This window comes from Dendrobates tinctorius, unplaced genomic scaffold, assembly GCF_039654945.1.
Source record: "Dendrobates tinctorius isolate UK_male_01 unplaced genomic scaffold, ASM3965494v1 ptg000043l, whole genome shotgun sequence".
Classification (NCBI taxonomy): domain Eukaryota; kingdom Metazoa; phylum Chordata; class Amphibia; order Anura; family Dendrobatidae; genus Dendrobates; species Dendrobates tinctorius.
Genome location: NW_027361711.1, coordinates 35,597,256 through 35,669,344, shown reverse-complemented (window position 1 = coordinate 35,669,344; position 72,089 = coordinate 35,597,256). Strand labels below are relative to the sequence as shown.

The following is a 72,089-nucleotide window of genomic DNA, read 5'->3' as shown; positions in this document are numbered from 1 at the left end:
AGAATGTGACAACAACATTGCAGAAATAGCCCTGACCAAATTTTCGAACCATTTGTGGTATTTGAATGCAGAGTTGGTGGGATTATTGTTTTTTGATCCCACCATTATAGACAATGAAAAGTTGTTAATGGCTAATAAATTGCTCAGTAGCACAGATGAACCATCAGAGCACGCTAACCTACATGAGTTGATAATTTTACATAGTTATCTTATCTATTCTAGAGCTTTTGTTAAAGTAGTTTTTGAAACGTCAGAATATAATGCTCGGCATTTGCTTACAACTTGCAGGACATATTGCTTTGTTCATCTTTTGTCAGAAGGTCGTTAAAGTCGGTTACTTCCTACCTCTTTTAATTTTTCTTTCCTAACTTTTGGATTTACAACCCTAGCGTGCTCTGATGGTTCATCTGTGCTACTGAGCAATTTATTAGCCATTAACAACTTTTCATTGTCTGTAATGGTGGGATCAAAAAACGATAATCCCACCAACTCTGCATTCAAATACCACAAATGGTTCGAAAATTTGGTCAGGGCTATTTCTGCAATGTTGTTGTCACATTCTTTATAGTCTAACAGACTATGCAAAATACCTAAATCTTAAAATACCTCAATTTGGATTTTTTCAAACTTTGAGCGACGAGCGCCACGGGTTAACATCGTTTGATCGAGCTCAAATTTTGGCTATCTCAATATCTGGAAAGGGGAATCGTTTTGTGGGGTCCAGACGGACAAAATTCAGACATCGATTTTTTGCGGTCACCCTAGTAACCACACAAACCAAAGTTGAAGGCACAATGGGTAGGACAATGGGTTGGGTCAAACTGAATATCAGGCAAGCAAGTGGGCCAAGACACACCTGGAGAACAATAACTGAAAAAGTACATCCAGTACAGGAGTGGCTGAAGAGCAGAAATGTAAAAAGAGGCTATGAAAATCATTAGGAATTTTTTATGCAAATTTTTTATGCAAATTTTTGATGCGGGTGTTAGCTTCAAGCCGAAAATGATGAGATTAATTTTCTGCTTTATTTAGAATCGTCCAAAGAGTTTAGGAGCCAACTTCTTGCAACAAGTATTTAAGGACATATAAAAAAAGTCAGCTCACCACTCATAGTTTCCGGGTGCACGGATCTCCGTCTTGATCCCACGTATATGCACTCAGAAAAACAAAAAAAAAAAATGTAGTTCAAGCTCCTAGATAAAAATATCTGTGCTTTATTAATATAAGCTTTAATTGCAAGGCACTGGGCTGGCAGAAATTGTGGAGCAAAAGATAAAAAGTGACATATTTTGACCGTGACTGCAGTCTTATTCTGAGCTAATTTCACCCCAAACATGATGCATGGCAAACCATAAGTCATTAAAAACAGCACTTGATAAAAAAAAGTCCTACCAAAATCAAGTAACTTTAGCAAAAAAAACACACAGCTCAATAAAAAACAAAAAATTAATTAATAATGAAACATAGCATCATTTACGGTACTTTATTTAAACCCCCTGGACTTCTTGTCCCCAATATATAGATCCAAAATGTTTCCCAAATGAGGAGACGTTACCTCATATCCCCTCCTTGAAAAGGTTGATTAATTCTTTCAATCCCAAATTCTTGGTAAAATGGAGATATCACGTTAGTGGCACGCGATAAAGTCGTGCTGAGGAAATATTGTGCTTGTCATTTCTGGTTTTAGAAATGTCATATAAACAATCAGATATGTGTGTTTTTACCTTTCATGAAGTACATCCTATATATGTTATATAAAACATTGTATAGCATATTGCATGAATTGCAATCTAAGAATTTAAATAAAAAAATGCTTGATGTTAAAAATGTTGGAATTATCATAACTGGAAAATGTTTTAGTGTTAATCATATGTGTGCACATTTTGCACTGCTTACTGCCACACCTAAAAAACCTTTGCAGCTTAACCACAAGGTTTGCAGGATAAGAGCAGACTCAGAGACATTTCCCAATGTGTGCGCACTAGGGTAACCGGATCTCATATGGGGGGAAAAAACGTCAGAATCTTGTTCGTCTGGACCCCACAAAACGATTCCCCTTTCCAGATATTGAGAGAGCCAAAATTTCAGCTCGATCAAACGACGTTAACCCGTGCCGCTCGTCGCTCAAAGTTTGAAAAAAATCCAAATTGAGGTATTTTAAGATTTAGGTATTTTGCATAGTCTGTTAGACTATAAAGAATGTGACAACAACATTGCAGAAATAGCCCTGACCAAATTTTCGAACCATTTGTGGTATTTGAATGCAGAGTTGGTGAGATTATCGTTTTTTGATCCCACCATTACAGACAATGAAAAGTTGTTAATGGCTAATACATTGCTCAGTAGCACAGATGAACCATCAGAGCACGCTAACCTACATGAGTTGATAATTTTACATAGTTATCTAATCTATTCTAGAGCTTTTGTTAAAGTAGTTTTTGAAACGTCAGAATATAATGCTCGGCATTTGCTTACAACTTGCAGGACATATTGCTTTTGTTCTTCATCTTTTGTCAGAAGGTCGTTAAAGTCGGTTACTTCCTACCTCTTTTAATTTTTCTTTCCTAACTTTTGGATTTACAACCCTAGCGTGCTCTGATGGTTCATCTGTGCTACTGAGCAATTTATTAGCCATTAACAACTTTTCATTGTCTGTAATGGTGGGATCAAAAAACGATAATCCCACCAACTCTGCATTCAAATACCACAAATGGTTCGAAAATTTGGTCAGGGCTATTTCTGCAATGTTGTTGTCACATTCTTTATAGTCTAACAGACTATGCAAAATACCTAAATCTTAAAATACCTCAATTTGGATTTTTTCAAACTTTGAGCGATGAGCGGCACGGGTTAACGTCGTTTGATCGAGCTCAAATTTTGGCTATCTCAATATCTGGAAAGGGGAATCATTTTGTGGGGTCCAGACGGACAAAATTCCGACATCGATTTTTTGCGGTCACCCTATTGCGCACTACTGGCTATCATTTTAGAGCCAGATTTTGCATCTAAGGCATGGGTCAGACTTGTGAGAAACTCGCACGAGTCTCGCGTCTCAATACCCGGCACTGCTGCCAGCACTTGGACCGGAGCGTTCAGCTGCATTGAAATACATGCAGTCGCACACTCCGGTCCCCAGTGTTGGCGGCAGTGTCAAGTATTGAGACGTGAGACTCGTGCGAGTTTCTCGCAAGTGTGACCCCGGCCTAACCCAAAATCTGGTCCTCGCTTAAATGGGAAGAAATTTTTTTATTATTTCTCTTCTTTTATTAAACTGGGGGCTATATTGCAAAGAAATAAAAGGTTTGCCAGAAAAAAACTTACTTCTTGTTTTTAATTTTAGCGCCCCCTAAATTAAGATTCTTCCAATTTTCAAGGTGAACTAACACAGAAACTCTATTTTGAATCCAACCCAAACAACCTCTCTTGCGTAGTTTGTTGAGAGAATGAGTAAAGTTCAACATGAATATGCAGGATTGAGAGTCCTCAGTAGTTGATACCTTTTAATGGCTAACTGAAAAGATGGTAATACATTGCAAGCTTTCGAGATTGCAATGTATTACCATCTTTTCAGTTAGCCATTAAAAGGTATCAACTACTGAGGACTCTCAATCCTGAATATTTTTCTATCCACTGGCTAACACGGTACAAAGATATACATCTTTCCTGTATTAAAGTTCAACATGTAACTCTTCACTATTTCTGCAATACCTTTTAATTCAAGCGAAGTCACCATCATCATGTTTCTGATGACTAAGCAAATGGTGTTTCCTTTCAAGGGTTTCATGTATGTCAATGTAGAGATAATATTGCCATGCTCATTTGTTAATTTCAAATCCAAAAACAAAAGTTGGGATGAGTGACACGTGTGAGTAAATTTCAAATTGTATCCATTATTAGTAACATATTTCAAAAATTCAGGTATGGCATTACCTGTTCATATTAAAAACAGGTCATAGATGTATCTGCCCTACCAAAGAATGAACTGAGCAAAAGATTTAGATATAGTAAAAATAATATTTTTTTTTATAGAAGTCCATGACCAAAATAGCCAATGAAGATGATTATTTTTCACCTTTAGGAACACTCCTTCACTTTAAAAAAAATTCCAATTGAACGAAAAAAATTATGAGTTATCCAAAATGAGTAACTTGTAAAATATATAATTACTAGAGTTGAGCGAAACAGGTCGGTCAGATTAAAAAATCGCCGACTTTCGCCAAAGTCGGGTTTCGCCGAACGAAACCCTATCATAGCGTGATGTCGGCCATGTGGTCGTCGACCCGAGCACCAATATCGCCTTTCCGTTAATGCTTGCAGGTGCCTTTTCTCAGCCAATGAGCAAGGACACACACTGTGGGCAACGAGATGACATGGGCAGTGGCCACCACCACCTTAGAGAAGGGCATTGCAGTGATTGGCTTGCTTTGTGTGGCGTCACAGTAAAAGCCCTGACCGCTGACCACCATTTTACTTCTGCCAATCTTAGCGTAGGGAGAGGTTGCTGCTGCTGTATTTCAGTAGGGAGAGAGTGAGGCAGGAAAGAAAAGTGATTCTGTGCTTCTGCTGATAGCAATTGTGCGTACAGTTAGTGTGCAGTGAAAGGGGAGGATTTTCTTGTATGCAGCAGCGCTGGTTATTAAGCTGCCTGATAGCTACATTGCTATGTGTACACTGCTGTGCAGACTGCTTTTAACACAGCACTAATACTTTTATCCTCACACACTATCGTATACTGGCTGGTATCATGGACAAATACATGCTGACTATCTGCTGTTAGTATTACGGTCCGTTCGATACTGGGAGAGTGTCTGTGTGTGACTCCGGAAATAAATACGGAGATTTAAATTTTCCCCTACACCGTATACAGCTGTACGTTTCTGATACAGTACCGCATATCTGCTGTTTGTATTACGGTGAAATCCATACTGGGAGAAGGTCTGCGTGTGACTAAGGAAATATATACGGAGATTTAAATTTTTCCCTACACCGTATACAGCTATACATTTATGATACAGTACCGTATATCTGCTGTTTGTATTACGGTGAAATCCATACTGGGAGGGCGTCTGTGACTTTGGAAATAAATGCGGAGATTTAAGTTTTCTACTGCACCATATAGAGCTGTACGTTTCTGACACAGTACTGTACATATGCTATTTGTATTACGATCAAATCCATACTGGGAGAGCGCCTGTGTGTGACTAACGAAATATATACGGAGATTTAAATTTTTCCCTACACCGTACACAGCTGTATGCTTCTGATACAGTACCGTATATCTGCTGTTTGTATAACGGTCAAATCCATACTGGGGGAGCGTCTGTGTATGACCCCGGAAAAAAATATGGAGATTTAAATTTTCCCCTACACCCTATACAGCTATACGTTTCCGATAGAGTACTATATATCCGCAGTTTGTATTACGGTGAAATCCATACTGGGAGAGCATCTGTGTATGACTCCGGAAATATATTTGGAGATTAAAATTTTCCACTACACCTTATATAGCTGTATGTTTCTGATACAGTACCATATATCTGCTTTTTGTATTACGGTCAAATCCACACTGGGAAAGTGTTTGTGTGTGACTAAGGAAATATATACGGAGATTTAGATTTTCTCTACACCGTATACAGCTGTACGTTTTGGATACAGTACCGGATATCTGCTGTTTGTACCTTTCTGATACCATATATCCATATATACCATATATGTACCATATATCTGCTATTTGTATCAAATCCATACTGGGATAGTGTCTGTGTGTGACCCCGGAAAAAAATACGGATATTTAAATTTTCCCCTACACCGTATACAGCTATATGTTTCTGATAGAATACCGTATATCCGCAGTTTGTATTACGGTGAAATCCATACTGGGAGAGCGTCTGTGTATGACTCCGGAAACAAATACGGAGATTTAAATTTTCCACTGCACCATATACAGCTGTATGTTTCTAATACAGTACCGTATATCTGCTGTTTGTATAATGGTCAAATCCATACTGGGAGAGCATCTGTCTGTGACTCAGGAAATATATACGGGGATTTAAATTTTTCTCTACTCCGTACACAGCTGTACGTTTCTGATACAGTACCGTATATCTGTTGTTTGTATTTCGGTCAAATCCATTCTAGGAGAGCGTCTATGTGTGACTAAGGAAATATATACAGAGATTTAAATTTTTCCCTACACTGTACACAGCTGTACGTTTCTGATACAGTACCGTATATCTGCTGTTTGTATGACGGTCAAATCCATACTGGGAGAGCGTCTGTGTGTGACTCCGGAAATAAATACGGAGCTTTAAATTGTCCCCTACACCTATACTGCTGTACGTTTTTGATACAGTACCGTATATCTGCTGTTTGTATGACGGTCAAATCCAGACTGGGAGAGCATCTGTGCATGACTAAGGAAATATATACAGAGATTTAAATTTTTCCCTACACTGTACACAGCTGTACGTTTCTGATACAGTACCGTATATCTGCTGTTTGTATGACGGTCAAATCCATACTGGGAGAGCGTCTGTGTGTGACTCCGGAAATAAATACGGAGCTTTAAATTGTCCCCTACACCTATACTGCTGTACGTTTTTGATACAGTACCGTATATCTGCTGTTTGTATGACGGTCAAATCCAGACTGGGAGAGCATCTGTGCATGACTAAGGAAATATATACAGAGATTTAAATTTTTCCCTACACCTTATACAGCTGTACGCTCCTCATACAGTACCATATATCTGCTGGTATTTTTGGTACATTTTCCCAATCATGAGGAAGTATGGTGGAAGAGGCCGTGGATGTGGGCGGGGGGGCCGCTGTTACTGATGGTGGTGGTGGTGCATCTGCTGGTTATGCAAAAAGCACAATAGCAGTTAAGGCAGGAGGTGTTGAGCCTGCGTCATCGTCTGGCTCAAGAAGGCTTGGAAGGTTCCCTTTCCTGGGAGTAGGTAAACCGCTTTTAAAGCCGGAGCATCAGGAACAGGTTTTGGCTTACATTGCGGAACAGCCTCCAGCTCTATCGCCTCCTCTTCTGAAGTTTCAAAAACTGCCAGCTCTGAGTCGTCAGTGCAGGCTTCTGTCAGGAACAACACCTTTTATTGTGTCCTTCACCACCACCAATAGTGAAGGATGCAGCAGGCCACACATCAGATTACTCCATGGAGCTCTTTTCACATACCATGCCTGGGTTATAAAGTCAAATCCTGAATTCCCAAGTCCAAGATGAATCTGACATGGAGTGCACTGATGCACAGCCACTGCTAGATGATTCTGCTGGTACATTGACCCAGAGCACTACATTGCCCTTGCAGTCTACTGAGCCAAAATCTGACCCTGATGAAACTCAGGTGCCCATTTCTGCATACTATACCACCTTGCACGGTGACACAGAGGAAGGTGCAGATGAAATTGAGTAGGAGGTGATGGATGACCCAGTTGTTGACCCAGATTGGCATCCATTCGGGGAAGAGGGGGCCGCTGGCGATAGCTCAGAAGAGGAGAAGGATCCACAGAAGGCATTGACATCGCAGCAGTGGTTATCTGGCAGGCCCGTAGCTGTCCAAAAATGTGGTAAAAAAACAAAGAGATGCAGGACAACTTGGCCAGACAGTCAAATTAGCACAGCGTGCAAGCCCTTAAAATTTATACCATAGTAGGAGAAGTGCAGTGTGGCACTTTTTTGACCAAAATCCTATTGATGAGGCAAAGGTAATCTGTAAGAAGTGCGGAAGGACCTTTAGCTGAGGGAAAAATCTCCGAAATTTGAATACCACTTGCATGCTTAGACATTTAATCGCTATGCACTTGCAAGCGTGGATGGACTACAAAACCTCAGGCAGCACATGTGCACCTGCTCCAACTGAAGGTAGCCAGTAACGCTCTATCGCTTCCCCCACTGTAAGCCCACCGGTAAGCACACCACCAGCAAGAAATGTTGAGGTGTCATCGCAAGGCCAAAGCAGTCAGGGAATCACAATGTTTTGCAACGAAAGACTGAATCTAGGCCATCACCACCACTACCACCATCACCATCACCAACCCCTCTCAGTCCATCAGGTCCACCTCAGTCCATCAGGTCCACCTCAGTCCATCAGGTCCACCTCTCAGTCCATCAGGTTCCCCCATATGCAGCTCTCAAGTCCAACTCACCCTACCAGACACTTTGAATAGGACAAGAAAGTACTCATCCTCTTATCCGCGTACACTGGCTTTGAATGCCTACATTGCCAAACTGATCTCATTAGAGATGATGCCCTTCCGTTTGGTTGAAAGCAAAGCATTCCGAGAGCTCATGGCCAACATTGTCCCATGCTATGACCTACCCAGTCAGCACTTCTTTTCTAGAAAAGCCATCCCTGTCCTCCACTTGCATGTGAAAAAACGTATTGTCCATGCACTCAAACAATAGAGAGTGGAAAGGTGCACCTCACAACAGATGCATGGGCCAGCAGGCATGGCCAGTGCCGTTAAGTGTCCATCACTGCGCACTGGGTTAATGTGGTGGATGCAGGCTCCACAAGGGACAGTGCTGCCTAGCCCACGGTATAGGAAACAGTTGACTGTAGGTGTTCGACCCTCCTCCTCCCCCAGAAGCGAAAGCTCATCGACAGAGCACAGTCACACGAGCACTCTATCTGCAGCTGCCAGTGTTGCACAAGAGGTGTCCCACTATCGAACAGCTAGTGGTAAGCTTCAGCAGGCTGCTTTAAGGATGATGTCTTTGGGCGACAACAGACACACCGCGGAGGTACTGGCCGAGTACTTGCAGCGAGAAATTGAGTCATGGCTGGGCAGTCTACATCTTGAGGCAGGCAAGGTAGTCAGTGATAACGGCCATAATTTTGTGGCGGCCATAGCCCTTGCAAAACTCAGACACTTACCTTGCCTGGCTCACACCTTAAACCTGGTGGGGCAGTGCTTCCTATATAATTATTCAGAGTTAACAGCCCTTCTCCATAAGGTGCGAAGACTGTGCTCGCACAACCGTCGCTCGCCCGTAGACTTCAGTCTTATGCAGAGGCTGCAGCGATCGCTCCACCTCCCCAAGCACCACCTAATCATAGACGTTGCAACAAGGTGGAAATCCACCATGCACATGGTTGAGAGGCTGTGCGAACAGAGGCAGGCTGTAATGCATTTGTGGGAGGATACACAGGCAGGCAGTTTGAGGGCAGACATGAAGTTGTCGGGTATGCAGTGGTCAAAGCTGAAAGACCTCTGTAAAGTCCTTCAGTGTTTTGAGGAATGCACACGTCTGGTAAGCGCAGATGATGCCATCATAAGCATGAGCATCCTGCTTATGCGTCTGCTCATGTAAACTTTGACGCACATTAAGGATCAGGCGTCTGCAGCGGAGGAGGAAGAGGAGGAGGAGGAGGAGGGAAGCCTTGATGATAGTCAGCCGTTGTCTGCTCAGGGAACTGTCCTGGATGAGGTGGAGGAAGAAGACGAAGAGGAGGAGGAGGATGAGGGGGATGATTATTTTTGTGGAGGAGGATGCTTTTCGGGGGGTAAGAGAAAATGTTGGCTTGCAAAGGTCAGGTACAGGGTTTGTGCGTGACTGGAGGGATGTGGATTTGGCAGAAAGTGCTCTTCCATCCACCACTGTCAGTGCATCATTGACACCTGGAACAATGGCCCACATGTGTGATTATCTCTTGCGAATCCTAAAAAGGGACCCCTGCATTGTCAAAATTATGAAGGATGACGACTACTGGGTGGCCAGCATCCTCGATCCACGCTATAAAGGCAAATTACAGAACATCATGCCACAGGAGAACCTTGAGCTAATATTGGTGAACAAACAAGCAACTCTGGTAAACCGTTTGTTAGAGGCATTGCCAGCACACAGCAGTGGTGCAGGTTCTACCACGAGCCATACTGGGCCAAATGGAAGAGGTATTTGTTGTGCACACAGCCGAACTCGCATTGGAGACAGGGGTTTCATGACCATGTTGTGGACTGATTTCTCGAGGACCACTCACACGACTGTTAATACTGAATGGATTACAACAGACAGGAGACAGCAGTTGTCAACTATGATTCAAAATTACCTCTCCTCCCCTGATGACACATAGGTTGCCAGCAAAATGTCTCGCTTTGTCCTCCTCTTCCTCCGACTTGTGCAATTCCTCCATTTGCAGCTGCTGAACGTCCAGCCTACACCTCAACATTTGCCAGTTTTTTCACCTCCCTAACTGGGCTGTGCCCACCCCGTCAGCACCTGGCGAATCCAGGCAAGTGCCGGGGCCCTGAGCAGGTGGGGGGCCCACTCGTGGGCAACGGCACTGGCACAGTGCACCTCACAGTACGCCAGTGGCTCTGATGGTGGGGGGGCCCACTCGCTGTCAGAGACACCGTCATACTATGAGGGGCCCTGTGCCAGTGCAGTTGCCCACAAGTGAGCCCCCCGCTTGCTCAGGGCACCATCACTTCATCACTTGCAATACTTACCTCTCCCTTCTCCACCGCTGTGACTTCTTCCGTGTTGCTTGACAGTGACATTCAGATCAGAGAACACGATGATGTCACGTCTGTACGCCTTCTGCCTGAACAGTCCAAGTGCAGAGAGCTGGAAGATGGTGACGCTGAGGAGTCTAGAGTAGAGCAGTGCCCAGCGAGGAGAGGTATTTCATTTTTTTAATGTTTGGAGCAATATATGGGGAGCATTATAAACTGGAAAATTATATATGGGGCCCATCATACACTTGAGCATCATAGATAGGGCCCATTATACACAGGAGCATCATATGGGGCCCATTATGTATGGAAGATTATATGGGCCCATCATACATTGGAGCATTATAAATGGAGCCCATCATACACTGGAGCATCATCCATGGGGCCCATCATACACCTGCGCATTATAAATGGGGCCCATCATAGACTGGAGCATTATAAATGGGGCCCATCATACACTGGAGCATCATATACGGTGCCCATTATACACTGGAGCATTATAAATAGGGCCCATTATATATGGAGCATTATACACTGTTTGCATAATTATTATTAGGCAAGTTGTATTTCAGAGGAGAATTATTTTTATTATTGAACAACAACTATGTTCTCAATCAACCGAAAAGACTCATAAATATCAAAGCTTAATATTTTTGGAAGTTGCAGTGGGTTTTTTTAGATTTGGCTATCTTAGGAGAATATCTGTTTGAACAGGTAACTATTACTGTGCAGAATTATTAGGCAGCTTAATAAAAACCACATATATACCCATCTTACTTGTTTATTTTCTCCAGGTAAACCAATATAACACAAAATTTAGAAATAAACATTTCTAACATTCAAACCTCCCAAAAAAGGGACCAACATAGCCACCTTTCTTTACGATAACACTCAAAAGCCTTCCATCCATTGATTCTGTCAGTTGCTTGATCTGTTTACGATCAACATTGCGTGCATCAGCCACCACAGCCTCCCAGACACTGTTCCGAGAGGTGTAATGTTTTCACTCCCTGTAGATCTCACATTTTATGAGGGACCACACGTTCTCTATGGGGTTCAGATCAGGTGAACAAGGGGGCCATGTCATTACTTTTTTCTTCTTTTAGTCCTTTACTGGGCAGCCACACTGTGGAGTATTTGGATGCATGTGATGGAGCATTGTCCTGCATGAAAATCATGTTTTTCTTGAAAGATACTGACTTCTTCCTGTACCACTGCTTGAAGGAGGTGTCTTCCAGAAACTGGCAGTAGGTCTGGGAGTTGAGCTTCACTCCATCTTCAACCTGAAAAGGTCCCACAAGTTCATCTTGGATGATACCAGCCCATACCAGTACCCCACCTCCACCTTGCTGGCATCTGAGTCAGAGTGGAGCTCTCTGGTCTTTAGTGATCCAGCCTCGGACCCATCCATCTGGCCCATCAAGAGTCACTCTCATTTCATCAGTCCATAAAACCTTACAAAAATCTGTCTTAACATATTTCTTGGCCCAGTCTTGATGTTTTATGTTATGTTTCTTGAGTAAATAGGGGAAGGTACCGCGCTCACAGGACGATTCAGTAATGATAAAAGTGAAAGTGAAGGTAAACGTCCTGACTTTCACTCATAAACCCGATACTCAGAGCGTACAGGAGATACAGATCTTCCACGCCAGCAAGATACACTAATGAGCGGTGACAGAACTTATGCAGACTTACCCTAACTCTGCTGAATGAAGGTGCTGTGCCGATCACAGTGAATGATCCACAGAATTGCTGGATAAGTAAGTGACAAGCTGGGAGGATGAAGTGAATGAGCTCAGCTGAATGGAGTGCAAGTAGTTTATAGAGCTGGGCAGAGCCAGGATAGCTCCGGCTGGTAGCATCTTGGATGCACTGCTGAAGGGGGCCGACACTGTCCTGCACTGACAGCGTGTAACGTCACAGGCTAAGGCTATGGAGCCTAGCTGGGGCCAAAAACCTACACATTTCAAAGCAAAACGTGCTTCTTCTTCTTCATCAGGGTTACCGCCCACCCAGTCTAGCTGTCATAAATAGTGTGTGTATGTTCAAACACCTGTTTGACTCTTGGATTGAACACTCACCCCCACCATCCCAGTAGATGGCTAACTAATGATTAAAATTATATCATACATTTAAAAAAGAAAAAGAGAGAAAAGAACAGCCATAGTGTATACCTCACATAAATGGGTTGTAATATTGAGAATGTTAAAAACTATAAATTTATTATGCTAATATTAATAATAAAATTTTTTTTTTAGCATTTTAATATCAATAAAATAAAATACAAATATGAATATAAAGAAAAACTGCACATAAAATTAAATATGTTCCACCTACTGCGAATACTCATACAAAAAGCAGATATTGAAAATATGAATGTGGAGGATATGGTAGGGGATGGCAAATGCATATTCTTTAGAAAATATTCATAAAACCACACAATGTATATATGGCTAATAAAAATAGTCATAAACAGCCTCTATGTATGCATTTCACAATATTAATGTTGGTTATAGACGTTGTCCTATTGCATACCGAATATTAATATAACTGGTGAGGATAATAATTTAAATTGCTTATATATAAATACCCCTTATAGATAAACTAAATATCCAGTTTAAATACGAATAAAAATAGAATAAATGTGAAAGAACTGGTTAAAAATAGTTAATAAGTACATGAAACCTCTAATGCAAGCATCCATATGTATTCATTTGTCTACAATCATATTAGAAGGCATATAATTCCAGTTCATAATTCAGGCCTTTTGGGGCCAAACTGTCCAAGGAGAATATCCAATAGGACTCTGCTCTAGACATTGCCTTAAGGAAATCGCCCCCTCTCTGGTTATGATGGACCACCTGAATGCCGCAAAAATGAACGCCTTTCAAAGATTGGCTACGCTTGTCTTTAAAATGGCGTGAGAGAGGGTGTCCTATAAAGCCTTTGCGAATGTTAGAAAAGTGTTCTTTGATGTGATCCATCAAGCGACGTTTGGTACGGCCCACATACAATTTGTTGCATGGGCACCTAATGCAATTTATGACCCCCCCTAGAAAAACAGGATATGTTCTCTGTGATATTGAACTCCATTGTACCACTGGAGTTAGAAAAGGTCAATTGGCGTATCTTTTTAAAAGAGGTGTTCATACATCCAAAACACCCTCCACATGGTAAAAAGCCTCTATTGCCTTGACTGATGGCCTTCCGGGGATCTTTAGGGCCCCCGAAAGCCATCTTTGTGGTTGGGGCCACAAGGTTCCCTAACGTTTGTGACTTCCTATATACAAATCTAGGGTTGCTAGGGAGGAATTCCCCAATCACTTTGTCTTTTTGAAGGATTGGCCAATGTTTGCATATAATGTTGGCAAACTTATTGTAACCCGTGTTGAACTGAGTAGTGATTGGGAGTTTCGAAATATGTTCCTGTATGCTGGAGCATGGAGGGTCATTTAATTGTGTGTTGCTAATCAGGTTTTCTCTAGAAATAGAGGCAGTGACTTGACGAGCTTGTTCAAGTAGGGCACTAGGGTACCCCTTATCCAAAAATTGTTGAGTTAAGTGATCAGCTTCACTATTAAAATCATCCATTTTAGAACAGTTACGTCTAATCCTCATGTATTGCCCTTTTGGTATATTTGTGAGCCAGACCGGAAGGTGGCAACTGGTGATGTGGATAAAACTATTTGAGTTTGCCTCCTCCCGGTGGCATATTGTATTCAGTCGGTTGTTTTCCACATAAATATTCAAGTCTTAAAAAATTCACATTACTTGTACTAATATTTGGGGTAAACTCAAGGCCATAAGAGTTGTCATTAAGGCTAACAATAAAAGTGATTAACTCAATTTCAGAGCCTTCCCATATAAACAAAATGTCGTCAATAAAGCGACGCCACATAATTAAGCCTGGACGTAATTGTCCAAAAGGCTGAATATGCAACTCCTCCCACTTGGCAACATATAAATTAGCATAGCTTGGGGCAAAACGCGTCCTCATAGATGTACCCCAAGTCTGAAGATAAAAATTTCCCTCATAAACAAAATAATTGTGCTGCAGAATGAATTTAATGCACTTCACAATGAACTGAATTTGTGGTTCGTCATGTATGCCCAATAATTGGAGAAAATGCTCAGCTGCTTGGCACCCCTTCTCATGGTTGATAACAGTATATAATGACTTGATGTCTAGAGTACCAAGTATATAATTTTTATCCCATTTCATTGATTCAAGGATTTGTATAGTATGGCCCATATCTTTAAGGTATGCTGGTACCAGGGACATGCACTTTTGCAAATGCACATCCACATAATGTGACAAATTGGCTGTTAAGCTATTAATCCCTGAAATGATAGGTCTCCCTGGTGGACATGTTGCACTTTTATGAATTTTAGGGATATGGTAGAACACCGCCAGGTTGGGGTTTTATTCATAATGTACTGAAACTCTTGGCCAGTGTATATCTGTATATTAGTTTTAATTATTCTGTGCTCAAACACATAGGCAGCTCCAGCATGGCCCTAGATGCATTGCAACATGATAGGGATCATCGTTTTGCTTTTATTAAAGAACAATTCACTTTTAATCACTCTAATTCTATTAATCTCAATAAAGCAAGAAATTTATTAAAAACCCAAGAAAAATTATTATTCATTGAAATGAGAGCCGTGTGGGAAGTAGCCTCATTAGAAAAATACGTACAGGCTCACTTAGTTCCCAAGGGTTTACAAATATACAAAAATTTAGCAGGTGATTTTGGTGATCCAAATATCCAAGCTGAATGGGATAGCATGTTTAAGAATTTCTCTTCTAAAGCCTTACAATTTATAATTGACAAACGGATCCTTAATTTGGACAAAACTGGATGCCAAATCAGGCATATTTTTTAACAACTCAATTCATGTCATCTTACAAGCGACAATTTGGACCTAGCAGATAGCATTTTATTAAGACTAAGGGAGAAGGAAAAGGACATTATTGCTAAAAAGATTGAAAAAATTTCAGAGGGATAAAATACCTCGTGAATTATATACAGGCCCTCCTAGTCCTAATTGTACACTGGATACACTAATTACTAGTGTACCTTCCCCTATTAAGGATTTTATTACCTTGGATGAATACAATTTAACGCCTAAAGATACTAACCAGTATCATTCGATGGAATTTTCCATATATGCAACCTCTAACTCCACTCAGTATACACCGGTTACCATTCGTACGAGGCATAATACCACCCGAATGGACCCCTCAATCCAAATATTTTTTGATGTTGGGGAAACATCCACTCATCCATACATCAATCAGGTTGGTAACTCCCATAGTCAGGTTGATGCTTCACCGGTTACCCCAATTTTTTCCAGCAAAAGATATTCGCCTCTGTTATCCCTCCCTGAGGAATCCATTATCACTAGTTCAGGGCTAACACCCAATAAGAGTGAACCACAGGTCTCTGTCCACAATCATGAACTGGTCAGAAACCAAATCCCTATTGTTAACCAAAAGGCATCTTCAAAACCATATCCTAAACCTTCTCAGTCCCTCTCCAGTAGGGCACCAAGCACTATTCCTGTTTCTATTAATAAGAATACCAGTCATAAAAATCTTAATACGTTATCTAAGTCTAGTAGAGGAACAGGAAACCGTTCATTAATCAATATGGATTTTTTTCGGGTAAGGACCCAAAAACAAAAAGAGGTAAATGGGGGGGGGGGAAACTCACCAAAAAGGTAGTAAGAGAAACACAAAAGGTTCCACAGAGAATATATAATCTCAGTTCTCACCAATTATCTGAGAATTAGTTTTCTCTCTTACAAAAAGGCTTAAAGTTTGCACCAACCAATGAGGCTAAACCATTTCATCTGTATATTTGTATGAAAAAAATATCTTTGGAATTTAGCATTAAAAAAGTACTTTCTTAAAAAAGAACGCACTGCTACTACGCACACAGCAGATTACATCAGGCTTTATACATACCAACTTAGCCAATCCTTCCACTTTTAATCCTATCCAGGCATATTCAAGTGCATTTCACACGTTTGACATGTTGGTAACAGGGGATATTAGACTCCTTACCAAGAGGAATTCTAGGTATGCACCGCATAATTTAAATCCTCAGTAAATTAAAACTATCAAAGACTTACAAAACAATCATGACATTGTAGTCCACCCTGCTGATAAGGGTGGGGGTATAGTTATCCTTAGTCATTATATGTACCAGGAGGAATCCCACCGACTTCTTGGGGACAGTATTACTTATAAAAAACTAGAGAGTAATCCCACGGAACAATATATTAGGAAATTAAACTGCCTTGCTTCTAAAGGCAAGTCTTTGGGTATTCTAAATAAAAAAGAGTTTCAATACATTATGAATACAAACCCAAACCTGGCGGTGTTCTACCATATCCCTAAAATTCATAAAAGTGTAACATGTCTGCCAGGGAGACCTATCATTTCAGGGATTAATAGCTTAACAGCCAATTTGTCACATTATGTGGATGTGCATTTGCAAAAGTGCATGTCCCTGGTACCAGCATACATTAAAGATGCGGGCCATACTATACAAATCCTTGAATCAATGAAATGGGATAAAAATTATATACTTGGTACTCTAGACATCAAGTCATTATATACTGTTATCAACCATGAGAAGGGGTGCCAAGCAGCTGAGCATGTTCTCCAATTATTGGGCATATATGACGAACCACAAATTCAGTTCATTGTGGAGTGCATTAAATTCATTCTGCAGCACAATTATTTTGTTTATGAGGGAAATTTTTATCTTCAGACTTGGGGTACAGCTATGGGGACGCGTTTTGCCCCAAGCTATGCTAATTTATATGTTGCCAAGTGGGAGGAGTCGCATTTTCAGCCTTTTGGACAATTACGTCCAGGCTTAATCATGTTGCGTCGCTTTATTGACCACATTTTGTTTATATGGGAAGGCTCTGAAATTGAGTTAAACACTTTTATTGTTAGCCTTAATGACAACTCTTATGGCCTTGAGTTTACCCCAAATATTTGTACAAGTAATGTGACTTTTTTAGACTTGAATATTTATGTGGCAAATAACCGACTGAATACAAGATGCCACCGGAAGGAGGTGGACTCAAATAGTTTTATCCACATCACCAGTTGCCACCTTCCGGTCTGGCTCACAAAAATACCAAAAGGGCAATACTTGAGGATTAGGCGTAACTGTTCTAAAATGGATGATTTTAATAGTGAAGCTTATCACTTATCTCAACAAGTTTTGGATAAGGGGTACCCTAGTGCCCTACTTGAACAGGCTCGTCAAGTCACTGCCTCTATTTCCAGAGAAAACCTGATTAGCAACACGCAATTAAATGACCCTCCATGCTCCAGCATACAGGAACATATTTCAAAACTCCCAATCATTACTCAGTTCAACACGGGTTACAATAAGTTTGCCAACATTATACGCAAACATTGGCCAATCTTTCAAAAAGACAAAGTGATTGGAGAATTCCTCCCTAGCAACCCTAGATTTGTATATAGGAAGTCACAAACATTAGGGAACCTTGTGGCCCCAACCACAAAGATGGCTTTCGGGGGCCCTAAAGGTCCCCGGAAGGCCCTCAGTCAAGGCAATGCAGGCTTTACACCATGTGGAGGGTGTTTTGGTTGTATGAACACCTCTTTTAAAAAGATACGCCAATTGACCTTTTCTAACTCCAGTGGCACGATGGAGTTCAATATCACAGAGAACATATCCTGTTTTTCTAGGGGGTCATATATTACATTAGGTGCCCATGCAACAAATTGTATGTGGGCCGTACCAAACGTCGCTTGATGGATCACATTAAAGAACACTTTTCTAACATTCGCAAAGGCTTTATAGGACACCCTCTCTCACGCCATTTTAAAGACAAGCATAGCCAGTCTTTGAAAGGCGTTCATTTTTGCGGCATTCAGGTGGTCCATCATAACCAGAGAGGGGGCGATTTCCTTAAGGCAATGTCTAGAGCAGAGTCCTATTGGATATTCTCCTTGGACAGTTTGGCCCCAAAAGGCCTGAATCATGAACTGGAATTATATGCTTTCTAATATGATTGTAGACAAATGAATACATATGGATGCTTGCATTAGAGGTTTCATGTACTTATTAACTATTTTTAACCAGTTCTTTCACATTTATTCTATTTTTATTCGTATTTAAACTGGATTTTTAGTTTATCTATAAGGGGTTTTATATATAAGTAATTTAAATTATTATAATCACCAGTTATACTAATATTTGGTATGCAATAGGACAACATCTATAACCAATATTAATATTGTGAAATGCATACATAGAGGCTGTTTATGACTATTTTTATTAGCCATGTATACAGTATGTGGTTTTATGAATATTTTCTAAAGAATATGCATTTGCCATCCCCTACCATATCCTCCACATTCATATTTTCAATATCTGCTTTTTGTATAAGTATTCACAGTAGGTGGAACATATTTAATTTTATGCGCACAGTTTTTCTTTATATTCATATTTGTATTTGATTTTATTTATATTAAAATGCTATTTTTTATTATTATTATTAGCATAATAAAGCTATAGTTTTTAACATTCTCAATATTACAACCCATTTATGTGAGGTATACACAATGGCTGTTCTTTTCTCTTTCTTTTTCTTTTTTAAATGTATATATAACTTTAATCATTAATTAACCATCTACTGGGAGGGTGGGGGTGAGTGTTCAATCCAAGAGTCAAACATGTGTTTGAACATACACACACTATATATGACAGCTAGACTGGGTGGGCGGTAACCCTGATGAAGAAGAAGAAGCACGTTTTGCTTTGAAATGTGTAGGTTTTTGGCCCCAGCTAGGCTCCATAGCCTTAGCCTGTGACGTCACACGCTGTCAGTGCAGGACAGTGTCGGCCCCCTTCAGCAGTGCATCCGGGACGCTACCAGTCGGAGCTATCCTGGCTCTGCCCGGCTCTATTCACTACTTGCACTCCATTCAGCTGAGCTCATTCACTTCATCCTCCCAGCTTGTCACATACTTATCCAGCAATTCTGTGGATCATTCCCTGTGATCAGCACAGCACCTTCATTCAGCAGAGTTAGGGTAAGTCTGCATAAGTTCTGTCACCGCTCATTAGTGTATCTTGCTGGCGTGGAAGATCTGTATCTCCTGTACGCTCTGAGTATCGGGTTTATGAGTGAAAGTCAGGACGTTTACCTTCACTTTCACTTTTATCATTCCTCAATCGTCCTGTGAGCGCGGTACCTTCCCCTATTTACTCATTTAACCCTTTCTTGGTAGAAAAAGCACAGCTTCTCTCTAGGTACCAGCAGCTCTTTCTTTCTATTGGCAGCGCCAGTGTATATCTGTATAGTAATGTTATGTTTCTTGTTGAAAGGTGGTCATTTTTCAGCCTTCCTTACCTTGCCCATGTCCCTGAGTATGGCACGCCTTGTGCTTTTGATACTCCAGTAATGTTGCAGCTCTGAAATATGGCAAAACTGGTGTCAACTGGCATCTTGGCAGCTTCACGCTTGATTTTCCTCAATTCATGGGCAGTTATTTTGAGCTTTTTTTTATCAACATGCTTCTTGCAACCCTGTTGGCTATTTGCCATGAAATGCTTGATTGTTCGGTGATCACGCTTCAAAAGTTTGGCAATTTCAAGGCTGCTGCATCCCTCTGCAAGACATCTCACAATTTCTGACTTTTCAGAGTCCATCAAATCTCTCTTTTGACCCATTTTACCAAAGGAAAGGAAGTTACCTAATATTTAAGCTCACCTTATATAGGGTGTTGATGTCATTAGGCCACACCCCTCCTCATTACAGAGATGCAAATCACCTGATTTACATAATTGGCAGTTGGCTTTCAAGCCTATACAGCTTGGAGTAGGATAACATGTATAAAAAGGATAATGTGATCAAAATACTCATTTGCCTTATAATTCTGCACACAGTGTACAGGCCCATCATACACTGGAGTATCATCCATGGGGCCCATCTTATATTGCAGCATCATATGGGGCCCATTATATATGGAGCATAATATAGGCCCATCATACAATGGAGCATCATCCATGGGGCCCATCATATACTGGAGCATCATATGGGGCCCATCATATATGGAGCATAATATAGGCCCATCATACAATGGAGCATCATCCATGGGGCCCATCATATACTGGAGCATCATATGGGGTTCATTATTTATGGGGCATCATATAGGGTATGGAGCATTATATGGAGCACATATGGGGCCTATTCTGTATGGAGCATTATATGGAGCACATTCTGTATGGAGCAATATATGGGGCCCATCATACACTGTATGGAGCTTTATATGCAACTGATTATACTGTGTGGAGCCATATGTGGGGCTCATTCTACTCTATGGGGACTGTCCTATACTGCATGTTACATTATATGGGGACCATCATATACTGTAGCATTGTGTGGAGCTCATCCTATACAGTATGGAACATTATATGGGACCAATTACTCTGTATGGAGCAATATATGGGGGTCACAATTCTGTATGGCGCACTATGTGGTGGCCATAATACTGTGTGGAGGAACATACTGTCCGGTTTTTGAGCTATTTTAGAATTTAAAATAGATATCAGTCATGTAATGTAAGAAGTGAAGTATTTGTCATTGCACTATACCAATATTTATCTGCCGTATCGGAGCATCATGAATTGTGGTGTGTGTTAAAGGGGCCCACTGACACTCTTTCGCCCGGGGCACACGAAAACCTGGAGCCAGCCCTACCCCCCACAACTTTAGCCAAATAACCCCCAGTTTTCAATGTGTAACTATCATTATAAATTAAATTAAGGTTGACAAGCTTAAGTAATAAGAATTGATGTAATTGGCATTGAAATGGACACTGTAGGTGTATTTACTGTCCTCCACTCCCTGCCGACTTTGCTTCCCCATTGACTTGCATTGGGTTTCGTGTTACAGTCGGACCTCCGACTTTTCCCGATAGTCGGCCGATTTCGTTTGACTCAACTTTTGAGAAAGTCGGGTTTCATGAAACCCGACTCAACCCTAAAAAAGGCAAAGTCGCTCATCTCTAATAATTACAAATCACCAGAATAGCTTGCATGTAAAATATAATGCAGTATGGATGCAGTAAGTGAAATTACATCACAGCTAAGCCATATGTAATTCACCAAGCATGTTTTATTGAAGCAATGTTCCAGTATATGCTGAGAATTTCTATTATGTCCTGGCATACTCTGAATCATTGGCTGTAAAAGTGAATCCAGCCATTCACATAAGTGCTCAGTCACGGTCCAATCCCCAAGACATTTGTGGATCAGTTGATTTCTGTATTTTTGGTGATGCACGTGTGAGAAACAGCAGGTATGCAGGATGCAGTGACAAGCATGATGCAGATCAAGAGTTAACTCTATTTAATACAGGGAATACTCCACACAGGGAGAGGATTAAGAGGGAAGGGTGTTTAAGGTTCAAACCAAGTATAAGTATTCAATAAAAGGGGAAAACTTATCAGTCTGATGTTTCCAGAGGAGGGTGGCTTGAAGATCCCTCGATTGCACCACAAACGACGTGTGATGTCTCTGGCCTGGTCTTGGAGGTACGTGAGGCACTGACTCCTGACAGCCGCGAAGTAACCTGGCTCTCCTAGATGTAGCCTTGTGGTCCCAGAGCGTAGTTTCAGCGGGGGGGAGTCTGTGACACAGGCCTGGAAGGATCGTGTTCTGAGCGGGGAGTGGGGGTGAGCTAGCCGACTCTGAGTATATACCCCAGTCAGGACTACAGCACGCACCGTCAACAGTCTGCGGGACAGTACGGGACGTCTCTCTAGTATCAGAAGTAAGAAGGCTTACAGTCACACGCTGCTCACAGTCTGTCTGCGTGTGCGATGTTCATCTTCAATGCAGTTTGTATTCTTGGAGTTGCGCTGTGGAATGTGAGTCAACTTTCTCCTTCTGTGCAGCCCTGGTTTCCCGTGTTCAGTGCTTTTTATATCTGACCCACCCCCTGCAGTCAGGTTCAAATGTCGGTCCAGGTCGGAAAGTGCTCCCCCCGGCAACAATGGTGTCAGCCTCAACAGTTTCAACCCTGATAGGAGAGAAGTTCCCCCACCTGGTCCATCTCCCTATACATGCAAGACAGGCAAAATCGGACTGCTTCTGAGTAAGTAAGGAGAGTGAACCTGTGGAAGTTCAATTTCTGGTACCTAACCCAAACTTTAGTCCACAGTTTGGTTCACTTACTGTAACTGTACCCGAACTGGAACCCAAACCCGAACCTCATTGATAACAATGGAAACTAGTGATGAGTGAGTGTGCTTAGATATAGCGTTAGCCAAGCATGCTCGGGTGTATGAGTATTGCAGGCACTCGAGTAATACATTCGAGTCCCTGCGGTTGCATGATTCGTGGCTGTTAGACAACAGCCGCGTTATTTGATGCTGCTGTCTAATAGCCGCTAATCATGCAGCTGTGGGGACTCAAACATATCACTCAAGCTCCCGCGATACTCGGATAACTCCCAAGCCTGCTCAGATAATGCTACATCCGACTTCTCCCAGAACCCCAAACATTACAACTAACTTCCAGTTAAAGTCCATGTTCAGTGTTTGACACCGGGCACTAACTGCTCGAGGTTTGCTCATCTCTACTAGAAAGCACTCCTAAAGTTACCCCAAAATAGTCAGATCTTCAATAATTTCATCTATGTTGTGTCATCTGACAACAGATCAAAAATCTGAGCACTATATATATATATATATATGTCAGAGTCCATGATACTCCTCCTTTGTCAGACATCTTAATGGCATTGTCTGACATGTCATTTAGTCCTGCGTCAAATTGATTTGTTTTTTTTATTTCATCATTTCTTCACTGAGAAGTTTTAATTCCTGTATCACAACTGTTCATGAAAGTACAAATTACGATATTCATTTATAACAACATCATTGTTATCATTTGTTCACTCTGATCGCTGATTCCTGATTCCAATAATGTTTCTTAATGTGAAAAAATCTCATGAACTTATTCCAATCAATTAAGTTAAAAAAAAATGAAATTCTGATCTGGAACAAAATTTAATCCCAAGGATAATACTTCAAACTGTTTGATGTAAAAATTCTGGAGAGTAAATTAAAAACATCCACATGTTTGAACAGATTTGCATAATCTTCTTGTGGTGAGTTGTTTTACCTGTGCAATTTCTTCTGTTTATGACTGCCGCGATTCCTATGTTTTTTTTTTTCAAACTGTGATTTTTGGTTCTGGTATAATGCTCCAACTCAGAATTTATTAGGCTTGTGTTAACTGTTAAACAGTTGTGTTTGGGTAAAGCCATACCTTTCCCACAATATGCTGAAGCACAATTGTTAAGAGTGAATTCAGCAAATTAAGCCAATCCAGCAAATTATCTTCTTGGGAGTTGTAGAAATTTCATAGATATTGTTCCATGGACTTATTGATTTTCTCAGTTTACCCATTACTTTGATGTAGACTGGGAAGTTTAAGGTGATTTTTTTCATTATTGCTGAGAGCTCAACAAAATCTAAAAACAGCATAGTTGAACCCTATGCAAGCTGGGAAACAATGGAACCTGAAAGTTTTGATGAAAACACTTCGACTGACTGTAGAGTGGATGAAAATTTTGGTAATGGAGCAAAACATGACATCCCTGAGAAACAATCTATAACGACCCCAGATAGCATTGAATCAAAGTTCATAGAAATCTCAGCTAACTTCTTTTTTGGTGTAGGAAAAGTCTGACGAGGACCGAGATGTGTATGACTTGAAATTTTGAACTACAGACACTGAGGTCACTGAGGTCAAGATGCTGCAAATTCTTGAATAACTTGTAAAGACTTTTTAGCGGAATGCTTTAAAGACAATACAGTGTCCTCTATGTGGAGAATTGGAAGCAGAAGGGATGTAGCAAGGATGCATTGAGGTTCAATAGCGTTGAAAATAAGGAACAATTGGATCTTCTCAGTCTCCATTTTTGCTCTAAATCTATCACGTAGCTTTGTACACACAGCTGCCCCTACACAATCCAAGTGCCGGGAAAATTGATGGCAATCTCCGAATCCCCCATAAACAGTTGTGACAGTTGCTTGCTTCTTGGAGATGAAAGTGGATATAAAATCTGTGCTGTTGAGTATCCAACAGACGATAGAAAACCAGATGCTGCATGGATGTGGCTTTATTTGTCAACACATTTTGAGGTGATCATACCTCTTCATCAGGACAAACCACGATGATTGGTCATTGTGGATCTTGGATCCACCTGAGGCTGTTAGAGCCACATGACAGCTGATCCGCTTAGCTGTCATGTGCAGGGAATGGTGCGGGATCAGCTTTGGAGCCAAATCAAATGCAGGGACACTATATTGGACGTACATATATGTCCAAGGATGTAAAGTGGTTAAAGTGGAATCTGTTGCTGCACACTGTGTGTTTGCTGTCTAATGATTCTCCAAGCTCACTCATCATATTACCTCTAAACTGGCCATGCACAGTAACTCTGGTGGGTCCGTTGTGCCCCCAGTAGCAAATTTCTCACAGTAGGACAGTAGGTGAGCATGATGCCAAACTGTGATATGAAGAGAAAACATTGAGTTTGAAGAACATTGTTTTCAAATATTTTTATTAGGTATTTTAGCAGAATTTACAAACATGCTCTTTGTTTATGTAGTAATTCGCGTTGGTAAGTAGGGAAAGGGGGAAGGAAAGGGATAGGAGTAGGGAAGGGAAAGAAAGGAGTTTTGATAGTAACATAGACAGAGCTGTACATATTTGTATATCTACTACAAAAAAATGTATCTGTCTTAGTAAGATAATCTTCTTTGAATTTCCATGTTCAAACTATGTACATCGAAAATAGCTGGAAAGCTACTTTTAGTATAAGAGTAAGAAAAAAAAACTTATTAACAAGAAAAGTCTTATCTAAACTAAACTAAATCTTGGTATTTAGTGTTCCATATGCTCCATTTATTGTCATATTTATGCAAGCATCCATTTGCTATTGAGAATTTTAGGTCTAAGGTATTATGCGTCTTTAGTCTATCCACAATGTCAGAAAATCTTGGTATGTCAGTTCTTCTCCAGAAGGAGGCTATCATATTTTTAGTTATCAGTAAAAGGTGTATTATAACTTTTTTAGTTGAGTAATGTACCTCTTCTAAGCCCAAGGAAAAAAAAGCTGTTTGAGGGGAAAGTGTAAAGTTCTTGACGAGAAGTTCACCAATATATATGGAAATCTTATTCCATAATTCTGTGAGAGCTGGGCAGGACCAGAAAATATGTTTCAAATCTCCCTTGAGCCCGCACCCCCTCCAACACAAAGGGGATGAATCTGTTTTGAAATGTGATATTCTAGAAGGAGTTAGGTACCATCTTGTTAATATTTTGTAGTATGATTCGTGAAGTAGTATTGATATGTTGGAAGAGTATGAGTCTCTTATTGCCTTTTCCCATTGACCTTTTGTTGCGCAGAACTGGAAGTCTTTCTCCCACTTGAGCATATATTTGTTTTTTGTGAAGACGCCATCTTTATTGAGAGAGTTGCAAAGGAATTTAGTGCTCCAGAAAATTTTATGGTTTGGATTATTTAGAAGAAGGTGAACCACCTCTGTTTTCGGAGGGACCAAGCTGACAAATTTTTGTATATACTCCTTGATTATGCAATATTGCATAAAGTCTGAGAAGGGTAGGTTGAATTTGTTTCTAATCTCGGAAAAACTGAGTAATTTATCCATTACAAGAACATCTCCCAACTTTCGAATGCCATTTTTTGACCATATTTCAGGCACAGTAAATCCATAAATAGACGCGATCAGGGATATTGGGAAATTTTCTTTCAGTTTTGGCTTCTCAGCTTTGTTCGGTGAGGCCAAATGATCCCAAGCCTGGGTAATCGCCAGAAAAATTGGGTGATTCAGTCTATATCTTTTTATATGGAATATATGATTGAGGAGAAGATTTTTGAGTGGGTTTGAGGGACTATGGTCTCTCTCTAGCATCCTCCAAGATGTTTCAGCAGTCTCACTCATCCAGTATTGGCTTTGTTTGATAAGAATGGCGTGGTAATAAGTTAGAATGTTTGGAATCCCCATTCCTCCATTATATTTATGTTTATAAAGAATTGTTCTGTCTACTCTAGCTCTCTTCTCCCCCCAGACAAAGGAGAAGATTTTTTTGTTGCAGCTATTAAAGAATGTTATTGGAAAGAGAGAGAGCCCTAAAAATGTATAAAAGTTTCGGGAGTATCACTGTTTTTATTGCTAGCACTCTGCCCACCCACGACAGGCCTATGTTTTTTTATGTTGGAGGTCATTTGTGATAGTGGCTAGAAACGTCTCGCAATTTGCTTTAACTGTATTGCGTAATGTTTTTTTGAACACGATCCCCAGGTGTGATATTTGGTCCTCCTCCCAACCAAACTCTGAAATATTTTTAATAGAGTTTATTGTAGTATCTGAAAGGTAGAATTGCAAGATTTTCGATTTACTATTGTTAATTTTAAAGTTTGATATTTGTGAAAATTCCTCTATTATCTCAAGCAGTGTTGCAATGGATTGTATCGGGTTTGTGAGTGAGAGCAGCATATCGTCTGCAAACAGGCTTATTTTGAATTGTTTAGATGGAGTGTTGATCCCTGTGATTTTTTCGTTTATGCGAATTGCTTCGGCTAAAGGTTCTATCGCCAAGGCGAACAGCAGTGGCGAGAGGGGGCACCCTTGTCTTGTCCCATTATTTATATAAAATGATTTGGATAAGTTGTTATTTATGTAAATTTTGGCGCTTGGTTGGGAGTATAGGGTGAACACCAATTCTATCCATTTGTTGTTGAAACCAAAATTTAGGAGAACAGTTTTTAGGTATGACCAATTGACCCTATCGAACGCCTTTTCGGCATCAAGTGTTAGAAGTATTGAAGGAGTTCGGGTAGAATTAATTCTGTTAATAATGTTGACAAGTCTCCTAGTGCTATCAGAAGTTTGTCTGCCTTCAATGAAGCCTGATTGATCATCATTGATTAGTTTTAGTAGTATTCCCTTTAGTCTTGTAGCCAGTATTTTGGAAAAAAATTTTATATCTGAATTTATCAGGGAAATTGGGCGAAAATTTTTCACTTCTTCTAGGTTAATTAATGTCTTGGGTATCACAATGAGAATTGCCTCCAACATCTCCCCCGGAAAAGAGCCACCCTCCGAAACTTGATTGAAAATTTTAGCCATATACGGGACGAGTACGTCTGCAAAGTTTTTGAAGTATTCATTTGTTAGTCCGTCTGGGCCCGGTGATTTTTGTAGTTTTAGTGAGTTTACCGTTTCTATAATTTCTGAAATTGGTATAGGTGAGTTAAGTTGTGATAGGTCTGGAGGATTGATTTTAGGAAGTTGTAGTTTCTTAATAAACTCATTTATTTTTTGGGGGTCTGGTTGAGGAGTTACGTTCTTTAGGTTATATAGTTTCCTATAGTAAGATGCGAATTCCTCTACAATATTGGTTGGGTGATGTTTTATATCTCCAGCTGCATTTTTTATTTTGTATATTCTGCTACGGATTCTCTCACTCTTCAGTTTGGACATCATGAATCTCGTTGGCTTGTTCGTTTCAGAGTATACTTTAAATTTTGATATTTTAACGATTTTATCAAAGTCGTCAAGAATAGCCCTATTTAATTCTTGTCTCAAGTTAAGTATTTCCCTGTAAATTTGCTGAGATTTTATGTTAGTCTTAGAGAGATCATTTTCCTTTGAATTTATTTGTTTTTGTATAGTTTTAATTTTTTCTCTTTTTTTTGCATTATGTCTTGCTGTAATTTGGATCAGTTTCCCTCTTATTACCGCCTTATGTGCACACCAGACTGTAAGTGGGTTCATTCCCCTGTGTCGTTTTCTTTAAAGTATTGTTTTAATGTCGTGACAATTTCGTTTCTATATTCTGGAGTGTTCAGTAGAAAGTTATTGCACCTCCATACTGTGGAATTTTTAAAGAATGGGCCAACCCAAATTTCTGACAAAATGGGAGAGTGGTCCGAGATTGATCTGTCTAGTATGGATGAGTTTTTTATTTTAGTGAGAGTGAAAATGTCTGTGAGAAGTAAATCTATTCTCGCAGAAGTTTTATGTGCCGCTGAGAAGTGTGAATATTCTCTGGATGAGGAATTCAGACATCTGTATGTGTCATATAGCTCGTTATTTTGAATCCATTTACTGAGGTTACCCGATAATTGGCGAGTTGGAGAGGTGGAGTCCAGAACTCCGTCAGGAACCATGTTAAAGTCTCCCAGAATGAACAAATTGCCCCTCTTTTTTAACTGGACTTTCCTCATCACTTTGTTGAGAAAACTCAGTTGTTTTGTATTAGGGCAGTACACATTGACAATTGTACATTGAGTCGAATTGATTTCGCACACCAAAACATGGTACCTGCCAGCAGGGTCCACCACCTCCTCCATAAGATGGAATGGCACTGTGTTTTTTATCAACGTGATCACTCCTGCTTTTTTTTTGGGAGATGAGGCTGAGAAAGAATGTAGAAAGTCCCTGTGGGTGAAATTTGGATGGTTACCTTTTTTAAATTTCGATTCCTGGATGCAGACGACGTCTGCGTGTGAATTCTTATTTTCTTTCCACAGTGTGTATCTCTTCCATGGGCTATTAAGACCCCTGACATTGTAGGACATACATTTCAGCTGCATAATTCGAAGTGTTAAAGGAGCTAAAGGAACACCAAAAGAAAAACAGAGAAAATTTCAACAATCAGAAACAAACGTATTTATCAAATACAGTACAGTATGACTGGTATGAGCAAGAAATTCAATTCTAGGTCTTTTCCCTGAGGAAGTCTCGACCTGTTGGGGGAAAAGTTCGTGAAAGTTTGAAGAACATTGTTACTAAAGATGAAAAGATTGAAATACCCATGCTATTCCCACTTATAAGTGTTATGGGTAAAGAAACAAATATGAAAAAAGCTGCAAGAGACAAAAAACACTCCTGGTGGTGTTGTAGTTTCACATAGAATACAGTTAATAAAGTGTATGTATCTGCGCTACATATATGCATATATATATACTAGATTATGGCCCGATGCTATTGCATCGGTTGGATGCGATAGCATCACACCTCTTGCCATGTTAACCCTCAACACACACACTCCTCAACACACACTCCTCTCACCTTTCACCATCTCCACTCACTCTTTCACTCCACATACGATCCCTTCTCTCACTCCGTCTCTCATACTCACGCCGTCATCGCCGCTGGTCCACGATCCCCGACATCTTCTTCCGCCGGCGCCATCCTGGATCCAGACGTTGTCCACGCTGGCGACATGTTCTTGCGGCGACGCCATCTTGAGTATCGTGAAATCCCGCGATAGTCAAGATGGCGTCGCCGGAAGAACATGTCGCCGGCGTGGACGACGTCGGGATCCAAAATGGCGTCGGCGAAATCTCGTGAGTTTTCGCCGACGCCATTTTGGATCCCGACGTCGTCCTCGCCGGCGACATGTTCTTGTGGCGACGCCATCTTGACGATCGCGGGATTTCGCCGATCCAAAATGGCGTCGCAGCAAGAACATGTCGCCGGCGTGGACGACGTCGGGATCCAAAATGGCGTCGGCGAAATCTCGCGAGTTTTCGCCGACGCCATTTTGGATCCCAACGTCGTCCTCGCCGGTGACATGTTCTTGTGGCGACGCAATCTTGACTATCGCGGGATTTCGCCGATCCAAAATGGCGTCGCCACAAGAACATGTCGCCGGCGTGGAGGACGTCTGGATCCAGGATGGCGCCGGCGGAAGAAGATGTTGGGGATCGTGGATCAGCGGCGATGACGGCGTGAGTATGAGAGACGGAGTGAGAGAAAGGGTCGTATGTGGAGTGAAAGAGTAAGTGGACGTGAGTGGAGATGGTGAAAGGTGAGTGGAGTGTGTGTGTTGAGGGTTAACATGGAAAGAGGTGTGCGGTGACGTCACCGGTTACAACTGGACGGAAGTTGTTACAACCGGAAGTTGCTTAGGGCATTTATTATTATAGATGGTAATTGCCTTAGTAGGTACCAGTTCACACTGTGATGCAAAAATGGATCAAATCATGATATCAGTTATGGCTGATACTAATGATCATACACACTAAAGTACAGGTAAATGATCAAAATAATCTGTACCAATTTTTGTGCATGGTGCATTATACTCTGGTAATAAACATCTGGTCATCAACCAAATTGTACGCATGCATAGCCAACGCTGAATAGTCAGATACCAATGCTGGATAATTACATGAATATGCCTAAATAAATCCACACCAGTTAATAAAGAATAGTCCAATATAGTCTTTTAAGTTTACTTAATATAGTCTTTTCTGTTCTTTGTTTTTTAATAAAACATTGTTATGGGACAATACTGAGAAGAATCTGCAACAGTTTGTTTAGCTTTATTTGCCTGCAGAGATAATATGTAGCAATAATCAGTTGACTTTATATGGCTATTAAAGGTAACGTCCAATATATTTGGTTAAATAATCATGGACCAGTTCTTGCATACCACTTATCAACAACCGGGATATTAGTGCATCAAATACCTCCAAATCCAGGTTCTGGTCTGTATGAAAAATTCTTCAGCAGTTTGCAAAAAAAATCCAGGAATTTAGCCGCAGTTAACCTTATTGCAGGGCGCCCCAGCCAGTGACTCGCCCGATGTGGTTCAAGCCGCGGGTGCGAGCAGTCGTCATGTGAAGTCACTTGTTACTCGTGTACGGGATTCTGGAAGGGCCATACTATCCCTTATGCATTTTAAAGACGCTGCTATCTCCTTCATCAGAGAGTGCTACAAGACTACAGCTCTCACACAGCTTTATATCCTAGCGATCCGTTTGATCGGTGGAATAAGCAATGTTATTCAAAACTCGCTAATACCACCTCAGATTTCTATGTATATATATATATATACATATATATGTACTGCCCGGGCATAGTAACTAACTGTGGTTAGTTATAGCAAATTATAATTATCCTCCATCCCATAGTCGAGTGCCCATATACCCATCACACATCCTCCATCCCATAGTCCCATGCCCAAATACCCATCACACAACCTCCATCCCATACTCCCATGCCCATATACCCATCATACATATTCGCCATCCCATAGTCCAGTGCCCATATACCCATCATGCAAATTCGCCATCCCATAGTCGAGTGGCCATATACCCATCACACATCCTTCATCTCATAGTCCTATGCCCATACACCCATCATACATATCCTTCATCCCATAGTCCCGTGCCCATATACCCATCATACATATCTGCCATCCCATAGTCCGGTGCCCATATACCCGTCATACATATCCTCCATCCCATAGTCAAGTGCCCATATACTCATCACACATCCTCCATCCTATAGTCCTGTGCCCACATACCCGTCATACATATCATCCATCCCATAGTCCAGTGCCCATATACCCATCACACATCCTCCATCCCATAGTCAACCATTATGACATCATAATGAGCGGTGGGGCTTGCAACCTATGATGACATCAGCATCGCCATGGCAACCATTATGACTAGAGTTGAGCGAAACGGGTCGAACAATTTCAAAAGTCGCCGACTTTTGGCAAAGTCGGGATTCATGAAACGAAACCCGACCCTAGGATGAGGTCGGCCACGAAGTCGGCGACTTATGCGCCAAAGTCGCGTTTCAAAAGTTTGTTTAGCGCTCTTTTTCAGCCAATCAGGATCCACGGACACTGTGGGCAACGTGATGACATAGGCAGGGGTCGCCACCATCTTTCAGAAGGGCATGCAAGTGATTGGCTTGCTTTGGTGGGCATCACAGGGGTTATAAAAGGGCGTGCACGCCGACCGCCATCTTACTTCTGCCGATCTTGGCATAGGGAGAGGTTGCTGATTCTGTAGGGAGAGCGTTAGGCAGGGAAGAAGACAAAAAAACTGCTTCTGCTGCTAGCGATTTTGCCTGTGCAACATACCAGTCACTGTGTGTGCAGTGCAAGGGGAGGCTATATTGTGGTGGATCAGCGGTGTTGGTTGTTAGGCTGCCTTCTAAGGCTTCCTGACAGCTGCATTGCTGTTTCCCCACTGCTCTGCAAACTGCTTTTTTAAAAGCAATGCCAATTTTTTTTTGTCCTGCTAAGGTACTGAGCGTGCATTTATTCACACCATACAGCAGTGTACGCTCCTCACACAGTACCGTGTAACGGCTGTTATCACAGCCACAGTGAAGCTATCTGTGTGTCACTGTGGAAGGATAAGTGGAGGACTTGTTCCGTTCTTACAGACCTACACTCTAGGGAGATTCCTATTCTGCCCAATTCTACAATTCACTTTTTTCACACCTGTGCCATCGAGCCTGTGACATAGCGCTCTGATATTCAGTGGGCCTCACACAATCCAAAAGTGTCCAGTGTCCACAAGTGTCTGCAGAAATTCAAAATCTCCCTTATCCTGTAGTCACTTTTTTCACACCTGCTGCATCGAGCCTGTGACATAGCGCTCTGATATTCATTGGGCCTCACACAATCCAAAAGTGTCCAGTGTCTGCAGAAATTCAAAATCTCCCTTATCCTGTAGTCACTTTTTTCACACCTGCTGCATCGAGCCTGTGACATAGCGCTCTGATATCCATTGGGCCTCACACAATCCAAAAGTGTCCAGTGTCCACAAGTGTCTGCAGAAATTCAAAATCTCCCTTATCCTGTAGTCACTTTTTTCACACCTGTGCCATCGAGCCTGTGACATAGCACTGTGATATTCAGTGGGCCTCACACAATCCAAGTGTCCAGTGTCCACAAGTGTCTGCAGAAATTCAAAATCTCCCTTATCCTGTAGTCACTTTTTTCACACCTGTGCCATCGAGCCTGTGACATAGCGCTGTGATATTCAGTGGGCCTCACACAATCCAAGTGTCCAGTGTCCACAAGTGTCTGCAGAAATTTAAAATCTCCCTTATCCTGTAGTCACTTTTTTCACACCTGTGCCATCGAGCCTGTGACATAGCGCTGTGATATTCAGTGGGCCTCACACAATCCAAGTGTCCAGTGTCCACAAGTGTCTGCAGAAATTCAAAATCTCCCAGAAATTCAAAATCTCCCTTATCCTGTAGTCACTTTTTTCACACCTGCGCCATCGAGCCTGTGACATAGCGCTGTGATATTCAGTGGGCCTCACACAATCCAAGTGTCCAGTGTCCACAAGTGTCTGCAGAAATTCAAAATCTCCCAGAAATTCAAAATCTCCCTTATCCTGTAGTCACTTTTTTCACACCTGTGCCATCGAGCCTGTGACATAGCGCTGTGATATTCAGTGGGCCTCACACAATCCAAGTGTCCAGTGTCCACAAGTGTCTGCAGAAATTCAAAATCTCCCTTATCCTGTAGTCACTTTTTTCACACCTGTGCCATCGAGCCTGTGACATAGCGCTGTGATATTCAGTGGGCCTCACACAATCCAAGTGTCCAGTGTCCACAAGTGTCTGCAGAAATTCAAAATCTCCCAGAAATTCAAAATCTCCCTTATCCTGTAGTCACTTTTTTCACACCTGTGCCATCGAGCCTGTGACATAGCGCTGTGATATTCAGTGGGCCTCACACAATCCAAGTGTCCAGTGTCCACAAGTGTCTGCAGAAATTCAAAATCTCCCTTATCCTGTAGTCACTTTTTTCACACCTGTGCCATCGAGCCTGTGACATAGCGCTGTGATATTCAGTGGGCCTCACACAATCCAAGTGTCCAGTGTCCACAAGTGTCTGCAGAAATACAAAATCTCCCAGAAATTCAAAATCTCCCTTATTCTGTAGTCACTTTTTTCACACCTGTGGCCATCGAGCCTGTGACATAGCACTGTGATATTCAGTGGGCCTCACACAATCCAAGTGTCTAGTGTCCACAAGTGTCTGCAGAAATTCAAAATCTCCCTTATCCTGTAGTCACTTTTTTCACACCTGCTGCATCGAGCCTGTGACATAGCGCTCTGATATTCATTGGGCCTCACACAATCCAAAAGTGTCCAGTGTCTGCAGAAATTCAAAATCTCCCTTATCCTGTAGTCACTTTTTTCACACCTGTGCCATCGAGCCTGTGACATAGTGCTGTGATATTCAGTGGGCCTCACACAATCCAAGTGTCCAGTGTCCACAAGTGTCTGCAGAAATTTAAAATCTCCCTTATCCTGTAGTCACTTTTTTCACACCTGCTGCATCGAGCCTGTGACATAGCGCTCTGATATTCATTGGGCCTCACACAATCCAAAAGTGTCCAGTGTCTGCAGAAATTCAAAATCTCCCTTATCCTGTAGTCACTTTTTTCACACCTGTGCCATCGAGCCTTTGACATAGCGCTGTGATATTCAGTGGGCCTCACACAATCCAAGTGTCCAGTGTCCACAAGTGTCTGCAGAAATTTAAAATCTCCCTTATCCTGTAGTCACTTTTTTCACACCTGTGCCATCGAGCCTGTGAAATAGCGCTGTGATATTCAGTGGGCCTCACACAATCCAAGTGTCCAGTGTCTACAAGTGTCTGCAGAAATTCAAAATCTCCCAGAAATTCAAAATCTCCCTTATCCTGTAGTCACTTTTTTCACACCTGTGCCATCGAGCCTGTGACATAGCACTGTGATATTCAGTGGGCCTCACACAATCCAAGTGTCCAGTGTCCAAAAGTGTCTGCAGAAATTCAAAATCTCCCTTATCCTGTAGTCACTTTTTTCACACCTGTGCCATCGAGCCTGTGACATAGCACTGTGATATTCAGTGGGCCTCACACAATCCAAGTGTCCAGTGTCCACAAGTGTCTGCAGAAATTTAAAATCTCCCTTATCCTGTAGTCACTTTTTTCACACCTGTGCCATCGTGCCTGTGACATAGCGCTGTGATATTCAGTGGGCCTCACACAATCCAAGTGTCCAGTGTCCACAAGTGTCTGCAGAAATTCAAAATCTCCCAGAAATTCAAAATCTCCATTATCCTGTAGTCACTTTTTTCACACCTGTGCCATCGAGACTGTGACATAGCACTGTGATATTCAGTGGGCCTCACACAATCCAAGTGTCCAGTGTCCACAAGTGTCTGCAGAAATTCAAAATCTCCCCTGTCCTGTAGACACCTTGTACCTTCTTTTACATTACTATATAGTTTGTAGGAATTTGTCTACATTTCTACCAAAAATGAGGAAGGCTGGTGGAAGAGGCCGTGGAATTGGGCGGGGGTTGGCAGATGGTAATGATGGTGTTGGTGGTGGATCTGATGGTAGTGGCAAAAGCAAAATAGGACCGAATGCAGGAGGTGTTGAGCCTGCGTCATCGTCTGGCTCCATAAGGCTTCGAAGGCTTAGTTTTCTAGGAGTTGGCAAACAGCTTTTAACGCCAGAGCATCAGGAAAAAGTTTTGTCTTACATTGCTGACTCAGCCTCCAGCTCTATCGCCTCCTCTTCTGAAGTTGTAAAAAGTAAAAGCACTGAGTCGTCATTGGAGGCTCATGTTCATGAACCACACCTTTCCTTGTGTCCTTCACCACAACCAAGATTGAAGGATGACGCAGGCCATACTACTGATTACTCCATGGAGCTGTTTTCACATACCATGCCTGGATTATCAAGAGAAATGGTGAATTACCCAGGCCAAGATGAATCTGACATGGAGTGCACTGATGCACAGCCGCTGATAGATGATTCTGCTGGTACATTCACTCAGAGCACTACATTGTCCTCGCAGTGTACAGAGCCAGATTCTGACCCTGATGAGACTCAGGTGCCCCATCCCGCACACTATACCACCATACACGGTGACACAGAGGAAGGTGCACATGACATTGAAGAGGAGGTGATGGATGACCCAGTTGTTGACCCAGATTGGCATCCATTGGGGGAAGAGGGTGCTGCTTCCAATAGCTCAGATGAGGAGCATCCACAGCAGACATCAACATCGCAACAGCTGTTATCTGGCAGGCCCGGAGCACTCCAAAGACAGGTTCCAAAAATCAAAAGAGTTTCTGGACAGCTTGTCCAGAGGGTCAAAACATCACAGCGTGCTAGGCCGCAAAATGTCTGCCAAAGTAGGAAGAGTGCAGTGTGGCACTTTTTTGAACAAAATCCTCATGATCAGGCCAAGGTTATCTGTAAGAAGTGCGCAAAGACCTTTAGCCGAGGGAAAAATCTGAAAAATTTGAATACCAGTTGCATGCTTAGACATTTAACCAGCATGCACTTGCAAGCGTGGACACAACACCAAACCTCAAGTGCCACATGTGCATCTGATCACAAAGAAGGTAGTCAGCAATGCTACATTGTTTCCCCCACTGTAAGCCCACCGGTTAGCACAGCAGCAAATGTTGAGGTGTCGTTGCAAGGCCACAGCAGTCAGGGAATCCCTCTGTTATATCAACAAAATACTGAATCTAGGCCATCAGAAAGAACACCAACTCCATCAACATCATCAACCCTCTCTCAGTCCGCCCTGTCCACCGCTACTTCCACCATATGCAGCTCTCAAGTCCAGCTCACCCTCCCAGACACTATGAGTAGGTTAAGAAAGTACTCAGTCTCTCATCCGCGTACACTGGGTTTGAACGCCCACATTGCCAAACTAATCTCATTTGAGATGATGCCCTATCGGTTGGTGGAAAGCGCAGCTTTCCACGAACTCATGGCCTATGCAGTACCACGCTATGACCTACCCAGTCGCCACTTCTTCTCTCGCAAAGCCATCCCAGCCCTCCACCATCATGTGAAAGACCGCATTGTCCATGCAATCAAGCAGTCAGTGAGTGGAAAGGTGCACCTCACAACTGATGCATGGTCCAGTCGGCATGGCCAGGGCCGTTATGTGTCCATCACTGCGCACTGGGTTAATGTGGTGGATACAGGGTCCACAGGGGACAGCGGTGGTGGGACAGTGCTGCCTAGCCCACGGTATAGGAAACAGTTGGCTGTAGGCGTTCCACCCTCCTCCTCCTCCTCCTCCTCCAGAAGCGAAAGCTCGTCCACAGAGCGCAGTCGTACGAGCACTCCATCTGCAGCTGCCACTGTTGCACACGAGGTGTCCCCCTATCGAGCAGCTAGTGGAAAGCGTCAGCAGGCTGTGTTGCAGATGATGTGTTTGGGCGACAGACACACCGCCGAGGTGCTGGCCGAGTACTTGAAGCGACAAACTGAGTCATGGCTGGGCAGTGTACATCTTGAGGCAGGCAAGGTAGTTAGTGATAACGGCCGTAATTTTGTGGCAGCCATAGCCCTTTCAAAACTCAGCCACATACCTTGCTTGGCTCACACCTTGAACCTGGTGGTGCAGTGCTTCCTCAAAAATTATCCGGAGTTAACAGCCCTGCTCCATAAGGTGCGAAGACTATGCGCGCACATCCGCCGGTCGCCTGTACACTCCGTTCGTATGCAGAAGCTGCAGCGATTGCTCCACCTTCCCAACCACCGCCTCATTATCGACATTGCAACAAGGTGGAACTCCACCCTGCACATGGTGGAGCGGCTGTGCGAGCAGAGGCAGGCCATAATGCATTTGTGGGAGGATACACGGCCAGGCACTTTAGAGCAGACATGGAGTTGACAGGTGTGCAGTGGTCGAAGCTGAAAGACCTCTGTAAAGTCCTTCAGTGTTTTGAGGAATGCACACGGCTGGTAAGCACAGACGACGCCATCCTAAGCATGAGCATCCCACTTATGCGTCTGCTCATGCAAACTTTGACGCACCTTAAGGAGCAGGCGTCTGCAGCCAATGTTGACGAGGAGGAAGAGGTGGAGGGAATCCTTGATGACATTCAGCCATTGTCTGCTCAGGGACCTCTCCTGGGCGAGTTGGAGGAAGAAGAGGAGGAGGAGGATGATGGGGATGATTACTTAGGGGAGGAGGATGCATCTCGTGGGGCAAGTGAAAATGTTGGCGTGGCAAGGTCTGGTACAGGGTTTGTGCGTGACTGGAGGGATGTGGATTTGCCAGAAAGTGCTCCTCCAACCAGCACTCGCAGTGCATCATTGACACCGGGAACATTGGCCCACATGTCAGATTATGCCTTGCGGATCCTAAAAAGGGACCCCCGCATTGCCAAAATGATGAACGATGATGACTACTGGTTGGCCAGCATCCTGGATCCACGCTATAAAGGCAAATTACAAAACATCATGCCACAGGAGAACCTTGACCTAATATTGGCTAATAAACAAGCAACTCTGGTAAATCGGTTGCTTGAGGCATTCCCAGGACACAGAAGCGGTGATGGTTCTCACACGAGCCGTACGGGCCGGGGGCAGCTTGGCAGAGGTGTTCATGGTGCACACAGCAGAAGTGGCGTTAGAGACAGGGGTTTCATGACAATGTTATGGACTGATTTTTCAAGTACCGCTCACACAACTGGTAATACAGCATCGATGGAAAGTGACAGGAGACAGCAGTTGTCAACTATGGTTACAAACTACTTTTCCTCCCATATCGATGTCCTCCCACACAGTTCATTCCCCTTTGACTATTGGGCTGCTAAACTGGACACCTGGCCTGAATTGGCACAATATGCCTTACAGGAGCTCGCTTGCCCAGCTGCAAGTGTGCTATCGGAAAGAGTCTTCAGTGCAGCTGGATCAATCCTGACAGAAAAAAGGACCCGTCTGTCAACCCAAAATGTGGATGATCTAACCTTCATTAAAATGAACCATGCATGGGTTTCCAAGGACTTTGTCCCACCTTCCCCTGATGACACATAGGGTGACAGAAAAATGGCTTGCTTTGGTCCACCTCTTCCTGGGACTTGACCTATTTCACCTTTTGCATCAGCTGAATGTCCAACATCAACATATGCCACTTTCTAAAACTCCCTAACTGTGCTGCCCCCCCCCATGGCCGGGGTCACCACCTAGCGCACGACACCGTGCGAGTGCCGTTGCCCTGGACAGGTGGGTAGGCCGACTCTTGGGCGCGGGCACTGGCACAGGGTCCCTCATAGTGCAATCAAGTGTCTCTGATGGTGGTGGTGCACACCCGCCGTCAGACAAACCGCCGTACTATGAGGGGCCCAGTGCCAGTACCGACGCCCACGAGTGGGCCCCCCTTGCTTGGGCAGGGCCCCAGCATTTGCAATCTTTACCTCTCCCCGCTCCTCCGCTGTGTAGTCTGGGCCGTCAAATCCATACTGTGCCTGACACCGTCTGAGCCTGCCTCCTGATGTATAGACATATCTTTTGAATGTGTACGCTATCCATACAAGTTATCCGGGGATACGGTACCCTTTCTCACCTTTGTGCAATCACTTGCAAGCCATACTGGGCCTAACACCGTCTGAGCCTGCCTCCTGATGTATAGACATATCTTTTGAATGTGTACGCTATCCATACATGTTATCCGGGGATACGGTACCCTTTCTCACCTTTGTGCAGTCACTTGCAAGCCATACTGGGCCTTACACCATCTGAGCCTGCCTCCTGATGTATAGACATATCTTTTGAATGTGTACGCTATCCATACATGTTATCCGTGGATATGGTACCCTTTCTCACTGTGTGCAATCACTTGCAAGCCATACTGGGCCTTACACCGTCTGAGCCTGCCTCCTGATGTATAGACATATCTTTTGAATGTGTACGCTATCCATACATGTTATCCGGGGATACGGTACCCTTTCTCACCTTTGTGCAATCACGTGCAAGCCATACTGGGCCTAACACTGTCTGAGCCTGCCTCCTGATGTATAGACATATCTTTTGAATGTGTACGCTATCCATACATGTTATCCGGGGATACGGTACCCTTTCTCACCTTTGTGCAATCACTTGCAATCCATACTGGGCCTTACACCGTCTGAGCCTGCCTCCTGATGTATAGACATATCTTTTGAATGTGTACGCTATCCATACATGTTATCCAGGGATACGGTACCCTTTCTCACCTTTGTGCAATCACGTGTAACCCATACTGGGCGTGAGAACGGCTGGCGAGCTGTTAAGCAAGCTACAGCACCTGTGGTTTGCACACGTAAGTTTTTCATTTTTTTCAGGAATGACGGTTAGGCCTAATTCCGGAACTGCGGTTGACCTGCACTTACTGGGAAATCATCGTTCGCGAGTAATAATTGTAATCAGTGATCCCCATCACTAACGTTGTTCAGCGTGTTATCTGCACCTGTAAGCGACAAACGCTGGCCTTTTCAGTGTAGCGCACATGCAGCCACGGACCTGTAAGGGCATGACACACCAGTTATTGGCCAATCTCATGTGCCAGAGCCACACGTGTCCCTCTAGTAAGCCGGACTCGGACCGCGGGGCATGACGGAGTCTCGTTCGTTAACGGAATTAAGCTTGCAATGTGTGCATCTGTTCTGTAGCTGGCATGGTTGAGGTTGCCCGTGTTGAGTCAAATTATGCCGTAGGCTCCACTCCTGGTGGTGCCCTTCTGGACATTCCTTTAAGGTTCAGCTTTGCAACCATACTGCCCACGTAAAACAAACACTTTGCCTTCATGAACGCTGTTTGGAGGGTCATGACTCGTGGGAATAACGCCACCCAATCAGTTAACCTGCTAGAGAGATCCTTCATTGCTCCCAAGCATGACATCACACTCCCTAGGAGGAAGGTAATGCCACTGTGGCGACCGTACTCCTGGGGGCGACACAAGTGCACTGATGCCCAGCCACTGCTCGATGAATCTGCTGGTACATTGACCCAGACCACTACATTCCCCTCGCACGCTACCCAGCCTGAATCTGACCCTGATGAGACTCAGGTTACCCTTCCCATATACAGTTCCATCTTACACGGTGACAAAGAGGAAGCTGCAGATGAAAGTGCAGGTTCGGCCCACCCGCCATCAGACACACCACCGTACTATCAGGGGCCCTGTGCCGGTGCCGTCGCCAACGAGTGGGCCCCCCCTGCTTGCTCAGGATCACAGCACTTGCAAGGTTGAAATACTGTGCAGTGAGATGGAAGATGGGGACGACGAGGAGTCCAGACTAGTACAGGGATTCCCTAGCGAGGAGACTTATTTGATTGTTTTCAATGTTGGGACAGCAATTTTTGGGGAGCACTATACTCTGGAGAATGATAGATGGGGCCCACCATACACTGGAACATTCCAAAGGTGGACATCAGACACTGGAGCAGCATTTACAGGGCCCATTATACACTAGAGCATTAGAAATGGGGCCCATTATGTTTGGAGCATTATTTGGGCCCATAAGACAGTGGAGCTTCATCCATGGGGACCAACATATACTGTAGCATTATGTGGAGCTCATCATATACTGTTTCAAACATTATATGGGACCAATGATTCTGTATGGAGAAATAGATGGGCCTCGTCATGAGATGTAAAAAGTGAAGTATTTTTCATTGTACTATACCGCTTTTTCTCTGCCGTATCGGAGCATGATGAGTTGTGGTATTATGTGTTAAAGGGGCGCTCTTTCGCCCAGGGCACATGAAAACCTGGAGCCAGCCCTACCCCCCCACAACTTTAGCCAAATAACCCCCATTTTTCAGTGCGTAACTTGTATTATGAAGTTAATTAAGGTTGACCAGCTTAAGTAAGAAGAATTAATGCTTTTGGCATTCAAATGAGCACTGTAGGTGTGTTTCCTGTCCTCCTCTCACTGCCGACTTTTATTCCCCATTGACTTACATTGGGTTTCGTGTTTCGGGACGACCCCGACTTTTCCCTATAATCGGCCGATCTTGCTCGACCCGACTTTTGGAAAAGTCGGGTTTCACGAAACGAAACTCGACCATAAAAAAACAAAAGTCGCTCAACTCTAATTATGACATCATTATGAGGGGCGGGGCTTGATACACACACACTTTTCCCCCATTATGTAGATAAGGGCAAAATTGTTTGGTGAATTGGAACGCGCAGGGTTAAAATTTCGCCTCACAACATAGCCTAGGACACTCTCGGGGTCCAGATGTGTGACTGTGCCAAATTTTGTGGCTGTAGCTGCGACGGTGCGGATGCCGGACATACACACACACACATACATACACACATACATATATACATGCACATCCACATTGAGCTTTATATATTAGATATATAAATATGTATATATATGCATATTTTAATAACTATATGTGAGCAGAAAAATTAATGATTGGTAAATCATACATATACAGTGAAGGAAATAATTATTTGATCCCTTGCTGATTTTGCAAGTTTGCCCACTGACAAAGACATGAACAGTCTATTATTTTAAGGGTATGTTAATTGGGTATGTTAAGGGTATGTTAATTTTAACATTGTCAGATAGAATATCAAAAATAAAATCTGTGATATAAAAAACAAAAGACAAAGTGGGAACCTCCAAATGCAGGAGGAGACTGTGCCAAGCACTAGTTTATCAACTTGTTGATATATCAGAACAATGTGGTATGCTTCTTCACAAAAAGGGGGCGTACGAAGAAGCATCTGCGAAACGGCGCTCGTCGGGCGTGGGGGAGCTGCCCCTGCATACCATCCCCTGTGTACAGTTGTGCGATATTTTCAGCAGCAGCCAGGTAATCATTCTAGCATACTATGCCTTTTCCTTTCTCCCACACTATCATGGTGGTATATCAATTGTTTAGTGCTCAGCTCACTCCCCAGTATTGAATAGCAAACATTGTTTTGCACTGCTGGTGACATAATATAACCACCTTATTTATTTCTTTGAGGGCATTTATATACTTTATGTACTTCGTTCATTCTCGGTACTTGCTGCTCCATACTTGCACTGTGCACTTTAGCTATTTAGCTTATTTATCTAAATTCATCTCTATCAATTTAGGATTATTTTAGACATACTGTACCTACCACATTGTGCTGATATATCAACAAGTTGATAAACTAGTGCTGGGCACATTCTCCTCCTGCATTTGGAGGTTCCCACTTTGTCTTTTGTCTTTTATGTCAAGCAATTTACTTATTTATAAATAAATATATATGTTTTAAACTCAAATTTTCTTTTCACTTCCTTCTTTTATGGCACCATACCATTTAAGAATATGTTATTAATGTACCAGTGAAGTGACTCAGCCATTGTTGAAAAAGGACTATGAGAATAAGTATATCAGTACTGGCAGATAACAAAACCACAGCAATAATACAGGGTGCTATTACATCAGTAACAGGAGTATTACTGAGGTTGCACAATACAACACATAAATGCAGTTAAAAAGGATACCTACAGCAAACTTAGGCTGCCAGCATTGCACTACCCTAAACAGAAAGGCATCTACCTACATGCAGTGCAAAGAACAAGAAGATACATTACACTACATACCTCACTCCTAAGACACTGCACGGTGGCTGCATAATGGCTAGCTAGCACAGATACATTGCACAAACACATAACTGTATTAAACCCTCACCAGAATCCGCTTAACAGAAGTAGTTATTTGTAGGGAGAGCCAGGAACATGTGTGTGTGTATGTGTGTGTGTAACTCAGAGATCCGGGGTGAAAATGGCTACAAGTTCTCTAGCCCTGGGGAACTGAAGGGGTGGTTCTAAACAGAACAAGCTCTTTAAGCGAAAGGTCCCTAAATCCAGGAACAGGAAAAAGGGAAAACTAATGACATCTAATGGTCATAAGTGGTACAGCGCTTATGAAATTACCTGCTGCACATAAATGGGCAGAACATGGTGTGCATGCACAATGTAGGAACATGTCCACACTGGCCAAAAAGCAGAAAAAACCTAAGATAAAAACAAAAAAGCAAATACCATGCAGTAAATAAATAAGTAAATAAATAATTAGCAATACTGCATGAAAATAATATAGTCTACTTGGTTAACATAATTTTGATCAAAAAAACAAAAATAATGCTAATCGCATCAATGCTCTCACCAGGTCACATCGAGCGCGGCCTGACCAGAAAAAAGTTCCATAGGTTGTAATAGGCTGAGTTCACACGTAGCGTTTTTTTTGTGTTGTCGCGGCGGTTTTAAATGCGCGATTTTGCCATGAAAACGCGAAAAATAAGCATCCCATGCATTCCTATGGGATTCTGCAATGCTGTGCTAAAGCTGCGTTTTTTTCCGCGGCGGAATCGCTTCGCGGTAAAAAATGCAGCATGCTCATTAATGTAGCGGAATCGCGGCGATCCCGCACCCATAGGAATGCATTGTTCTGCTTACTTTCCGCATGTGGCTGTGCACACCATGCGAAAAGTAAGCAGAACATTTGCGGATGGTACCCACGGTCCGGAGGAGAGGAGGCTGTCCTCCGGGCTCTGGGCACCATATCCCTGTAAAAAATAGAATAAAAAATAAAAAAAATTGTTATTCTTACCTTCCGGCGTCCCGCGCTGCCTTCCCGCCGTTCTCCACGCTCCCGGTCCCAGTAATCCTTTGTGAGAATGACCGTGATGGCGTCCGTTCTTGCGGGACCACGACGTCTCGCGGTCATTCGCGATGACATCGTGCTCGGACGTCATCGCGAATTACCGCGAGACGTCGCAATCCCGCGAGAACGGATTCCATTGCAGTCATTCTCGCAAAGGATTACTGGGACCGGGAGCGTGGAGAGAGGCGGGAAGGCTGCGCAGGACGCCAGAAAGTAAGAATAACAATATTTTTTATTTTTTTATTATTTTTTACATCCTATCTTTTACTACTGATGCTGCATAGGCAGCATCAGTAGTAAAAAGTTGGTCACACTCGTCAAACACTATGTTTGACGAGTGTGAGCAAAATGTCAGTCAGTTCTCCAAGCGATGCTCCAGATCGCTTGGAAAACGCTAGCATTCTGCAAGCTAATTACGCTTGCAAAACGCTAGTTTTTCTGTGGGAAAATCGTGGGAATTTAAAATGCGATTTTCCCGCAGAATGGAATCCGGAATTCTCGCGGTAATTTCCGAATTACAGAATCAACACACGTCGTGTAATTGCCATGGATGAAATCAGAGCTGTGGGGTTAATAAACTAGTGAACAATTAATTGCATCTTGTCTTTATTTTTTTAATTATCTATTTTTATGTCTTTCAGGTTGCCATTTGTGGACTTTTTTGGAATCCTTGGACATCTTTGAACCAGCATTTTTTTTTTATCAATAAATTAGTGAATGAGGAGTTGTGGAATATTTTTTTAAAATAAAATATTTTTGTGGATTTTTTCCTTTTTAACTTAATGGGTTAGTAATAGGGGTGTCTGATACAACATGCACTGCACCAGGTCAATCTGGAAGAGCTGGACAAAGCACAACAATTGGCACATCTAATTTGAAGCACTAATTCTCCGGCAGCTGTGGGCTGGTATTTTTAGGCTGGAAAGGAGCCAATATACGTAGACCTTCTCAGCCTGAAAATATTGGCCCCCAGCTGTCTACTTTACCTTCACTGGTAATCAAAACAAGAGGGAAACACTACATAGTTTTTTTTAATTATTTATTTAATAGGTTTAAAAAGGGATGGAGTTTTATAATATTAAGGGGGAACAAACATTAACCTAAGCTCTCCCTCATATGACAAATCTCCCTGAACTTCTTCTAGTGGACAGTGTGCCGTGCATCGCATCTGGGTCTTCTATAATACCAGATGATGCCATGCGGCTGGCTAATCACAGTAATGCAAGTAGCAATCATGACTATGGCATTACTGCTTGCATGGTGGGACAATCCCTGCATGTTTATTGGCTGTCTAATAGCCGAAAATTATTCTGGCTGAGGACTTGAGCAAGGCACTTGAGCACTTGCAATATTCGATTGACTAATGAGATTGCCCGAGCACCCCAATACTGGATGGAGTATCAAGCAGTGGGGAGCATGCTCACTCATCATAAGTTATCATCACATTTGGTAAAAATTGTGAGAAAAAGTATGGACCCATTCTTTCTTGTTATCCCTGGTGGAAACTAGGATTAAAACAATATTTGGTGGAAAAAAAAGTAATCATTTATTTTCACTTCCAAATGTTATAAAGTTATGTTAAAGCACATAGGGGTGCAAAATGGTTATCCCACGAGCCACGACTAGATAAATTCATTGAGGGGGTCAGGTTTCCAAAATGGGGTAATATTATGTGGAGTTGCTGTGAAGTTTCTGCTGTTTTGGCACATCAGTTGCTCTACAAATGTGACATGACATGTGCAATCTATTCCATATTCCAGGGAAATTTACGCTTTAAAAATCAAATAATGTTCCTGTACAATATGCCCCCACACCATAATCCTGGGAGGAAAACATGAGGAATAGCAACATTTATAGCTATAAAGTGAAATACCTACAAGCTTTATTTCTAGAGCTTTTATAACATTTCTCATATAGACAGTGACAGTGGGTTCAAGACATGTCCCTTGTCTTGAGCCCCTTTTAGGAATAATGTCCCCCTGTCCTGTAATAATGCCCTCCATCCTGGCTTCCTTCCTGTAATAATGTCCCCAATCCTGATCTTTTCTTTAATTATACAGTATCTCCATCTTAGCAACTATCCTGTAATAATGTATATCATCCTGGCCCATATTTTCTAATAATGTAACATATCCTGCAATAATGTCCCCCATCCTGTAACAATGACCCCCATCCTGGAATAATAGCCCTTATTCTGGGCTTTTCTTGCAATAATGTTGCCAGTCCTAATCCCATTCATGTAATGTTCTCTGTCCTGATTTTCATCCTGTAATTATGTCCCCCCATCCTGGCCTTTATTATAGAATAGTGAACATTATTACAGGAAGGAAGCCAGGATGGAGGGAATTTTTACAGGATGGGGGACAGAATCATACAGTATTACAGGAAAGGGACATATATTATTAGGTTTTGGAGAAAAATGGGGAATATAAATATTCTAGGAGGCCAGTTAGGTGACCTTAGTAATGTCTGGGACTAGAGATGAGTGAGTATACTCGTTAATCAAGATTTCCTGAGCATGCTCAGGTGAACTCTGAGTATTTGGATGTGCTCGGAGATTTAGTTTCTGCTGCCATAACAGCATGATTTGCGGCTGCTAGACAGCCTGAATACCTGTGGGGATTTCCTAACAAACAGGCAATCCCTACATGTATTTATCATGCAGCTGCGGAGACAGAAACTAAATCTCTGAGCACATTAAAATACTCAGAGATCACCCAAGCATGCTCTGGAAATCTCGAGTAACGAGTATACTTGCTCATCACTATATGGGACCAGTTGGGGGACAGTAGTTCAGTATGAGCCCAATTGCAGGATAATATTACTTTCTAGGACAAATAGGGTAATTAAAAAGGGAAAACAAATTGTAAAATGTTTAAAGTAGAAGTAAAAGTTTGAAAAAAGTCCACTTGTTTGGGTCGTTCCTGAAGCAGGAATTCTAATCTATAGCACTGCATCATAACCCATATAATAAACACTATTAAAGTTGAATTTAAAAACACAGACAAAATGTAGTTTTTTCATTATAGTGATGCACAAAAAATGGAATCAAATGCTTTCAAAAGTGTTTATAAAAATATCCCTGAAAACATCATCTGTAACGCTAGTCACCACTCACGGACAGGCCATGAGGTTCAGAAGTCAGATGTTCCAGGGTCAACACCAGGCGAGCACATAGCTAATTAAGGAAAAGACAAAGGCGTAGGTCACGTTCCAGGGTCAAAATATCAGAAGATAGCAGATCAAAGCAAGGAGGACAAGACAAAAGGATAATCAGAACACTTTCCAAGGGTCAGGCAGCAGAGGATCAGAACTCAGAATAATAAAATTTTAAAATCGGGTTATTCGCAGATGATCTCTTCCTCACACTTCTTGATCCTGCAAATTCCATTAAAGCCCTTTCAGATGAACTAAAAAAATTCTCTAGAGTATCCTATTTTAAGATAAACCCACACAAATCCAAATTTATAACTCTAAACATGAAACAATCCGAAATAAAGACTCAAACCCAGTTCATTTGGGAGGAGAAAGAGATTGTCTATCTAGGGATTAGAATAGCAGGATCAATCCAAGCCACAGTTAGGGCCAATTTAGACAGCATTATAAAGACTATTACAGGCAATCTATCCTTTTTGGCTCAGTTAGAGACTTCCATTTTTGGGAAGATACTGGCAGTCAAAGCCTTTCTCCTTCCCAAAATTTTATACATATTTAGGACTTTGCCAGTTAGCTTTCCACGCCAATCCATTGATAAAATTCAAGAGCTCATCCAACTATTTATTTGGAAAGGTAAGAAAGCAAGAATATCTGCAGACTTACTTTATAAAAATAAAAAACATGGGGGCGCAGGACTGCCCAACATATACGCTGATTATCAACCCTCACTTACTAAACAGAGCTGGCACTGGTTTATGGAAAACATGACACATCCGGCTTGGTATGGCTTGGAGAGAGATGCTAGTGATAGAGGTTCCATGCGAAAGCTTTTCTTTTACTTCCTTCTGCAAAAGCCCAGTGCAAACTCATCGCATCCTATATTTCGGTCGATAATCTCAGCCTGGAGGGAACTCATTAAGCTGACTAAAAATATCAAAAAAGCAGAGCAAATCTTAAAACTACCCCTATCTTCATTTGCACTGATGGATGATCTTCCGATGACGGAGGTATGGGGGAAATCTGGAATCAAAAAGGTGGGGGATGTTTTTAGTGGAGTGGAGTTCTTGAAATTCAGTGAGATCAAGGCTAAATATAATCTACCATCATCTGAGCTGGTCTTTTACACCATGTTGAAAGACAGAATTTTGAAAATCATAAAAGGGAAGACTTTAAATTATGAAATGCTGACTTCACTGTTGTACAACCTTAAAAATAAAAACCTCTGGAGTCTGCGTAATTTGTATAGAACTGTCGTCAAGGACCTAACGAGCCACAAAAACATATACATGAAGAGATGGGAGTCCGATTTAGGTGCTGATATCCGTCTCAAGAATTGGAACGATGCCATCAAATTCACTTACAATTCCAACATATCAATGGGTCTTCACGAGGGTTATTTTAAACTGTTAAATAGGTGGTACTATACCCCAACAAGGTTATCACATGTTAACACAGAATTATCTTCCTTGTGCTGGAGAGGTTGTGGACATCAAGGGAACCTCTACCATATATTTTGGGGTTGTTCAAAGATCAAAAACCTCTGGTTCCAGGTCACACAGCACATAACCTCATTGCTAAGGACTTCACAATTACACCTGAAAGAGCACTTCTTTCATTAGACATGGAGCAGTTTGATGATTCTGTAAGATACATTATCATCCTCTTAGTGACTAAGACCATGTTAGCACAATGGTGGAAGAAAGTCGAGGTTCCTAAGTTTTCGGACATACTTGATAAGATAGGCCAACATAGTGATTTAGAACTCAGATTTGCGACTAACAACAATCACATCCACAAATATACAAAAAAATGGAAGACTTGGAACAGCAAATTCCATATCAAATAGACCTATTAAGAGGTATTATATTTTGAGGCCTAAACATGGCCGCTGTAGTATCTCCTTCCAAGAATGTTACCCCATAATAAGGATTGGCGATTTTCTTTTCCTTTTATGTTGTTATTTGCTATATGCTATTTAATGCCTATTTGTGGGTTCTCTAGTTTTAAATTTTTTCCGTACCTGTACAAGGTTCTTTACTTCCCATTCCCTTTCCTCCCTTCCTACCTTCCTTCCCCTACCCTGTTTACGCTGGTTTCACACTAGCATTTGATCGCGCAGCGCATCGTGCGCTATCGAGCACACGCGCAATGTTCCCCTATCTTTAACATGGTGATCGCAGGGTCTTGCGAATGTACGCGCTCATCAGCGTTTAGCGTGCGCTGCGCATTTTACAGGTGTGCGCCCTGACGCGCCGTACGCTACATGTTGCATGTTTTGTTCTGCCTACATCGTTAAAAAAAATCGCGCGCACGTGTGCGCTCAGTGTGCGCCCAAAAATAGTATTACAGTCTATGGGGTCGCTGACGAGCGCTTGGCAGCGCGCACGTCAGCGCCTTGTGTGTGCACGCGATTTGAGTAAACAATGTCTAGACACTTGTCTAAAACTTCCCCTAAATAAGCAACATTGTTTGGGAGGAGTGTAGATAAAAGAAGGTGTCTTCATGGACAATTACTCTACAGACAGCCTTGCAGAGAGTCCAGACAAGAGCCTAGAAGAGACTTTACAAGTGTGGATTCAAGCTTCAGGAGCCAAAATGTGAGTATTCTTCAACATAATGTCTGTCTGTCCTGTACAATTTTATAAGGTACTGTGATAAAACACTCCGGGATTGCCTTTGCTGGGGTCAAAGGTCACGTGCGTTCAGCATGAAACTCAGGTGCACAGCTGGGGTCCGGGTATAACTGACACTGAGTCAGGTTTATTAAAGGTGAAAGCAATGCATAAAGAAAAAAAAACATAAAACAAATCCTTGCCTGTCCGGCACTAACTAAACAAGGTACAACCTAACTACCAACTGGCGGGCTTCTCCCGTCCAACCAAACCACAGTTGCAGTGGGCACTGCTTTCACTCACGTGTCTCTCTCACACAGGCTGAGACACTCACACAACCACCTGGCATCCTTTTATATCCGCCTCCTATTATTCATTAGTAACCAGGTGATATACTGACCAGACTAGGCCACATAGGAAAGGTATCTGGGCGAGATATACCTGCCCTCATCCACTATTCCCACATGATTCTCACATATCCCCCCCTCTGCTCAGACCACTCCGGTCGAGCAATGACACCCGCCAAACAGTGCACTTGGGACAGGGTATCTGCATTCCCCATCTGTGCCCCTGGGCGGTGCTCCACCGTAAAAGTGTAGGCCTGCAGGGCAAGGAACCACCGGGTCACCCGGCTATTCCGTTCCTTGTGCAAGTGCATCCACTTGAGAGGGGCATGGTCAGTGATCAGCCTGAACTTTCGGCCCATCAGGTAATATTTGAGGGCCTCTAGAGCCCACTTAATGGCTAGGCACTCTTTTTCCATACTTTTCCTCATGTTTATTCAGCTTCCTGCTGAGATAGAGGACTGGGTGTTCCACTCCATCCCTCACTTGTGACAGTACGGTCCCGATACCGGTATCAGAGGCATCAGTTTGTACCACAAACTCACTGCAGAAGTTTGGAGTCACCAGTACGGGTTGAGAGCAAAGTGCCCGTTTTAGGCTATGGAAGGCTTCTTCAGCCGCTAAACTCCATTTAATCATGACGGAGTCTTTCCCTTTGGTATGCTCCGTCAGGGGGGTAGCGATGGCTGCAAAATTGGGTATGAACCGGCGATAATAGCCGGCGATCCCCAGGAAGGCTTGCACCTGCTTCTTGTTGACAGGTTGCGGCCAGTCTTGAACCGCCTGAATCTTATCGAGCTGGGGTTTAACAATACCCCTCCCAATTACATACCCCAAATACCGGGCTTCTTCTAGCCCGATATGACATTTCTTGGGGTTCGCGGTTAGACCTGCCTCCCACAGGTCGTCAATCACAGCTTGTACTTTCTGGAGATGAGTCTCCCAGTCCAAGCTGTAAATGACAAAGTCATCCAAATAGGCTGAAGCGTACTGCCTATGTGGCCTCAGGACTCGATCCATCAGTCTCTGGAAGGTCGCCGGTTCCCCGTGCTGTCCAAACGGCATATACACATACTGAAATAAACCTTCCGGCGTAGCAAATGCCGTCTTTTCTCTGGCAGCCTTCGCCAGAGGGATCTGCCAATACCCCTTTGTTAGATCTAGGGTCGTAATATACCGGGCTTTTCCTAACCGATCTATTAACTCGTCGACCCGGGACATAGGGTAGGCATCAAATTTTGAGACCGCATTCAGTTTCCTGAAGTCATTGCAGAACCGGATGGTGCCGTCCGGTTTAGGAATTAACACAATCGGGCTGGACCAAGCACTGTGCGATTTCTCAATGACTCCTAACTCTAACATTGTCTTCACTTCTCGGGAAATGGCTTCACGGCGCGCTTCCGGAATTCTGTAGGGTTTCACGTGAACTGTGACACCAGGTTCCGTTATGATGTTATGTTTCATTAGCGTAGTCTGCCCGGGTTTTTCTGAGAAAAACTTTTGGTTGTGAAGTAGAAACTGCCTGACCCCAGTCTTTTGCCGCTCCGAGAGAGTCTCTGCAACCCGTACCTCCGGTATGGTATGCGAGGAGACGGGACGGGCCAGCTCCGCTGACAAGGCAGACCGATCTTTCCAGGGTTTTATCAGATTTACATGATAAACCTGTTCAGGTTTCCGTTTACCTGCCTGGTATACTTTGTAGTTTACTTCACCAATTCTTTCCTTAATCTCAAAGGGGCCCTGCCACTTTGCTAGTAACTTACTGTCCACCGTGGGAACCAGGATCAACACCCTATCTCCGGGTGCAAATGTACAGATCTTGGCACCCCTATCATAGATTCTTTTTTGGGCTCCTTGAGCCTGCATCATGTGTTCTTTGACGATAGGCATAACAGCTACAATACGGTCCTGCATTTGTGTTACGTGATCTACCACCGTTTTAAACAGAGTGACCTGACCCTCCCAGGTTTCTTTTGCGACGTCTAACAGTCCGCGAGAACGTTGGGCCTACAATAGCTCGAAAGGCGAGAATCCCGTGGAAGACTGGGGTACTTCCCTAATGGCAAAAAGCAAATACGGAAGTAAATAGTCCCAGTTCTTCCCATCCTTGTCTATCGCCTTTCTCAGCATCTGCTTCAGAGTTTTATTGAACCGTTCGACCAACCCGTCTGTTTGAGGGTGATACACGGATGTGCGTAACGGTTCGATTTGTAACAACCAGCAGAGCTCCTTCATTACCCTGGACATAAAGGGAGTCCCTTGGTTGGTGAGTATCTGTTTTGGTATACCGACCCGACTAAACACATGCACCAGTTCCTTGGCAATCGTCTTGGTGGCCGTGTTACGCAAAGGGATCGCCTCCGGGTAACGAGTGGCATAATCCAAGATGACCAGGATATGTTGGTGTCCACGGGCAGACCGTGGAAGGGGCCCAACTAAATCCATCCCAATCCTCTCAAACGGGACCTCAATAATAGGTAGGGGTACCAAAGGGCTACGGAACCGGGGCTTAGGCGCAGAGGCTTGGCAGTCAGGACAAGACTCACAATATACACGAATATCGTTATGCATGCCTGGCCAAACAAAACAGTGTAATATCCTTTCGGTGGTTTTCTGGACTCCCAGGTGACCTTCCATCACATGTCCGTGGGCCAGGTCCAGCACCTGCCGCCGGTAGGGTTTTGGCACGACTAATAGTTGCACCGTGTCTTCCCCCTTTTTCTCTATTTGATAGAGTAAACCATTTTCCAGGACCATGTAATGATATGCCAGCCTAGAGCCAGGTTCTGCGGGTACCCCATTTATCACTTTTACATTTGTCCTAGCCTGAGAAAGGGTAGGATCCTTTATTTGCTCGCTTTGGAAGTCATCTTTCTGAACTTCTAAAACCAGCAAACGGGGAGGGGGACGGCTGTCGGCCTCCTCCTCTTCCCCGGTCCCCTTCGTATCACCTGCCATGATTGAAAACGGGAACTGCAGGTCATTTCCAGCAGACTCTTCCCCCGAGTCTTCCGGGGAGACCTCTTCCAGGAGTTCGGGACCCACACGCTCCCTGGGAGAAGAATCATGTACACTATTACCCTGGGGTATCAACTGATTCTCCCACAATTGCCAGAAGTGGGGAAAATCCTGGCCCAAGATGACATCATGCAATAACGCAGGGACAAGTCCCACTTTATGTTGCAAAGACCCATTGGAAGTAGTAATGCATATGACCATGGTGAGGTACGAACAGGTGTCTCCATGCACACACGTTACAGAAAATTTGTCTGATGGTCCAGTCAGGGCTGACACCAGACTGGCCTTCACCAGAGTCACCACACTTCCCGAGTCTAACAATGCCACCACATTTTTGCCATCAACAGTTAAATCACACAAGTGTTTTTCCACATCCTTTTGACCGGCATTCACACTCACTACCCGTGCAACCATAGACATGCGTTTTTTAGAGTCTGTGACGTCGCACTGCATGGGTTCAGTAGTGACCGGACAGTTTGCAGCAATGTGTCCCATCTCGTTGCAGCGGAAACACCTAACGGGCCCCTTGCTTAGACCATAGTCCGTTACTCTCGGCCTCGCAGTGCGGGCAGTCCCGTTTTCCTCCCCCACTGTCTTAGGGATTTTTCCTTCTCCCCTACTCCCTGGAACAGTCTTACCGGTTCCACGTGGAGATGATGAAGAACGAGGAGGGGTAGCGTCGTCTCGGAGTCCTTCCACCACGGTGTAACGTTCTACCAGATCCACCAGTTGATCTGCCGTCGTAGGATTTCCATGGCTTACCCACTTCCTCAGGGCTGGCGGAAGAGCTCTCAGGTACTTGTCCATGACGACTCTCTGGATTATCTCTGGCGCTGTCAACACCTCGGGTTGTAGCCACTTCTTCGTCACGTGGATCAGGTCGAACATCTGTGACTGCGGTGGTTTATCCTGCTGATAAGTCCATTGATGCACTCTCTGTTCACGGACAGCGGTCGTCACTCCCAGCCGGGCCAAGATCTCGGCTTTCAGTTTGTCAAAGTCCTGCGCGGCTTCAGGTTCTAAGTCATAATAAGCCTTTTGGGCCTCACCGGAAAGAAGCGGGGCAATCAGGCCGGCCCATCGTGCCTTCGGCCATTTTTCTCGCACCGCCGTCCGTTCAAACGTGGTCAGGTATGCCTCGATGTCATCTTCGGTCGTCATCTTCTGCCAGTACTGACTCACGTGAATCACTCTCGACTCGGCTTCCAGGTTAACCTCAGGTAAGCTTGCCAGATGCTGCACCACATGCTGGAGCAGCGAACGATCGGTAGCTGTCATGTCCACCAACTCCTTCAGCTGGGCCATCATCACCCGATTAGCTTCTTGCTGGAAGGCGGTGGACTGTACCAGCGCTTTCACCACGTCCTCCATGCTCATGCTTCCAACGTGATGCCCGCATTCTCCACCACAAAGTGATAAAACACTCCGCGATCGCCTTTGCTGGGGTCAAAGGTCACGTGCATTCAGCATGAAACTCAGGCGCACAGCTGGGGTCTGGGTATAACTGACACTGAGTCAGATTTATTAAAGGTGAAAGCAATGCATAAAGAAAAAAAAAATAAAACAAATCCTTGCCTGTCCGGCACTAACTAAACAAGGTACTACCTAACTACCAACTGGCGGGCTTCTCCCGTCCAGTCAAACCACAGTTGCAGTGGGCACTGCTTTCACTCACGTGTGTCTCTCACACAGATAGGCTCTCTGTGTCCCCAGGCTGAGACACTCACACAACCACCTGGCATCCTTTTATATCCGCCTCCCATTATTCATTAGTAACCAGGTGATATACTGACCAGACTAGGCCACATAGGAAAGGTATCTGGGCGAGATATACCTGCCCTTATCCACTATTCCCACATGATTCTCACAGTACTAATGTATTTTTTGTTTTCATTTCAGCATGTCTTCTTCTGGATCACTGTATTCACCATCTCGGCAAGAACTGGCCCAAGCTGATCATGAGGTGAGGATGTTGCTGCCTTTGGGTAATTATAGCTGCCTCTAGAAATGTGTTTTAATTTTTTCTTTCTTTACAGACATCGGACACAGGCACTGAAGATGAAGTGCGGGAGCGGTCTGAGCGGGAGCAGTCTGAGCGGGAGCGTTCTGAGTGGGAGCAGTCTGAGCAGGAGGATTCTGAGCGGGAACAGCGTAGTCAAGTCGTGTCAAGGAGACGCAATGTGAGTATATATTATTTTTTTTCTGTCTTTATTTATCTTGCTTTTTCTGTTTCTTTTTGTATCTGTTTCATTTTCCAAAATTCAAAACATTATACTATTATTTTTTCTAGGTTCCACAACGGGATGACGAAGAAGTAGTGTACATCGACAACGAGCACCTAATCCGCCTCATTGAGGAGCGTATCCCGTTGTGGGACAGCTGTGACCAGCTGTACAAAAACAAAGTGGTGACCCGGCAGCTCTGGAATGAGGTGGCGGCAGCGATGATGGATGGCTGGGACAGCGCCTCTCCAAGTTCAGAAAGGGCGTTCAGCAAGATATATTCTTGCATTAAAAACACCAATGCCATGTGGAATACATTAATTGATTTTTGTCTTCAACTGCTGCATTGCTTTATGGTCCTGATGGTGCTGGTGTTTTTTTGGCAAGATATATTCTTGCATTAAAAACACCAATGCCATGTGGAATACATTGATTGATTTTTGTCTTCAACTGCTGCATTGCTTTATGGTCCTGATGGTGCTGGTGTTTTTTTTGGCAAGATATATTCTTGCATTAAAAACACCAATGCCATGTGGAATACATTGATTTTTGTCTTCAACTGCTGCATTGCTTTATGGTCCTGATGGTGCTGGTGTTTTTTTTGGCAAGATATATTCTTGCATTAAAAACACCAATGCCATGTGGAAAAAAGTGATTGCTTTGTCAACTGCTGTTTTGATCCGGTTTTCACTCTTGCTCCGGATGATACTGTTGTTTTCGCTGCTACATATATTCTAGCAGGAAACATAACAGTGTCCTCAGTATCAACAGTGACTGCATTTTGTCTAGAATTTTATTTGTGCTGCAGCATTGACTTTTTGCAAAGTTCTATCCGGTGTGTGCGCTGATAATTAAGTTGCCTAAAGTGCATTATCTAAATTTATTTTTTTTCTTTTTTTCCCAACAGTGAACAAAATCCGCACACGTTGACGCTCGATGAAGGACCGCTTCAACACTGATGTTCGTGCTGAGGGACAGGTTCGGAGTGGTTCAGCGGCAAGGCACAGAAGAAAGTACCGCTATTATCGAGAGTTGGCTTTCCTGAGACCGGTCCTTGCCAGCAGAGCGTAAGTTTTTTTTTTTTTGGTTTGTTATTGCTATGTGCTTTTCTATTTCACAGCTGATGCTTCTTGTTAATGCATGATACTAATGGTTTCTCTTTCTTTCCACAGCACTTGGAGCAGCACCCTGCAACCTGTCCCGGGAGCGGTTCTTCATCGATCGACCTCGGACCCATCCCAGCCATCCGACAGCCAGGAAGCATCTTGCAGGTCAGCAACACAGACAGCTGGTGACCAGGAAGCTGGTCCATCAGGTGTTCCCCTGTTCCAGGTCTCTGTCACTGGTTATGCTGGCACTACCTGCCAGCGGCATAGGGCCTCGGACAGGCTTGTGATGCCCGAGTTCATGCTCTTGAGCGAGGCCTTTAAGGGTAGCCTCAAGGCGCTGTCTGCCAGAATGGAAAGCGGTTTTTCCTTGATGGAACGTGGTTTTAACCACATGGAACACTGCTTCCACTCTGTCGACCAGCGCCTTGACCGTCTGGAGGCAGACCTCAACAGACCAGAGCACCATTTTTTCAGTAAAATTGAACAGGGCATGGCGGAACACCTTTGTCCTGAGCAACAGCTGAGTGTGTTACAGGCCTGCAACACTGCTTACTTGCAGGCTATGCAGCAGAATCGGTATGTGCATCAGTCAGTGGTGTCATTTCCCACAGTTCCACTGCTGACTCGCTTCACCACACTACCGACTTCTGCTACATACCACTGCACGGCCACCTGCCTTCCCAGTGAAGCCAGACACCACTACACCACCCCAAGTCTGAGTGTGGCTGGACACTCCTCCGCCACCACCACTATGGCAAGCGCTGTTCCTGTATGGAGCACCACCACCGCCGCAGCATCACCAGCTTGGAGCCAAACCACCACAGAACCTGCTTGGGCCACAGACACCACCAGTCAACAACAAAGGAGCACTGCCAGCACTCAGCAACAGAGCACCGCCAGCACTCCTCAGCAACAGAACACCCCCAGCACTCTTCAGCAACAGAGCACCGCCAGCACTCCTCAGCAACAGAGCACCGCCAGCACTCCTCATCAAAGGAGCACCGCCAGCACTCCTCATCAAAGTAGCACCGCCAGCACTCCTCATCAAAGTAGCACCACCAGCACTCCTCATCAAAGGAGCACCACCACCACTCCTCATAGTAATATCACCGCCACCAATACTCCTCCTCGGAGTCCCCCAAGAACTTTGGCTGAGATACCAGACAGGCAGCCTCCTGCTCGGAGCACCGACCCAACTTCCTCCCCTTCTAGGAGCACCGCCACTGCCACTTCTATCAGCACCGCCACCACAGAGCAGTAAAGGGGTGATCCTCATTCCCTATTTTATGGGGCAATGACACAGTCCACTATCACCAGGCAGTCAACCAAAGTAAGGCGGTCACAGGCTGCAATTCGCTCCGGGCAGGATATTCCTGCGCCAAAGAAAAAAAAAAAAAACTTTGTTTGTCCAAGCACCCTCTCCTCCTGTGTCTCAACCTGCCTCCATGTCCATTCCAGAGCTCCCTTCCCCCAGTACTTTCGTCGCCCCTTCTCCTAGAACCCCTTCCTCAACCTCCAGTCGTTCCTCGTCTCTCCACACACCCAAAGTATCCCAATCTTCCCCAAACGTCATTCCTAATAAAAAAACATTTTTTATTTTTTGTTAAAAAATAAATGTGCAATTGTGCTTTCAAATTATTTTGATTGGTTACTGTGTCAATCGCCGACTACACACACTGCGCCGTACACACACTGCACCGTACACTTAGCGTTTTTGCCACCAGATATTTCCATAACTGAGACATGTTTCTTGTGTTAGTCTTGGAGATATGTGTTGTCAATTAAACAAATCTACATGACTTGTCTTTTCAACAACAGTCTACATTCTTGTAATATTGCACAGACTGGATCCAGCATACTTCCACAAGTCTAGTCCTCAAGATACACCATCAGATCATGATGTATGGAATCCTCTTTTTTTGTGCTCTTGTGAAGCAGTTAGCAACGGAGCTATGGATTTCATTTCAACATGATCTGTTGGTGGACCTTGAGGAGTGGAGTTGGGGAACCCTGCTGGATCAAGTCTGTGCAATATTACTAGAATGTACAGACTGCTGTGGAAAAGAGAACTCATATAGATATGTGTTGTCCAAAAAACAAAACCAATCTACATGACTTGTCTTTCACAGCAGTCTCTACATTCTTTTAATATTGCACAGACTGGATTCAGCAGGGTTCCCCAACTCCAGTCCTCAAGGTCCACCAACAGATCATGTTGTATGGAATCTTCTTTTTTGGGGGCTCTTGTGAAACCGTTATCAATGGAGATATGTATTTCATTACAGCATGATCTGTTGGTGGACCGTGAGGAGTGGAGTTGGGGAGCCCTGCTGGATACAGTCTGTGCAATATTAAAGAAATGTAGAGACTGCTGTGAAAAAGACAAGTCATGTAGATTGGTTTCGTTGACAACACATATCTCCTTGACTGACACAAGAAACATCAGTAATGGAGAAATCTGGTGTATTGCACACACTAAATTATGGAAGGGTTCTCCAACTACAGTGTTAAAAGACAACAAACAAATCATGTTTTTAGTAATTCGATTTGAGTTATCAAAAAAAAAAAAAAAAAAGGGAAACATGATCTGTTGGTTGACATTTAGGACTACATTTTTGAAACCCTGGCATAGAGGATGGTGTTGAGTGCAAGGCATATCTATTGTTACCTTCCTTTTTTTTCTGTTCGCATATAACTATTAGAGAAAAGGCAAGGAACTATAGACATACCTTGTAAATAACCACATACTCTATTACGTGTTTGTGGAAGAAACACATTACTGATGGTGAAAATAAATGTTATATATACTTCCCAAATACCCTGACCTTGCATCACTATCACACCTGGGCAGGTGAATTGATTTTGAACCTGCAGCGTTGCTATAACTCTCCATATATTTTGCAGAATCATAGAATTGTAGAGTTGGAAGGGACCTCCTGGGCCATCTGGTCCAACCCCCTGCTCAAAGCAGGATTCGCTAAATCATCCCAGTCAGATGTCTGTCCAGCCTCTGTTTGAAGACTTCCATTGAAGGAGAACTCACCACTTCTCGTGGCAGCCTGTTCCACTCATTGATCACTCTAACTGTCAAAAAGTTTTTTCGAATATCTAATCTGTGTCTCCTCCCATTCAGTTTCATCCCATTGCTTCTAGTCTTTCCTTGTGCAAATGAGAATAAAGTTGATCCTTCTACAATGTGACAGCCCTTTAGATATTTGTAGACAGCTATTAAGTCTCCTCTCAGTCTTCTCTTTTGCAAACTAAACATTCCCAAATCCTGCAACCTTTCCTCATAAGACAGGGTTTGCAGACCGGTCACCATTCTGGTCGCTCTTTTCTGAACTTGCTCCAGTTTGTTGATGTCTTTTTTAAAATATTGTGCCCAAAACTGGACACAATATTCCAGATGAGGTCTGACCAAAGAGGAGTAGAGGGAAATAATGACTTCACGTGATCTAGACTGTATGCTTCTGTTAATACATCCTAGAATTGCATTTGCCTTTTTTGCTGCTGCATCACACTGTTGACTCATATTCAGTTTGTGATCTATTAGTATACCCAAGTCTTTTTCACATGTGCTGTCACTTAGCCCTATTCCTCCCATTCTGTATATGCTTTTTTCATTTTTATTGCCCAGATGTAGTACTTTGCATTTCTCCCTGTTAAAAACCATTTTGTTAGTTGCTGCCCACTTCTCCAGTTTATTTATATCTTTTTGAATCCTGTCTCTCTCTTCTCTAGTATTAGCTATCCCTCCTAGCTTTGTATCATCAGCAAATTTAATCAGTTTACCCTCAATTCCTTCATCTAAATCGTTGATAAAGATGTTGAACAATACAGGGCCCAGGACAGAGCCCTGTGGTACCCCACTTGAGACATTCTTCCAACTGGATGTGCAGCCATTTACGACCACTCTTTGGGTCCGATCACTAAGCCAGTTATGAATCCACCTAAGAGTTGCCTTGTCCATTCTATACTTAGTCATTTTTTCAATAAGGATTTTATGAGATACTTTGTCAAATGCTTTGCTGAAGTCAAGATATACTATATCTACAGCATTTCCTTGATCCACCCAATCAGTGATTCCATCATTGAAGGAAATTAAGTTAGTCTGACATGACTTATTAGTTACAAACCCATGCTGACTCTGTTTAATCACTTCATTCTTATCCAGGTACTGACATACATGTTGTTTAATAATTTGTTCAAAGATCTTTCCTGGTATAGAAGTCAGACTCACCGGCCTATAGTTGCCTGGGTCCACCTTCTTCCCCTTTTTGAAGATAGGAACAACATTTGCTCTTCTCCAGTCTTCTGGCACTTCTCCTGTTCTCCAAGAATTTTCAAAGATTATGGAGAGGGGTAGAGTTGAGCGACTTTTGGTTTTTTAGGGTCGCGTTTAGTTTCGTGAAACCCGACTTTTCCAAAAGTCGGGTCGAGCAAGATCGTCCGATTATAGGGAAAAGTCGGGGTCGTCCCAAAACACGAAACCCAATGTAAGTCAATGGGGAATAAAAGTCGGCAGTGAGAGGAGGACAGGAAACACTCCTGCAGTGCCCATTTGAATGCCAAAAGCATCAATTCTTCTTACTTAAGCTTGTCAACCTTAATTAACTTCATAATACAAGTTACGCACTGAAAAATGGGGGTTATTTGGCTAAAGTTGTGGGGGGGGGCTGGCTCCAGGTTTTCATGTGCCCTGGGCGAAAGAGCGCCCCTTTAACACATACCAAAACTCATCATGCTCCGATATGGCAGAGAAATAGCGGTATAGTACAATGAAAAATACTTCACTTTTTACATCTCATGACGAGGCCCATCTATTTCTCCATACAGAATCATTGGTCCCATATAATGTTTGAAACAGTATATGATGAGCTCCACATAATGCTACAGTATATGTTGGTCCCCATGGATGAAGCTCCACTGTCTTATGGGCCCAAATAATGCTCCAAACATAATGGGCCCCATTTCTAATGCTCTAGTGTATAATGGGCCCTGTAAATGCTGCTCCAGTGTCTGATGTCCACCTTTGGAATGTTCCAGTGTATGGTGGGCCCCATCTATCATTCTCCAGAGTAACGTGCTCCCCAAAAATTGCTGTCCCAACATTGAAAACAATCAAATAAGTCTCCTCGCTAGGGAATCCCTGTACTAGTCTGGACTCCTCATCGTCCCCATCTTCCATCTCACTGCACAGTATTTCAACCTTGCAAGTGCTGTGATCCTGAGCAAGCAGGGGGGGCCCACTCATTGGCGACGGCACTGGCACAGGGCCCCTGATAGTACGGTGGTGTGTCTGATGGCGGGTGGGCCGAACCTGCACTTTCATCTGCAGCTTCCTCTTTGTCACCGTGTAAGATGGAACTGTATATGGGAAGGGTAACCTGAGTTTTATCAGGGTCAGATTCAGGCCGTGTAGCGTGCGAGGGGAATGTAGTGGTCTGGGTCAATGTACCAGCAGATTCATCGAGCAGTGGCTGGGCATCAGTGCACTTGTGTCGCCCCCAGGAGTACGGTCGCCACAGTGGCATTACCTTCCTCCTAGGGAGTGTGATGCCATGCTTGGGAGCAACGAAGGATCTCTCTAGCAGGTTAACTGATTGGGCGGCGTTATTCCCACGAGTCATGACCCTCCAAACAGCGTTCATGAAGGCAAATTGTTTGTTTTATGTGGGCAGTATGGTTGCAAAGCTGAACCTTAAAGGAATGTCCAGAAGGGCACCACCAGGAGTGGAGCCTACGGTTAAATTCGACTCCACCTGGGAAACCTCAACCATGCCAGCTACAGAACAGATGCACACATTGCAAGCTTAATTCCGTTAACGAACGAGACTCCGTCATGCCCAGCGGTCCGAGTCCGGCTTACTAGAGGGACACGTGAGGCTCTGGAACATGAGATTGGCCAATAACTGGTGTGTCATGCCCTTACATGTCCGTGGCTGCATGTGCGCTACACTGAAAAGGCCAGCGTTTGTCGCTTACAGGTGCAGATAACCCGCTGAACAACCTTAGTGATGGGGATCACTGATTACAATTATTACCCGCGAACAATGATTTCCCAGTAAGTGCAGGTCAACTGCAGTTCCGGAATTAGGCCTAACCGTCATTCCTGAAAAAATGAAAAACTTACGTGTGCAAACCACAGGTGCTGTAGCTTGCTTAACAGCTCGCCAGCCGTTCTCACGCCCAGTATGGATTACACGTGATTGCACAAAGGTTAGAAAGGGTACCGTATCCCAGATAACATGTATGGATAGCGTACACATTCAAAATATATGTCTCAGGAGGCAGGCTCAGACGGTGTTAAGCCCAGTATGGATTGCACGTGATTGCACAAAGGTTAGAAAGGGTACCGTATCCCCGGATAACATGTATGGATAGCGTACACATTCAAAATATATGTCTCAGGAGGCAGGCTCAGACGGTGTTAGGCTCAGTATGGATTGCACGTGATTGCACAAAGGTTAGAAAGGGTACCGTATCCCCGGATAACATGTATGGATAGCGTACACATTCAAAATATATGTCTCAGGAGGCAGGCTCAGACGGTGTTAGGCCCAGTATGGATTGCACGTGATTGCACAAAGGTTAGAAAGGGTACCGTATCCCCGGATAACATGTATGGATAGCGTACACATTCAAAATATATGTCTCAGGAGGCAGGCTCAGACGGTGTTAGGCCCAGTATGGATTGCACGTGATTGCACAAAGGTTAGAAAGGGTACCGTATCCCCGGATAACATGTATGGATAGCGTACACATTCAAAATATATGTCTCAGGAGGCAGGCTCAGACGGTGTTAGGCCCAGTATGGATTGCACGTGATTGCACAAAGGTTAGAAAGGGTACCGTATCCCCGGATAACATGTATGGATAGCGTACACATTCAAAATATATGTCTCAGGAGGCAGGCTCAGACGGTGTTAGGCCCAGTATGGATTGCACGTGATTGCACAAAGGTTAGAAAGGGTACCGTATCCCCGGATAACATGTATGGATAGCATACACATTCAAAATATATGTCGCAGGAGGCAGGCTCAGACGGTGTTAGGCCCAGTATGGATTGCACGTGATTGCACAAAGGTTAGAAAGGGTACCGTATCCCCGGATAACATGTATGGATAGCGTACACATTCAAAATATATGTCTCAGGAGGCAGGCTCAGACGGTGTTAGGCCCAGTATGGATTGCACGTGATTGCACAAAGGTTAGAAAGGGTACCGTATCCCCGGATAACATGTATGGATAGCGTACACATTCAAAATATATGTCTCAGGAGGCAGGCTCAGACGGTGTCAGGCACAGTATGGATTTGACGGCCCAGATTACACAGCGGAGGAGCAGGGAGAGGTAAAGATTGCAAATGCTGGGGCCCTGCCCAAGCAAGGGGGGCCCACTCGTGGGCGTCGGTACTGGCACTGGGCCCCTCATAGTACAGCGGTGTGTCTGACGGCGGGTGTGCACCACCACCGTCAGAGACACTTGATTGCACTATGAGGGACCCTGTGCCAGTGCCCGCGCCCAAGAGTCGGCCTACCCACCTGTCCAGGGCAACGGCACTCGCACGGTGTCGTGCGCTAGGTGGTGACCCCGGCCATGGGGGGGGGAGGCAGCACAGTTAGGGAGTTTTAGAAAGTGGCATATGTTGATGTTGGACATTCAGCTGATGCAAAAGGCGAAATAGGTCAAGTCCCAGAAAGAGGTGGACCAAAGCAAGCCATTTTTCTGTCACCCTATGTGTCATCAGGGGAAGGTGGGACAAAATCCTTGGAAACCCATGCATGGTTCATTTTAATGAAGGTTAGATCATCCACATTTTGGGTTGACAGACGGGTCCTTTTTTCTGTCAGGATTGATCCAGCTGCATTGAAGACTCTTTCCGATAGCACACTTGCAGCTGGGCAAGCGTGCTCCTGTAAGGCATATTGGGCCAATTCAGGCCAGGTGTCCAGTTTAGCGGCCCAATAGTCAAAGGGGAATGACCTGTGTGGGATAACATCGATATGGGAGGAAAAGTAGTTTGTAACCATGGTTGACAACTGCTGTCTCCTGTCACTTTCCATCGATGCAGTGTTACCAGTTGTGTGAGCGGTATTTGAAAAATCAGTCCACAACATTGTCATGAAACCCCTGTCTCCAACGCCACCTCTGCTGTGTGCACCACGAACACCTCTGCCAAGCTGCCCCCGGCCCGTACGGCTCGTGTGAGAACCATCACCACTGCTGTGTGCGGGGAATGCCTCAAGCAACCGATTTACCAGAGTTGCTTGTTTATTAGCCAATATTAGGTCAAGGTTCTCCTGTGGCATGATGTTTTGTAATTTGCCTTTATAGCGTGGATCCAGGATGCTGGCCAACCAGTAGTCATCATCGTTCATCATTTTGGCAAGGCGGGGGGTCCCTTTTTAGGATCCGCAAGGCATAATCTGACATGTGGGCCAATGTTCCCGGTGTCAATGATGCACTGCGAGTGCTGGTTGGAGGAACACTTTCTGGCAAATCCACATCCCTCCAGTCACGCACAAACCCTGTACCAGACATTGCCACGCCAACATTTTCACTTGCCCCACGAGATGCATCCTCCTCCCCTAAGTAATCATCCCCATCATCATCCTCCTCCTCCTCTTCTTCCTCCACCTCGTCCAGGAGAGGTCCCTGAGCAGACAATGGCTGAATGTCATCAAGGATTCCCTCCTTCTCTTCCTCCTCATCAACATTGGCTGCAAACGCCTGCTCCTTAAGGTGCGTCAAAGTTTGCATGAGCAGACGCATAAGTGGGATGCTCATGCTTAGGATGGCGTCGTCTGCGCTTACCAGCCGTGTGCATTCCTCAAAACACTGAAGGACTTTACAGAGGTCTTTCAGCTTCGACCACTGCACACCTGTCAACTCCATGTCTGCTCTCAAAGTGCCTGGCCGTGTATCCTCCCACAAATGCATTATGGCCTGCCTCTGCTCGCACAGCCGCTCAACCATGTGCAGGGTGGAGTTCCACCTTGTTGCAATGTCGATAATGAGGCTGTGGTTGGGAAGGTGGAGCAATCGCTGCAGCTTCTGCATACGAACGGAGTGTACAGGCGACCGGCGGATGTGCGCGCACAGTCTTCGCACCTTCTGGAGCAGGGCTGTTAACTCCGGATAATTTTTGAGGAAGCACTGCACCACCAGGTTCAAGGTGTGAGCCAAGCAAGGTATGTGGCTGAGTTTTGAAAGGGCTATGGCTGCCACAAAATTACGGCCGTTATCACTAACTACCTTGCCTGCCTCAAGATGTACACTGCCCAGCCATGACTCAGTTTGTCACTTCAAGTACTCGGCCAGCATCTCGGCGGTTTGTCTGTCGCCCAAACACATCATCTGCAACACAGCCTGCTGACGCTTTCCATTAGCTGCTCGATAGGGGGACACATCGTGTGCAACAGTGGCAGCTGCAGATGGAGTGCTCGTACGACTGCGCTCTGTGGACGAGCTTTCGCTTCTGGAGGAGGAGGAGGAGGAGGAGGGTGGAACGCCTACAGCCAACTGTTTCCTATACCGTGGGCTAGGCAGCACTGTCCCACCACCGCTGTCCCCTGTGGACCCTGCATCCACCACATTAACCCAGTGCGCAGTGATGGACACGTAACGGCCCTGGCCATGCCGACTGGACCATGCATCAGTAGTGAGGTGCACCTTTCCGCTCACTGACTGCTTGAGTGCATGGACAATGCGGTCTTTCACATGATGGTGGAGGGCTGGGATGGCTTTGCGAGAGAAGAAGTGGCGAATGGGTAGGTCATAGCGTGGTACTGCATAGGCCATGAGTTCGCGGAAAGCTGTGCTTTCCACCAACCGAAAGGGCATCATCTCAAACGAGATTAGTTTGGCAATGTGGGCGTTCAAACCCAGTGTACGCGGATGAGAGACTGAGTACTTTCTTGACCTACTCATAGTGTCTGGGAGGGTGAGCTGGACTTGAGAGCTGCATATGGTGGAAGTAGCGGTGGACAGGACGGACTGAGAGAGGGTTGATGATGGTGATGGAGTTGGTGTTCTTTCTGATGGCCTAGAATCAGTCTTTCGTTGATATAACAGTGGGATTCCCTGACTGCTGTGGCCTTGCAACGACACCTCAACATTTGCTGCTGTGCTAACCGGTGGGCTTACAGTGGGGGAAACAATGTAGCGTTGCTGACTACCTTCGTTGTGATCAGTTGCACATGTGGCACTTGAGGTTTGGTGTTGTGTCCACGCTTGCAAGTGCATGCTGGTTAAATGTCTAAGCATGCAACTGGTATTCAAATTTTTCAGATTTTTCCCTCGGCTAAAGGTCTTTGCGCACTTCTTACAGATAACCTTGGCCTGATCATGAGGATTTTGTTCAAAAAAGTGCCACACTGCACTCTTCCTACTTTGGCAGACATTTTGCGGCCTAGCACGCTGTGATCTTTTGACCCTCTGGACAAGCTGTCCAGCAACTCTTTTGATGTTTGGAACCTGTCTTTGGAGTGCTCCGGGCCTGCCAGATAACAGCTGTTGCGATGTCGATGTCTGCTGTGGATGCTCCTCATCTGAGCTATTGGAAGCAGCACCCTCTTCCCCCAATGGATGCCAATCTGGGTCAACAACTGGGTCATCCATCACCTCCTCTTCTATGTCATGTGCACTTTCCTCTGTGTCACCGTGTATGGTGGTATAGTGTGCGGGAAGGGGCACCTGAGTCTCATCAGGGTCAGAATCTGGCTCTGTACACTGCGAGGACAATGTAGTGCTCTGAGTGAATGTACCAGCAGAATCATCCATCAGCGGCTGTGCATCAGTGCACTCCATGTCAGATTCATCTTGGCCTGGGTAATTCACCATTTCACTTGATAATCCAGGCATGGTATGTGAAAACAGCTCCATGGAGTAATCAGTAGTATGGCCTGCGTCATCCTTCAATCTTGGTTGGGGTGAAGGACACAAGGAAAGGTGTGGTTCATGAACATGAGCCTCCAATGACGACTCAGTGCTTTTACTTTTTACAACTGAAGAAGAGGAGGCGATAGAGCTGGAGGCTGAGTCAGCAATATAAGACAAAACTTTTTCCTGATGCTCTGGCTTTAAAAGCGGTTTGCCAACTCCTAGAAAACTAAGCGTTCGAGGCCTTATGTAGCCAGACGATGACGCAGGCTCAACACCTCCTGCATTCGGTCCTATTTTGCTCTTGCCACTACCATCAGATCCACCACCAACACCATCATTACCAGCTGCCAACCCCCGCCCAATTCCACGGCCTCTTCCACCAGCCTTCCTCATTTTTGGTAGAAATGTAGACAAAATCCAACAAACTATATAGTATGTAAAACAAGGTACAAGGTGTCTATAGGACAGGGGAGATTTTGAATTTCTGCACACACTTTTGGACACTGGACACTTTCGGATTGTGTGAGGCCCACTGATATCTGAGCGCTATGTGACAGGCTCGATGGCACAGCTGTGACCTAAGTGACTAGAGGATAAGTGAGATTTTGAATCTCTGCACACACTTTTGGACACTGGACACTTTTGGATTGTGTGAGGCCCACTGATATCTGAGCGCTATGTGACAGGCTCGATGGCACAGCTGTGACCTAAGTGACTAGAGGATAAGTGAGATTTTGAATCTCTGCACACACTTTTGGACACTGGACACTTTTGGATTGTGTGAGGCCCACTGATATCTGAGCGCTATGTGACAGGCTCGATGGCACAGCTGTGACCTAAGTGACTAGAGGATAAGTGAGATTTTGAATCTCTGCACACACTTTTGGACACTGGACACTTTTGGATTGTGTGAGGCCCACTGATATCTGAGCGCTATGTGACAGGCTCGATGGCACAGCTGTGACCTAAGTGACTAGAGGATAAGTGAGATTTTGAATCTCTGCACACACTTTTGGACACTGGACACTTTTGGATTGTGTGAGGCCCAATGAATATCTGAGCACTATGAGACAGGCTCGATGGCACAGCTGTGACCTAAGTGACTAGAGGATAAGTGAGATTTTGAATCTCTGCACACACTTTTGGACACTGGACACTTTTGGATTGTGTGAGGCCCACTGATATCTGAGCGCTATGTGACAGGCTCGATGGCACAGCTGTGACCTAAGTGACTAGAGGATAAGGGAGATTTTGAATCTCTGCACACACTTTTGGACACTGGACACTTTTGGATTGTGTGAGGCCCACTGATATCTGAGCACTATGAGACAGGCTCGATGGCACAGCTGTGACCTAAGTGACTAGAGGATAAGTGAGATTTTGAATCTCTGCACACACTTTTGGACACTGGACACTTTTGGATTGTGTGAGGCCCAATGAATATCTGAGCGCTATGTGACAGGCTCGATGGCACAGCTGTGACCTAAGTGACTAGAGGATAAGTGAGATTTTGAATCTCTGCACACACTTTTGGACACTGGACACTTTTGGATTGTGTGAGGCCCACTGATATCTGAGCGCTATGTGACAGGCTCGATGGCACAGCTGTGACCTAAGTGACTAGAGGATAAGTGAGATTTTGAATCTCTGCACACACTTTTGGACACTGGACACTTTTGGATTGTGTGAGGCCCACTGATATCTGAGCGCTATGTGACAGGCTCGATGGCACAGCTGTGACCTAAGTGACTAGAGGATAAGTGAGATTTTGAATCTCTGCACACACTTTTGGACACTGGACACTTTTGGATTGTGTGAGGCCCACTGATATCTGAGCGCTATGTGACAGGCTCGATGGCACAGCTGTGACCTAAGTGACTAGAGGATAAGTGAGATTTTGAATCTCTGCACACACTTTTGGACACTGGACACTTTTGGATTGTGTGAGGCCCACTGATATCTGAGCGCTATGTGACAGGCTCGATGGCACAGCTGTGACCTAAGTGACTAGAGGATAAGTGAGATTTTGAATCTCTGCACACACTTTTGGACACTGGACACTTTTGGATTGTGTGAGGCCCAATGAATATCTGAGCGCTATGTGACAGGCTCGATGGCACAGCTGTGACCTAAGTGACTAGAGGATAAGGGAGATTTTGAATCTCTGCACACACTTTTGGACACTGGACACTTTTGGATTGTGTGAGGCCCAATGAATATCTGAGCACTATGAGACAGGCTTGATGGCACAGCTGTGACCTAAGTGACTAGAGGATAAGTGAGATTTTGAATCTCTGCACACACTTTTGGACACTGGACACTTTTGGATTGTGTGAGGCCCAATGAATATCTGAGCGCTATGTGACAGGCTCGATGGCACAGCTGTGACCTAAGTGACTAGAGGATAAGTGAGATTTTGAATCTCTGCACACACTTTTGGACACTGGACACTTTTGGATTGTGTGAGGCCCAATGAATATCTGAGCGCTATGTGACAGGCTCGATGGCACAGCTGTGACCAAAGTGACTAGAGGATAAGGGAGATTGGATTGCTTTTAAAAAAGCAATTTGTGGAGCAGTGGGTAAACAGCAATGCCAGCCTGTCAGGAAGCCTTAGAAGGCAGCCCAACAACCAACACCACTGATACACCACTATATAGCCTCCCCTTGCAATGCACACACAGTGACTGGTGTGTTGTGCAGGCCAAATCGCTAGCAGCAGAAGCAGTTTTTCTGTCTTCTTCCCTGCCTAACGCTCTCCCTACAGAATCAGCAGCAACCTCTCCCTATGCTAAGATCGGCAGAAGTAAGATGGCGGTCGGCGTGCACGCCCTTTTATACCCCCTGTGACGCCCACCAAAGCAAGCCAATCACTTGCATGCCCTTCTGAAAGATGGTGGTGACCCGTGCCTATGTCATCACGTTGCCCACAGTGTCCGTGGATCCTGATTGGCTGAAAATGAGCGCAAAACAAACTTTTGAAACGCGACTTTGGCGCGTAAGTCGCCGACCTCGTGGCCGACCTCATCCTAGGGTCGGGTTTCGTTTCATGAAACCCGACTTTGCCAAAAGTCGGCGACTTTTGAATTTTTTAGACCCGTTTCGCTCAACTCTAGAGAGGGGTTCAAAAATTTCTTCTGCTATCTCCTTCAGTACTCTGGGGTGTAATTCATCTGGACCTGGAGACTTGAATTCATTTAGGTTAGCTAAGTGTTTCCTCACTATCTTTCTGTTTATAGATATCCTGGATTCTTCTATTCCCTTAATAGGACAGTGAAGAACAGTTGATGTTACATTTCCTTTCTGAGAGAAAACAGATGCAAAATAGGAATTTAAAAGTTCAGCCTTCTCAACATCCTGTCTTACCATTTCATCATTTTCATCCTGTAAAATTCCTATAGCATCTTTGACTTTTCTTTTACTTTTGACATATCCCCAAAATCCTTTATTATTGCTTTTGACATCTCTTGCAAGCCTCAATTCATTTTCAGCTTTAGATAATCTGATTTGTGCCCTGCAGGTTCTGCAGACAGCATTATATTCTTCTTTAGATATGCCTCCCTCTTTCCATTTTATAAACATTTTTTTCTTCCTTTTTAGCATGTGCTTAAGTTCTGTGTTCATCCATCCTGGTTTCCTTAAATGCTTCCTATTCTTCCCTCTTTTCGGAATTGTTAACAACTGTGCTTTGAGAATTTCATTTTTCAAGATTTCCCATCCTTCCTGGACATTTTTGTCTTTAAGGATATCCAGCCATTGGATCCCTCCAATTCTCTTTCTGAATCCCTTAAAATCTGCCTTTCTGAAATCTAACCTTGACGTCTGAGTCTTCACAGGTCTTGCGCCTCTAGTTATCCAAAATTCTAAAATAGCATGGTCGCTACCTCCTAGGGTCCCAGCCACTTTTACCTCCTCAACCATTTCCTCCCTGTTTATAAGGATTAGATCCA

At 44.0% G+C, this 72,089-nt stretch overlaps 1 protein-coding gene across 1 annotated transcript; it reads left to right on the top strand.

The window, feature by feature from the left end:
- Positions 1-54,666: 54,666 nt before the first annotated feature.
- Positions 54,667-58,822, top strand: LOC141088989 (uncharacterized). The gene is made up of 2 exons (XM_073575270.1): positions 54,667-57,210; positions 57,316-58,822. Exons 1-2 carry the CDS (start codon positions 57,080-57,082, stop codon positions 58,511-58,513), a joined length of 1,329 nt encoding a protein of 442 aa, XP_073431371.1. The 5' UTR covers positions 54,667-57,079; the 3' UTR covers positions 58,514-58,822.
- Positions 58,823-72,089: the final 13,267 nt, after the last annotated feature.

Coding starts and splice junctions, on each gene's coding strand:
- LOC141088989 (XM_073575270.1), top strand. CDS start 57,080: ATGAAGGACCGCTTCAACACTGATGTTCGTGCTGAGGGACAGGTTCGG. Junction 57,211..57,315: donor CCGGTCCTTGCCAGCAGAGC/GTAAGTTTTTTT, acceptor TTCTTTCCACAG/CACTTGGAGCAGCACCCTGC.